At 42.0% G+C, this 71674-nt stretch overlaps 4 protein-coding genes and 1 long non-coding RNA gene across 7 annotated transcripts; all 5 read left to right on the forward strand.

Moving 5' to 3' along the window:
- The first annotated feature begins 13515 nt into the window (after window positions 1–13515).
- On the forward strand, window positions 13516–23395 carry LOC134620434 (uncharacterized). Its single transcript, XR_010092117.1, has 3 exons — window positions 13516–13606; window positions 15961–16022; window positions 22954–23395. It is a non-coding gene; the product is annotated as an uncharacterized LOC134620434 (long non-coding RNA).
- A 172-nt stretch (window positions 23396–23567) lies between these two features.
- Window positions 23568–28164, forward strand: LOC134620396 (E3 ubiquitin/ISG15 ligase TRIM25-like). Its single transcript, XM_063466559.1, has 2 exons — window positions 23568–24130; window positions 24805–28164. Exons 1-2 carry the CDS (start codon window positions 24125–24127, stop codon window positions 25738–25740), a joined length of 942 nt encoding a protein of 313 aa, XP_063322629.1. The 5' UTR covers window positions 23568–24124; the 3' UTR covers window positions 25741–28164.
- Window positions 28165–37486: 9322 nt separating this feature from the next.
- Window positions 37487–43561, forward strand: LOC134620363 (E3 ubiquitin-protein ligase TRIM39-like). 3 transcript variants are annotated; one of them, XM_063466523.1, is made up of 4 exons: window positions 37487–37553; window positions 37649–37809; window positions 37882–38279; window positions 41389–43561. In XM_063466523.1, exon 4 carries the CDS (start codon window positions 41398–41400, stop codon window positions 43060–43062), a length of 1665 nt encoding a protein of 554 aa, XP_063322593.1. In that variant the 5' UTR covers window positions 37487–37553; window positions 37649–37809; window positions 37882–38279; window positions 41389–41397; the 3' UTR covers window positions 43063–43561. The 3 variants fall into 3 exon arrangements, with proteins under 3 accessions (XP_063322593.1, XP_063322591.1, XP_063322592.1); XM_063466521.1 differs by having other exon boundaries at window positions 37649–38279; XM_063466522.1 differs by lacking the exon at window positions 37487–37553 and having other exon boundaries at window positions 37641–38279.
- Window positions 43562–47556: 3995 nt separating this feature from the next.
- LOC134620370 (E3 ubiquitin-protein ligase TRIM21-like) lies at window positions 47557–54111 on the forward strand. Its single transcript, XM_063466528.1, has 2 exons — window positions 47557–47649; window positions 52465–54111. The coding sequence occupies exon 2, from the start codon at window positions 52474–52476 to the stop codon at window positions 54109–54111; it is 1638 nt and encodes a 545-aa protein (XP_063322598.1). The 5' UTR covers window positions 47557–47649; window positions 52465–52473.
- Window positions 54112–59702: 5591 nt separating this feature from the next.
- On the forward strand, window positions 59703–61506 carry LOC134620395 (uncharacterized). The gene is made up of 3 exons (XM_063466557.1): window positions 59703–59936; window positions 60081–60363; window positions 60491–61506. The coding sequence occupies exons 1-3, from the start codon at window positions 59845–59847 to the stop codon at window positions 61160–61162; spliced, it is 1047 nt and encodes a 348-aa protein (XP_063322627.1). The 5' UTR covers window positions 59703–59844; the 3' UTR covers window positions 61163–61506.
- The last annotated feature ends 10168 nt before the right edge of the window (window positions 61507–71674 follow it).

A 71674-nucleotide genomic window follows, 5' to 3' on the forward strand; every position in this document is an offset into this window, starting at 1 on the left:
GAGACATTAGTCATTATAAAAATTTATTTGAAATAATATTAAAATTCTCAAACAGAAAAACATTAAACATAAATATATAAAATATAAGTATTTACAGAGAGACAGGAATAAAAAGGACCCAGCTGCTCTCCAGAGCAGGAACAAGGCTGAGGAGGAAATGCTCCATTGGAGACTGGTGTGGCCTCTTCAGGGACACCAGGATGGCCAGCTCCACCACCGATGGACCATCCTGGTACCCGTCCCTCATCTGCCTCGGAGCTGTCCTCCTCTGTGGGCCTGTAAAACAGCACAAAACACAAAGAAATGAGAAGGCTGCTACTAGATTTTCATTTCAACATTGAAAAAAACAAACAAAAAAACAACAGAATATAATCAGACACATCTGATGCTACAATTGCATACCTGTGGGTGCAGCAGCAGGAGCTCAGGGACTGGGGAGCCAGGAGAAGCAACAGGGGATGCTCTGCCGCAGAATCAGTTGGTTCTATCAAGACAATATTAAATGTTAACAGGTTGAATACAATAATCATAGAGAAAGTATATCCAGTGGTCCCTCATTTATTGCAGCAGGGGTTGTCAGAATAACTAGCCCCTCGCCATGCACTTTATACACTTTTTTCCCCACACACATGAACATTAGTCACAGTTCTCACAAGTTGATTCTCAAAGTGCAAACCTTTGTAGATTGCAAAACGTAAAAGTATTATTATGCCGTGTTTTGTCTTCGTCTGCCTGCCACTTTCGTGCGCCTTTTTCCCTCGCGGTGCAGGTGTCTATTTCCGAATGAGGGTCATAGTTATGGGTGTTTTTGTGCTGTTTTTTCTATTGGACGTGATGGTTATCAAAACAAAACATGATAAATTTGACAAGCGCAGGAGACACGACATGGAGGAGATTTGTCAATCAGGCTGCAGAATGCAATGCTGTACTGTGCAAAAACAAATAAATAAATAAATAAATAAATCAGCGAAAAAGCGAGGCAGCGACGGATGAGCGGGACCACTGTGTGCTGTTTATTAATAAACAAAATATATTCCTATATGACAACATGCATAAAAGCAGAACGGTATTTGTACATCAGTGGGAAAATAGCGGTGGCTTGCTAGCTTTTGTGCGGCTTCCCCGGGTCAGTGAAAAATGTAAAAAGAGAAATGAATGAACTTACCAGGTTGCCCGATCTCTTCACATATCTTCCTCCAAGCTCGGTCCTTTATATTCCTGTCTCGGTACACAAAGCAGCTGGTGTCGTACAGCTCCGGGTTGTTTGCTACGGCGTTGATTAGCCTTCCCTCCATTGAAGAATGAAGGGCTTTGGCTGGATCTGCCCCTTTGACCTAGGTTACAGCCACGTCACCAGGCGCCTGATTGGTTGTCGCGGCGCGATTTGACGCTGGAGTTCAGATTTTTCCAACTCGAGCGGTAGAGGCGAAACACGCGCACGCACAAAATGCAACACAAAAACTCACGCGCGTGGTTTTTTTCTCGAGTCAAACGCGCCAGACGTGGTACACTGACGCGCGTTTCACGGGTTTTGGCATTTTCGCGACGCAAATATGCTTCCGAATTTTCGCCGGACGCGCAATCGCGTGTCATCTCGCTCTTTCCATTGACTTTACATGTAAACCTGACGCTCTGGCCGCCTCTATCGCGTCCGGTGTGAACACACCGTAACTCGGTTAAATGTCATAAATTCCGTTTGCATGGGTGCCTGTATGTTAAATTTAATTGTTACACCTGGTAGAGCAGCCACAGTGATCATTTTATTACAGATGAAAGAATTTAGACGGTTTTTCAACTCTCAGTAATGCTGAAGTGATCATTTGACAGGGACCTGCAGCGGAGTTTGGGCCCAGACATGGCTAATAACGTCAGAATTAAAGACTGGATAGGGAAGGAAATGCACACTGTGTGGGTCTTGTGTGGGACTTTCCACAGCAGATGCATTCAATCTGAAGAGAGAAACATTTAATGTTGTCAGTCATTCATTTAAAGTCAGTTTGTTGAATGAAGCAACTAAAGATGTGTAAATGTGCAGTTACTTCAGAATTCTGTGCTTCAGTCTTAGGTCTGGATTTTGTTATCTTACCCACTCATCAGTTTCTGCACCAGAGCTTCTCTCAACAGAGCAGAGCTGGTAAAGATGATCTGAAAATATATGCAACAGTGAGGACCACAAGACTCATGAGGTTGTTCCTCTGAGAGAAGAATATGAAGGACCGAAGTCAGAAATGGTCAAGACTGAGGCTGAAATTCAACAGATGATCCAGAAGACACGGCTGAAGATTCAGGAGACTAAGGGACTAAGTAAAGCGCTATACAAATACAGGCCATTTACCCTCCTTATCTCATCCTGTCCTATGATGGAAAACAAGTACACTGTGGTCACAGAAGGAAGAATCTTCTGGCAACATAGAGAAGAAGTCCTAAAAACAAAACTAAGCAAACCTGAGCTGCTGATGAAGATCATGAGATTCTGTCAGAAACTGCAGAAACAATGGGTATCCGACCTTCACTTTATTGTTTTGTTAAACTGTTTTCAAGTTGAAGAAAGTAATCCATTTAATCAAACTTCAGACTGAGAAAGTAGAAACTCTCCTTTTATCTTCTTTCAGTCTTTAAAGGCACAGGCATTAAAACATATACTGTTCACAAATATGAGTGAAAATGTTAGAATTTAATTATTTTTGGGCCTGCAGCCAAACAGGTTCATATCATTGTTCTCCTCATCAAACTCCACATCATCAGAAACAAAGCTGCTCACTTTGACTAACAGATTGAAATGTTATATTTACATTTAAAAAAAGCTAAACAGTGAGTTCAGGTTTTATCAGGTGACACCAGCACGTTAGTCTGAAACATAGCGTTTAAAGTTGGAGTGGAATATCGAAATCTCTCCTGTCGTCCTTACATACCTCCACACTGGTGACCCCGAAGGTGAACGCGCAAAGGTTCGCAGACGCCAGCTCAAGCCTGGAAGCATCCGCGGCTGCAAGACTTCCACCTCTGCCTATAGCTTCGTTTGTTGTGGCGGTTAAGCTGCCGGATTTTCGGCTTCATGACCCTCCTTCATGGTTCGTGCACGTCGAAACTAAGTTTGCTCTTCATGCCGTTTCTGTCATGGTCCCTGTGTCTTCCCAGCCAGCCCTGCAAGGCTACATGTGTTTTTTTTTTTGTTTTGATCTCTTTTCCCCTCCCTCCTGCTCCTGCATCACGCGGCCAGGGCGGAGCTCACCTTGGGCTCCCGCCTTTGGCATACACACTTGCCTGGACCCTTCCTGTTCCCCGATGTTTGGAATAGTGATGGGATTTCCGGCTCTTTCGGCTCGAATCACTAAAAAGAGTCGGCTCGGGTCACTAAAAAGTGCCGACTCTTTCGCTCCGAACCGACTCTTCAGGTTGTTTTGTTGCTTTAATTAATTTATTATTAACAATAATATGAAATTATGCACAAAAGGAATTACTAATGTAAAAAAAGTGGTTTTATTTATATATGTTTATATATAAATATGTACAGTGGCCCCTAGAGACAAAGCACGTACGAACTCCAAAAAGCACGTACAAACTCCAAAACACATTTCTAGCGTTAACTGAACTTCAAAACAGAGCTACCTAGATCACTTAAATTACACAATTGAAAGCATATGTGTATTGTTTGTGTATTTATACACAAGCACTCATATATATTCAAATAATTAAAAAAAAAATGTTCATTTACCTGTTACTACCACACACCAAATCCAGTCGTTGGTACTTGCTGGCTTGTGTAGCCTCTAGGTAACAGAAGCTCAAACCTGGGCCTAGCGTTCTGGAGCACTTCTGTTGTGTTTTGTACGTGTTTTGGAGTTTTTACGTGCTTCTGAGTTTTTACGTGCTTCTTAGTTTTTACGTGTTTTGGAGTTTTTACATGTTTTGGAGTTTGTACGTGCTTTGTCTCTAGGGGCCACCATAAATATACTTTTATTTATTCACTCCACATAAAATGTAATAAATAAATCATATAATACAAAAACCAACTAGTCACAGTTCAACTTTTAACTATTTAAATTTTCAGCTTTTTTTTTAAATGAAACAACACAAAACACTGCAAACCACAACACAATTAAATATAAATTAAAATATGAAAACAAAAAGAAGATGCAAATTCTCTGTCATATAGGCCTGCATGAATAAACTTTCTGAATCCTTTATCATCCGCAACTGAAAATAGTTGTGGATGATTACTATACCTTTCTAATGTGACGTTGTTGTCCCTGGCTCTCTTTCTTTCTCTCTCTCTCTCTCCCCCTCTGTTCCTGTGCTACTGAGTGTAACTACCGCCCCTCCCCCCTCTGCCCAGCGCAAAGCACAAGGCTCGCATGCGGAGTGAAGCGGAAAAAAAGTGCGAGAGAGGGTGAGAGAAGGAGAAAAAAAAAACACGATAAGGAGCCGGCTCGCGTCGTTCACGTCAAAGACCTGGCTCTAAGAGCCATTTCGTTCGCGACCGACACATCACTAGAAGATTGAGCACGAGCGTCTGATCAAGTGGAGGAGCGTGAGTATGAGCTGAGTGTGTCGAGCGGCTGAGACTCGGCGAGTGTGGAGCACCTGTCCCTTTCCCCACCACCCCGTGGATCCGTGGAACCCTTCCCAAAATCCCTCACTTTGTAAATAGCATTTGGTGTTTAATAAAGTTAAGAACTGTGAATATGACCCGCTGCTGCGCCTGAGTCCGACCAGCAGAGACATTTGATAAGCACTGTCCATTAGCCAAAACTAACAAAAGCAAAGAAGAAGTTAGATAGCCCTGAAGGCAAACTGAACTGTGTAGAACTTGAAGCCCCAAATAACGTTTCTGATCTGAGGTGGATCTTGGAATGATCCACTACGTTATGCTGCTCTGTTGTTTGTTAATTGCCCCTTGGGGATAAATAAAGTCTTCTGATTCTACTATGGGCTCATAGCTGGACTGGGCAAATGCCCGGTGGGCCGTTGGTGATTTTTCGTTTTTATGGGCCGATGGGTTTTTTTTTTTCCTTTTTTCGTCTGTAACGGTATAAACATTGAAAGGTGGTGGATTGGCCAGATACTGGAAGATGTGTAAAAATAACTCAGTTGTTTGGTGGTGGCTATTGCGGAGCTTCCACAGATTCAGTAACATTAGCAAGTGGTGGAGGCCAGCAGATACAACACGCTGGCAGGTGGATGACGGAAAGGCAGGAGGAGCAGAGACCCGAGGCGGTGAACTGAACTTCAGGTAAGAAGTTATGACCTGCAGTCTATCTGGGTCAGATATAAACCAAGTTTAGGTGTAGTTTATTTTCGTTATGCTGACTTTTTACAGTCAGTTACAATAACTCGTACTGCGTGCTAGCTAGCATGACGGAGTTTATATACTGCTGGGCGGGTGCTGTGATGTTATTGATGTTGAACTTGTTTTATCTTATTTTATTTATAAGGTTAGTTATTAGAGTTTCCAACCGTCCCGTAAAAAACTGAATCGTCTCGTATTCAGAGAAAATATTGCGCGTTTCGTATTGTGGTGAAAAGAAACACAGTTTGTCCCGGACTTCAGCTACAATGAAAAAGACACAAAGCTGGAGTTATTCTGTGTCTTTGCTGCACAGCTGCCTCTTCTCTCATTCTCTCTCTCTCCTGTTTCTACTTCAATCATGAAACTGATCAATGATCAGCTGATCGGCTTTTCTCTCTTGTTTGTTTATCGCTCACTTTGCGCCAGAAAGAAGAAACCAGCGGATGTCGCGCTAAACAACAGCAGCACGCTTAAGCTTGATCAGCTGTTAGAATGTATTTAATGTTAATTTCTAGTATCAGCTGACGTTTGCTGGAGCCACAGCTGTAAAAGCTGCTGGTCATGATATCGGTTTGGTTATCTGGTGAGAGGGAAACATGAAGATGAAACCAGGAGATGTCCTTACTGAATCATCAGAGCTGAACAGGTGATGGAGAAACAGGTTTACCTTTTAGGTGACATGAATGGGTTGAAGGGAAGTTATGAACTGTTTCTGAGAGACAAATAACACCAGGATCCTTTTCTACGTAAGCTGACAGCTGGTAACTGTGCAGGGGTGAGTCTAGTAAAGTTTTGCCAGGGGGGCAGGTAGGGCATTAACAGGGAAAGGGGGGCACAAAGAAATACTTTTCTTTCTTATTCTCATTTAAAATGTCTCGCTTTTAACAAATAATTATCTGAATCTTACAACAAACGTTTTCATCTGATGTAAAATGTATAGAAATCCATTATTGTACATAGTAATTTTTTTCAGGGTCCCATCATAATTTCTTCAGAAGTAGCTAAGTACTGTATATGATGCCAGTATTTTCCCACATTTTCTAGATACTGTACCAGTACTGTGTGTAAAATGCCATAAAAAGTCAATTAAGTTTTATTCTTTCTCACCTGTCTCTCTGTCTCCTTTCACTTTTTAAAGGTTGCCATGTTAGAAAAAATATTTTGTCCTGCCATGCTGTTTATTGATGTGGCAAATGAATGGTTTATGAAAATATATCTAAATCTGTCATCAGTAATCAGTAATGGTCATGTCTCACCTCTAGTCTTCTCTGTCTTAATTTCAGGTTTTCACCATGTGTTGTAGATAGTTCAGGAGGTTAAGTCGACCAAGCAGTCTACTTTCGGGTACTGTTTAGAATACCAGAATAGGGAGGATGGTGTAGGTTTAAGTTATTAGACTGATACATATATACCAACAAGACAGTGTACATCACTGTGACAACAGCGTTTGTTTTCATTCAAAGGCGTTATGGTCAGTGGCGGAGCGGGGGGGTGGCTTACTGGGCTTAAGCTGGGTTGTTTTTTCAGAAGCCCGGGGTCTTTTGGAGTGTAATTTTTTCATAGTTAGATGCCTGACTGACAACTGTATAAAACAAAAACTACACACAATATTCGAAGCACATAGTGCACACTGTGGATCCCCCCTAATATTGGTATGATCCGAGCTCAGACACTAAGCGACTGAGCGAGGGGGCGGGGGAGCTGCTGCCTGCAAGTGCGCTGTTGGAGAAACGCAGCCAGGCAGACAGAGGAGAACTGAAGTTTGACCAGGTACCAAAGCAAATCATTCGTACTGTACAAATAGTGTAAATATGACGGTGTATCACGAAAGATTGATGTCAAACTGATCACTTGACCCATATTACGTTACTTGCTCTTCGAGTGAATCAACAAATGGTGAAATGAAAAGCGGAACAACAACAATGCTGTTTCTTTAGAGAGTCTTAGCTTACATGTGTGTTTATTTCATATTTTCAGTTGTTACCCTCCACGGCTAAATAAATCGGTTTCAGTAATGTACTGATATACAAGAATGGACATAAGGAGCTTCTTTCAAAGAAAACACTCTGGCAGATGTTATTTTATATATTATGCTTTGTATGTTGTTCAGTATATTTCTATGCAAAACAAGAGGAATTTCAATACACAGCAGTATATTCACAGGTGAAACCAGATATTTACATACACTTTATGGAAAACACAAGAACATTTTTTACTGTACAACATCAATTTAGAGTAAACTTGTTTTGTTTTGGATAAATAAATATTGAAATATCTTTTGAATTAGTTAAATATCAGAATAAAGAGAGACAGAGCTGTCTATTATTTTTTTTATCACTTTCATCAAATTTAGGAGTACATATACACTAAGTTTAGTGTTAATTAATAAGAAAACTCCAGACGATTCCATTCTGAGCTGAAGAAGCTTCTGATAGGTTAGTAGAGTCCATGTGAGTAAATTGGTGGCACACCTGTGGATGCATATAAGGCAAAACACAGAGCCTGTTTCTGTGACATGGGAAAATCAAGAGATATCAACCAAAACACCAGGAAAAGAATTGTGGAACTCCATAAGTGTGGCTCAATTTTGAATACAATTTGGTGCCATTTACAATTAAGAAATACAGAGAATTTCTCTCTTTACTCTTAAAGTTAACAAATATGTTTTTTATATTTATCAATCTAAAAAAAATAAACATTTAGTCTGATTTGATGTTACAATTAAAAAAGTGTTTGTGTTTTTATCTGAAGAGTATGTAAATATCTGGTTTCAACTGTATATTTGATGATGTTGGTGTTTGGCTTGATTGTCAGCACAAAGAGGAAGAGAGAGGAACAGAGAGGGAGAGAGAGGAAGAGAGAGAGAGAGAGGAACAGAGAGGGAGAGAAAGGAAGAGAGAGAGAGAGAGAGGAACAGAGAGGGAGAGAGAGAAACAGAGAGAGAGAGAGAGGAACAGAGAGGGAGAGAGAGGAAGAGAGAGAGAGAGAGGAACAGAGAGGGAGAGAAAGGAAGAGAGAGAGAGAGAGAGAGGAACAGAGAGGGAGAGAGAGGAAGAGAGAGAGAGAGAGGAACAGAGAGGGAGAGAAAGGAAGAGAGAGAGAGAGAGAGGAACAGAGAGGGAGAGAGAGAAACAGAGAGAGAGAGAGAGGAACAGAGAGGGAGAGAGAGAGGAGAACGAGGACAGAACAGAGATGGAACAAGAGCAGGTGAGACACACATGTTAGTCAAATGGTTGTTTACCAAAAGTATCACGGTATCATAGGTACTCATGTATCTCGTACCTAGTGTTTCTTTTTAGGTTTGTTATTTTTCAAATTCTATATTTATTAAGTTATGCAGACTTGTTTGCACAACAAGGCTAAATAGTTATATAAACTTTTCTGAATCTAAATAGTGGACTTTGGTAGAATTAAAAAATAAGTGTAGTGCAGGTCTATGATGATTTTCAGTGCTACTATCATCTAGTTCTGATTCTGCTTTATGTCTTGGTTAAGTCCTAAGTAGTCCTGATTTTGAACTGTTGTAGTCCTGTTTTAATTCCAGATCAGTTCTGGGTCTGGTTGAATTGAGGTTTAGTCCTCGTGTCTTGATACAGCCCTGATTTTGTTCTGCCTTGCTGCTAGTTTAAGGTGTCCTGCAGATGTGATATATATTTTTCCCTATATGAAGTCATTCTTTTTTGAACAAAACTCAAAACAGAGCCAATTAATCTTTCAGTCATTTCTACCCACATGCATACTACCCTTTAGGGCTAAGCCCCAGGTGTATCAAATGTCTGCCTCCGCCTCTGGTTATGGTTTTTCCTATAATACCTGGTGGGCCGGTCTCTAGTCAAAATGCCTGGGCCGATTTTTTGTCCCAGTCCAGCCCTGTATGGGCTCAAATTGTGGTCATAAATATTTTGTACTTGTAAATCAGAATGAGTAGTTGTGAACTGAGTTTTGCAAGCTTGTAAAACAAAATATCTGAAAATATTCATGTTTGTGCATCTATAGATGAGAATTTGTGTGTGTGTTAAAAAGATTTACACAAGTTACATTTTTTTTGTTGAGATCTGGTGACAGATACAAAGGAAAAAACTATGTGTAAAACTCTGGGCTCAAGTTCCCTGACTGTGTGTAAGTTTCATCTTGCAAGTAGGAATTTTGATCCAATTAAGTTTCATCTTGCAAGTAGGAATTTTGATCCAATTTTTCTTCCTTTCAGCTGATTAGTCAATGTCATGTCAATCACAAATTTAGCTATCCAGTCAGAGAACATATGGATTTGCCTGTCCCCCTCCGACAGCCACACCCATCTCTTCTCATCAGTATTTTTCACACACACACACACACACACACACACACACACACACACACACGCACACACGCACACACACACACACACAAACAAATTCTTATCTATAGATGCACAAACATAAAATTTTCAGATACTTTGGTTCACAAGGTTACAAAACTGAGTTCACAGCTATGTAGTCTGATTCACAAGTACAAAATATTTATGACCACAGTTTGAGCCGTATACTACTTTGCCATATATTTACCAAACCTTTCTGAGGTCACTAAACCCCCCAAAGATCTACTCAAAAGTGATGTGACTTGGATTTGGTACACTACTCAGGAAGAAGCATTTAGTAAATTGAAAGAACCTGTGACTAACTAACCCATACTCGCATTTTATGATGTAACCAAACTGACTATTGCCAGCGCAGACACTTGTAGTTATGGTTTAGGGGGAGTATTGGACCAAGACCATAATGGACAGTTAAAACCAGTGAGCTTCTGTTCCAGAACACTCACAGAAGCTGAACAATGATAGGCTTAGATAGAAGTGTCTTGCAGCAGAGAAATTCAGCAGATACCTTTATTTTACCCTTTTCTGATTTTTAGCGCAGTGCAAACAATAAATTGATAAACTTTCACTTTCAGCAGTCCTGATCTGCAACAGGAGATGGCGCTGCTTGTCGGAAACATATTTATGTCAAAGGTCACGCGAGAAAAACATAATCACAAGCAAATATTTTCATGTTCTTGCCCAAGGACTCAAGGACCGAGACTGTCTGAGACAGAGCTCGAACCGGTAACCTTACGATTTTCAACATTTTCATTGTTGCTCATGTAAAAAAATTCTTTGTGCGTAATGGCACTTTTATGCTCACTGTTCAGCCCTCCTGTTCTGCAGCCTCATGTGATGAAATCAATGTCCCGTTGTCTGGTGCGAGCCACGAATGTGATGTCTATGGCTGTATCCCAATTCAGGGTCTGCAGCCTTAAAGGCCGCATTTTAAGGCCGATTACGTCACAGTGACGCGACGAAGGCTGTCCCAATTCAAAGGCTGCTCGAAATGCGGCCCTCAAATGCGTCCTTCATTTCTCTGAATTTCAAGGATGTGGCAGTGTAGACTTCATGGCCCAACATATCCCAGACTTCATAGCGCGTCAGTAATATATCCACAAACATAACAAGCTGAAAGTCAGTGATGCTGCTCGGTTTGCAGTCCTGAATATGACGGCACAAGCAGGATTCACTGCACTGTTAATGTTAGCTATGTTATATTGCTGCCTCTGTTCGGTGGTGTCGAGCCAAACGGACTTTAAGGTGTGTTTGAACGAGCTGACGGTTCACTCGTTAAGCTGAAAGAAAGATGCTTTAATCACAGCAGTCACACATGTGTCCACTGTACCATCTGGGAACTCTTCTTGTTTAGCACTCGTAATAACACAAACACTAAATCCTCCTTCTCTTGTGCTGTTTTGTAGCAGTGTATACACCTGAGACTGTCACCTGTCTGTCTGTCCTGCACTCTTTTTCTTTCTCTCTGATTGTGGAATAAAAGTATGAACATGTATTTATAAGTTACACTTGTGTTTGAATCCTGCAGCTTATCACACATTTGATTTCCATGTGTGACGACTGCAAGTGTCCAGAGTGAGGACAGACTGAGGGACCCACTGCTGCACATCATCTGTGAGGCTTTGCACCCCTGATGATCCACCAGGACAAACTCAGCAGTGTGTGAGGAAGAGGAGGAGGAAGAGCCAGCAGCAGCTGACAGATGGAGGGAATAGACAGACTGTTCCCTGTTTGTGAAGGACTGCTAGGAAAGTTTAAAATAACTAATTATCTGTCCTGAATCAGTCTTATTAGGTAATGTTCAAATAATTTTATCATTCCAGTGTTTTCAGTGTGGGAGAAAGTACTCAGGGCCTTCAGGTTACACACTATGAAAGGCAGCAACAAGTTTAATATTCAGAAACCTAAAGTATGTATCAGCAGCAGAATGGACCTAAAAATAAATGTTTGTTTCAGTTCTATGAAGCTTTGAGTATTTTGGATTAGTAGCACTGCTGTGTTTGTTGCATCATATTGCTGTAATTGTTTATATGCTTTATATATTCTGAGGTAAGTTGATCTATAGTGTTACATCATATTCTATAAGGATGTTATGTGTTTGTTTACTTTCTGCCCAGTTTGACCCATTTAGCAGAAGTCAGCCTGTTTAAGGCTCTGATATCTATTCTGTATGACTTAAAGCAGTTATGACATGGTCTGATTTTCTCACCCAATAAAGGAATATTTAATATATCAGTCTACTCTTCATTCTGTCAGAAACAATTATCACAGCTCGTACATTTTCTTTTTACACATATATGTAAACATTGAGCCAAATTTAGTAATGCCAACAAATTAAATGAACAATATTTCTCTCTTATATATAATACATCTATATATACACTGTCAAAGATACTTGTCTTCGAGTGAAGATTTAAGGTGATAGGAAATATCAATAAATGCAACTTGAATCTTTACTGAATCCCAGTATTTGACCCAGAGTTCAAACTCACTGCTGTAATAACTAATAATGATTAATATGATAATTATAATATTGGCCACATTATATTTACATTTCCAAAGTGAGATGACTTTAGTCTCATGAACAACATTAACTAATTGTTATTTACTAGCTAATCTTAAATGAATGAATGACTGTTCAGTACAGAAATGAAGCCCAAGTATCATGTTTTACAGTCCTGTGGTTTCAGCCTCAGATACTTATTAAATCACACAGAGCTCATGTAACAAATGAACAAAATATGTTCTCCTTCATTTCTGTCAAACAAAGCTCTATGAAACGTTTCCAGCTGTTAGTATCATGGTTGCTAGGCAACCTGGGCAGCGCAACGAAGGCTAGACCATCCCATTCAGCGACTGTAGATGGTCCCATTTCACAAGCCTCGCAATTCCGGCCTTAGGGGTCTTTGAGTACGCGGCCCTTGAGGACCGTTGAGGCTGCGTACTTTAAGGCTGCAGACCCTGAATTGGGATACAGCCTATTTTTTCCCTAGTCCTAGTGTCAAGCCCACGTGTCTTAGTCATGGTCTCAGTGTTTGTACTTCCTGCTTTATTTTGTTAATCTTCCTTCTCATGTGTATTCTGTTCAGTTTTGCGTCCCCTGTGTCTTCAGTCAGATTAGTGTCAGCTGTGTTCCCACTTATGGCCTGTTCCCTTGTTGTCTTGTTTTTGTGTATATTGTCTGCATTTCTCTCTGTTGTGTTCTCACTCATTGTTGTGTCCTCTCTTGAAGTATGTGTTCCATGATGTCACAAAAACGTGATCGGTCAACTTACAAGTCGATGTAAGAAAACAACCACAAGTGAGACTGACAGCTGCAATCAGCTGAGCCACCTTTATATTTTGCTGGACCAACTGGATCTGAGAAAAGTAAATAAATTAAACAAACTTAAATATTTGAGTTATCAAAATTTCTGTCAGCTAAACATTTTGAATTGTGTGCATAGTGTAAAAACTAAAGTTCCATAAAAAAGCAATTAAAAAAAAAGTTTTAATGTTGAGTAAACTTTTTTTTTAAATTTCACCAGTCCTGATCTGTGACAGCAGAGAAAAGGCTGGTTGGAGGGATGGTCTGAATCCTTTCTATTTCAGCTGTTTCAGAGTAAAGAGTGTTGTTAAGTAAATAAATGAGAAATGGACTGGATTTAGAGAATCAAGAGACTCAGAAAAAACACCCAACAACATAGAAACATTCCTTCTCTGTGTCAAACACTTCCTTAGCTTCTTCTTTCAACTTGTTGATTTTCAGCTCTACACCTAGGCTGCCACAATCTGTAGTATGAAGAAAGTGCATGCATAGTATGTCTGGCTTTGCAGCTGCTGTGACGGGCTGATACAGAGCAGCCAGACGTCTGTGTGAAAAGATTAATCATTAACCGTGTCGTCCATTGGCTGTAAAACACGGTCCTGAGCCGAGTCATTGTCATATATTTATTCGCTCTTAAAGTTGAAACTAAGTAAAGGTAAGTTTCCTTCTTTGCTGTACAGGTACAAGAAAAAACAGAGGGCAACACAGGGGACTTTCAGTCTGGCACAAAAGCTGTGAAACCTCCAGCTGACCCTGTGGACAGGCTTTTATTATTGCTCTACTGCCTGTTTTTGTCCTACCTTCAACACATTTGTATTGCTATTAACTGTATTCTAATTTTCAACTTTATTTTATTGTGATTATTTCTAGTTTTTACTTACATTGACAGCAATACATTAAGAAATACTTTAAACGGCTGCAGAGGTTATAGATGTTTTGATCCTGGGTCTCTTAACCAGCATTCTGTGTTTTTTGACGTTTTATGTTTTATTTAGATATATTTAGATTGTTTCTTAAGTTTACATTTCATGGCATATTCCTAATGTTTATCTGCCATCCCTGTGTTCCCTGTGTTGTGTTTCTGATTTATCACTTTCTATATTTTACACTAAAATACTGGCACCAGGCTGACTATTGTGTTCAGCCATAAAAATATTAGAATTATGGTATCTAACCACATACTTAGTTTGCATGGGATTACCTCGGCCTTCAGTAACATTGTGAGGAATCCTAGAGTCCTTTTGACCAGAATGTGTCCTCCAGTGTGCATATTAAACATATATGTAGGACTGCTTTCTTGCATTTGCATAATATCTCTAAAATGACAAACCCAATTTCCAAACATCTTTCTAAAACTGGAATAAAAACAAAAAGCTATAATTTGCATTTCTTGATATAGCGGCAGGTTGTATTAAGTAACAATCACTTCCGAATTACATCTAAGGCCATGAGGCTCTGTCAGTCACACTAGCATGATGGTTTTGAATGCAGTACCTTGTAAGAGCTTCAAGGTCACGCACATTCACTCGTGGTTTCCTTGCTTGGCCTTTACGCAGAGTGATTTAAATTTAATGTCATACAAAGGACAAATATGTGCACTTAGAGTCAATACATTTTATTGGATAATATACCAGAATCTGCTAACAAGGTCATACTCAGCAGCTATATTCGTTGATCCTGACATAAAATTCATGCAAAAAGCAACAGAGACAACATTTCATAGAGAAACCAAAATGGTGAATGTAAACACCACAGTACGAAGTTCTTTGTTACACTGCTTGATAGGACAAGCACACACGGTCCAGGACATTGGACCAAGGAGTAGAGTAGATGCCAATATTTAAAAGAATTAAGATAAATATCCTCATATCCATATCTCAACACAAAAAAAATGTAAAGAAAGGATCGAAAAAGAAATGACAGAGAGAGTTAAGCTGGACAAAATTAAGTCCTGCATAAAACTGTTCAAGATGGAACACAACAGACAGCAGCAGATATTGTTCTGGCAGTGAGGGAGGGCTTTTAATTCGAAATGAACAATGCAGCAAATAGAACAGTAATGGTATAAGAGACAAAATAAATCCATGAATTTAATTATACCTCAGTTTGAAATAAATAATTCATTTTCTTTACCATGAAGGAAAATGTGACTGCAGTGAAAATAATGACCATAGAACATGTTTTATTGCAGAAATATGAGGATGAGAGAAGACAATTGATCCAAAGCCATAGTAACATGAAAATGAACATGAAACTTATTGATTTCTAAAAACCCCCACCATTTTTCTGTTTGCCAGCCACCAAAAGAAATTATTATTAATAATAAAAAAGAACTCAGCAGCTTCACAAACAAAGAAACTGTCATGCATGTTAGTCTTCTTTGCGAGCACTGCAGTAGATTGGCTTTGGCTTTGCTCTGTGGAGGCAAAGTTATGGAGTAACAAAAACAGGATTGTATAATAATACAATACAAGCAGATTAAATATTGTCTGATAACTTATGACGAAAGGGTGGGATTAAATAAGTGTACATTTCTTTTCACTCCTTTTCGATATGTATCTAAATCAGAACAGGTAAAGCAGTATTGAAATGTATTTTGTTTTACTTTGTGTAGCATTTTTATTTATTTTCTTTGCTAAATGAACTTCTGTATATTGTTTAGATGATCAGTCTGATGGACTCAGGTCCATCTGCTTCTTTGATGTTTCAGCGTCTGAGACAATTTCTTGTCTCGTCACTGCTTCTTCCTGTTAGCTCCACCTGTGTGGGCGTGGTCTTCAGAGCGTCCTCTCGTCTGTAATGAAAATGTTGCTTCTTTTATTTTTTCTCAAAAGAAAAAATAAGCCCTGACTGAACACGAGCAATGATCAGGTCCACTAAGACACATCCACGCACTGCTGAGCCACTGCCTCTCAGAGGCGGAGCAATATGTGAAAGACGAGCGCTTCAGAGTCAGAGACCGGAAGTGAAACTTACAGTGAGAACAGCAAAGTTTGTTTGTCTTCACAGGAGCGTCAAACTGAGCTCATCCAGCCTTTCTGAGCAGCACAGCACAGGCTCTTCCAACACTGGTGAGTACAGATGATCACGATCACACTGTTTTAAAATCCACATGTTGATCCTCCTCTTTGTAACCTGGAAACACGGTGCAGTTCACCTGTGGGTGGGGTAGGGAGTATTTCCACACACATGTCTCCCACTTTGTTAAATTATTTTTATAAAAATATGAACATTCATCCTCATCTTATTTTTAGCACAGTGCAAAGAATAAAATCATAAACTTTCACTTTCAGCAGTCCTGATCTGCGACAGCAGAAATGACGCTGTTTGTGGGGACGATCCGGAGCTGTGGAATAATTTTTATGTCAAAACTCATGCAAAAAACGTAATCACGAGCAAATAATTTCATGTCACATGTGCAGGTATTCATTGTCACACATGTCAATAAATTCTTTGTGCGTAATGACGCTTTTATGCTCACTGTTCACCGCCTGTCCTACAGCCTCATGTGATGAAATCAATGTCATATGGTAAATGGCCTGCATTTGTATAGCGCTTTACTCAGTCCCTAAGGACCCCAAAGCGCTTTACACTACATTCAGTCATTCACCCATTCACACACACATTCACACACTGGCAATGGCAAGCCACATTGTAGCCACAGCTGCACTGACAGAGGCGAGGCTGCCGGACACTGGCGCCACTGGGCCCTCTGACCACCACCAGTAGGCAAACATGGGGTTAGTATCTTGCCCAAGGATATTTGGCACATAGTCAGACTCAGCGAGCATCTCACCACACATTTTTTCTCTCTCCCCCTCTTTTTATTTACGAACAAGTGATGTACTCTCTCCACCTGTCTAAGCGACACACACAGCGCACACCCCTAGTTATACACAGACATCTATGGGTGCACTAAGATTCGTTACATGGAATGTAAATGGAGCTGGCTCCAGAGAAAAGAGGTTAAAAATATTTAACCAACTCAAAAAACTACAGGCAGATGTTGTCCTTTTACAAGAGACCCACAGACCTCTTAGAGGTTCGAATGAACTTAAAACACCTGAGTTTCCTAATGTGTTCTCAGCTTGTTATAATTCTAGACAAAGGGGAGTAGCAATTTTAATCCATAAAAAAATTAATTTCACAGTACTCGATACAGTTATAGATCCAGAGGGCAGATTCTTAATCATTAAACTATCTATACTTGATAAAAAGCTATGTATTGTAAGTGTATATGGTCCAAATGTTGATGATCCCTCATTCTTTCACGGTTTTTTCAGTGCACTCTCTGAACACTTAGATGGCACACTTGTTCTTGGAGGCGACCTCAACCTTGGACTAAATGAAGAAATGGATAGGCTCAATACAGCAGGAACTCAGCGTAATTGGCAGTCCATAAATATAATCAAACAGTATATGAGCGACTTTGGTCTTTGCGATGCATGGCGCTCCCTTCACCCCACCAGTAAGGAATATACTTTTTTCTCACATGTCCATCACTCCTACTCTCGTCTGGATTATTTTTTGGTCAGCAGCTCACTGCTGAGGGACATTTCAGACACTGAGATTCACCCTATAGCTGTCAGCGATCATGCTCCTGTATCTTTAACACTAATGCACAAGAATAATACTACGCCTAGTAAAAACTGGAGATTTAATACATCACTGCTTAAAGATGAAGACTTTATTAAATATTTTAAAAAAGAGTGGACTTCATATTTAGACTTTAATGACACTCCCGGAACATCAGCTTCTGTTCTATGGGAAGCAGGGAAAGCTGTGATGAGAGGTAAAATAATTTCTTTCTCATCACATAAAAAGAAAAAAGAAAACAAAAATATTCAGGAATTAGAAAAAACCATCAAATCACTAGAAGAAGCCTATGCGTCCGACCAAGATCAGGAAACATTGAACAAAATACGCAAAACAAAACTAGAATTAAATGAGATAATTGATAAAAAAACAAAATTCTTAGTACAAAGACTACGCTTACAAAATTATGAACATGGTAATAAATCCGGTCAATTTCTAGCAAACCAGCTAAAAATAAATAAAGAAAAAACAACTCTATGTGCTGTTCAAGACTCATCTGGGAACACAATATATGACCCGAAACAAATAAACAACATCTTCAGGGATTTCTATAAAACGTTGTATTCACCACAAATAAACCCATCTAAAAAGGAAATTGATCAGTTTTTAGACAACATAACTCTCCCAAAATTATTAGACTCTCAAGCAATGGCATTGGATTCGCCACTGACACCAGGTGAACTCCAGGAAGCCCTGATAAGTATGCCCAATAATAAAGCTCCAGGTCCAGACGGCTTTCCTGCAGAATTCTACAAAGAATTCTGGACGATTTTAGCCCCAATTTTTTACAGAACGCTGTTGGAGATCAAAGAAAATGGCAGACTCCCATCAAATATGAATTCTGCAAACATTAATCTCCTGCTAAAACCAGGCAAAGACCCTGTATATCCCTCAAGCTATCGTCCAATATCCCTTATAAATGTAGACCTTAAAATAATCTGCAAAGCTCTCTCGAAGAGACTAGAGAAAATAACCCCCCTCTTAATTCATCCTGACCAAACTGGTTTCATAAAAGGTAGGCACTCATCAACGAATACACGTAGATTACTTAATTTGATAGACTACTCATACAGTAAAAACCTTGAAACTACAATATTTTCTTTAGATGCAGAAAAAGCGTTTGACAGAGTTAACTGGAAATTTCTATTTGCAACTTTACACAAATTTGGTTTTGGATCTTCTTTCATCAACTGGTTAAAAATATTATATAATTCCCCAACAGCTTGTGTCAGAACAAATGACCAGACATCCTCCAGCTTCTGTCTCCTGAGGGGCACCAGGCAGGGATGCCCACTCTCCCCTTCACTGTTTGCAATTTTTATTGAACCACTAGCAGCAGCAATTAGACAGAATTCAGTAATTAAGGGCATAAAATGCAAGAACGTGGAACATAAAATCAGCCTTTATGCGGATGATGTGCTACTCTTTCTCCAAAATTCACAAACCAATATCTCTGGGGTGATTGAATTGATAAACTCTTTTGCAAGAATATCAGATTACTCAATTAACTGGTCAAAATCTACAGTCCTTCCGATTAATTGCTCCTTCCATAATTCCTCTTCTACTCTACTGCAATCGGGAAATATAAAATATTTAGGTATTAATGTTTCTCCCAAGCTTGCAGATCTAACTAAATTAAACTATATCCCACTTTTAAAGAAAGTAGAAGGCGATCTGGCTAGGTGGAAATGTCTACCCATATCACTCATTGGAAGGGTTGCCGCTATAAAAATGATGGTCTTACCAAAAATAAATTATTTATTCTCAATGATCCCAACTAAACCGCCACAAGATTGGTTCAGATCTCTAGATTCATATATGTCCAAATTCCTTTGGAAAAATAAGCCCCCACGTATAAGCTTAAAAACACTACAAAAGACCAAGGATAAAGGAGGATTAGAACTACCTAACTTTCAGCACTACTTCTTAGCCAACAGGCTCCAATTTATCTCAGGATGGCTAAAACATACCCTCTTAGATGAACCTTGGCTAGATGTAGAAGAGGCACTTTGCAATAATCTAGAGATTTCAGATCTACCATTTATCAGCTCAAACATTCAACGACATGAATGCTTCAAAAGCGTCAACATTAGCTCCTCTCTGACAGCATGGTGGGAGTTTCTGAAGTTGACAGAGTCTTCATTAATCCCATGCAAACGTACACCTATCTGGAACAACCCTGACATATTACAAAACAATAATATGATAAACTTTTCAGATTGGAGTGGTAAAGGAATCAAATATTTAGAACATATACTAGAAGGAACAGAATTTATTTCATTTGACAGACTAGTTACACAATATGGGATCAACAAGAAAAGATTTTTAGAATATCAACAAATTAAATCCATAGTAAAAAAGAAATTTAAACCGGGTCAAGTTGAACTACAAACACCACCAAGTGTGGTTCAATTTCTTACTCTTAAAACCCCCAAATTACTATCCAAAATATACAGAATGCTTTATAAAATAGATGAATCAATATCACTTCCTATTGCAAAATGGGAAGCGGATTTATCAGTTAACTTAGACCAAAACTTCTGGTCTCAGATTTGCTTAAAAACCTTTCATCTAATTAGAAATCCCAGTCTTCAATTAATTCAATACAAAATACTACATAGAGTGCACTATACAGGTCATCGGATGTTCAAGATGGGCTTTACGTCTACCAACAACTGCTCACACTGCCAAACCAATTCACCGGACAATTATATCCACGCTCTTTGGTTCTGTCCACCAGTTCAGAAGTTTTGGCATGAGATATGTGAAGACTTATCAAAGTGTCTGAAATGTAACATTCCAACTTCCCCTTTAGTGTGTTTGTTGGGCAGCTTAGATAATGTCACTTCAGAAAAGAATATAGCCCACATGGTTTTCACTGCCCTATGCATAGCCAAGAAAACAGTCCTCATGAACTGGAAAAATAAAAATAATCTTAATTCTAACCAGTATAGAAATTATCTATTAGATTACATTAGTCTTGATACAGCCTCTGCCACCACATCAGATCAATTGCTCTGGGCTCCTTTGATCAGCTCCATCACCTAGTGGGGGTGGGGGGTCATAGTTTGGTCCCACCTTCACTGTTGTGATTGGTGTGGGGGTAGGGACAGGCTTAGGGCGTCGGGGGGTTCCCCAGGAGCATCTTCCTTGGGGGACTCAACCCGGGGTAGCGGTCATGGCCAATTAAGGGCTCTGTTGGCTCTTAGGTGACGGTTTCCTCGTGGCTGCGTGCAGCGGGGCTAGGGGAGGGTCTGTGCTGACGGACGTGGGTTACTGACCTGGTAGCCTGGCTGCCCCTGGGTGGGTCCGGGACGGGCGTGAGGTTCTGGGGGCGCTCCGTCTCTGGGCTGGGGCCCTGGCCGGGCCTCGGGGGCTCGGGTCCTGGTTGGTGTGTTGCTGGGGTTGTGGGCGGGTGGGTATATGGGGGCCCAGCCCTGGCGCAGGGCGCCGCCAGTGCATCGAGCCACCTGGGGGACTCTTCAACTGGTGGGGGAGGTTGTCACATCTTGCTGGAGCTTTCCTCTCCTCAGGAACTCTCTCTGCAGGAGGGGGAGATATAGGAGAGGTGGAGGAAGATCTCAGCCTGGGCGTCTATTGTCTTGTGTAGTCTGGAAGATGAGTGGATGATGGGGTGGGTGCAGTTTTCTCTGTAGTGGGGTCGGGTGGGCTGTCCCGGGCTCTGTGGGGCCGGGCGGCGCTGCTGCACTGGGCCCTGGTCCGGATGGGCCTGGGCCCCCTTTCCCTGGCGGGTTGCAGAGTATGGGGGTGCCTACTGGGGTCAGCGGGGGAGCTGGCCCCAGGGAGGGGTCACTTGCCCCTCCCTTTCTTCCCTCCCCATCTCCAGCTGCCTCCCTCTTCCCGCTCCACCACAATCACCCACACATGCAGGGCCTTGGGGTAGGGGTGTGTCACCAGGGTGCAGAGGAGGCATCCCCCCCCTCTGTCCCCTTCTGGCTGCCTCTGCCTCAATTTTATCTCACAACTTAGACATTCACATTACTCACACTGTCATAACACATACATATAGGATCTTGGGGGTGGGCTCACAACACGGACTCCAAATTACCATCAGGGTGTACACCTCACCCCTGGCGTCGTTGCCCACCTCTCAATTTTAAATACACGTAGACATTGAGGGCTATCAGGAGGGGCTATGCGCTTACCTGCTCCTCTCTGGCAGGTAGCTCCATGCCCCCCTGGGTTTTAATTGCACCTTAGAACACATATACATCAACACTACATATGAGCGGGTAGAGGGAGGTTTGGAGTCTTCTCACACCCCCGGTCTCTGCGGCCTGCTGGAGCGGGGGGGCTAGGAGGAGGAGTTGGCCGTCCGACTGGGGTCTGGTGTGTGGGGCCTCTCTGCTGCTGCGGAGTCGGGGCAGTCTGCTTCTCCCCACTGCAGGGAAAAGGGTAACACCACCTGGGTCTGGGTGCAGTTTCCCCCTCCAGGGGCAAGGGTACCTAGACCCGGTTCTTAGAGTACGCTTGGGGAGTGTGATTGTGTGTACAGCGTCTCTTTATGTCTGTCTCCACGTTGGTTGAGTGTGGAGTAATTGCCTATGAGAGCATGAGGGTGGGAATGGATGTTTGTATTTGAGTGTGCCTGTATGTCTGTGTCTATATGTCAGGTTGGGTATCAGACGCCACCTCTCTGGGGACATCTCAGTCCCTCCAAGGTTTGGAGGCCTATCTCCCCCCACCACTTCCCCTGCCGGTGGCAGACGCCCTCAGACATCGGTGCGTTGGTGGTTCTTTGTGTCCGGGGGTGGGCGTCCGGGTACACACCGGCTCACTCCTTGGTGGCTGCTTATCGGGGCCTGGAACCTGGGGCTCGCTCGGGCCACTTCGGGGGTGGGGTGCCCTCGGCCTCTCGGCCTGGGGCTCGGTCACTCAGGCACAGCTGGCTGCCGGCGGAGCTCACGGGCACGTCACTGCAACCCCCCCTGGCTTCTGCTCCGCGGCTGCTGAGTGATCCCTCATCTGGGACTCTCCTCAGCTCTTTCTGGGACAGTGGCGCGGCTGCCCCTCTGTTGGTCTTCCTTGGTCTCTTGTGTTCTGGGGGCCTCTGGATGTCTGGAGTTTTGATCTCCTCCATACCTGCTTCATGCCCTGGAGGATGGGACTGTGGCCCCCCACACCCTCTAGCAGATCATTACATTAAGGAACCTTTTAAATACAAGTGCGCTCATGCTCACAGGTGTACACACAGGTGATCACACACACAAACTACACCCTTTTTGGCTCCTACCTCAAAGCACACTGTGCGCTGTCGATCTTACGTGCTGCACAATAATGTTTAATATTAAGTATTTAGTGTTATATTCCCATATATCATTGTGATGTTGTTTATTCTATTACTCTCGTTTTCTTCTGCTTGTTTTCTTTTTTCTTTCTCAACAGGTGATCCAGGTGATCGATATTTGTATTTTTTGTCTGCTTATTTTGTTGGTTTTTGTTTTTTGCCCTTTTTCCCTGTCCCTCTTCTCCGCAGTTTTTTTTTTTCCCCCCCTCTTTCTTTCTCCCTTTTCTTTTCCCCTGTCCCGTATCTAGCAAGTAAAAAAAAATAAAATAAAATAAAATAAACAATAAAAGGTAAATCAAATGGACCATTACGGCAAGGCTGGGATGGTCCATTTGGTAAAGTAAATCCGTTGGGCATCTTTCTTCGCCTTTAGACAATAATTCTGATGGCAAAAGAACCAAAAGGGACAGGTTTAAAAAAAAAAAAAAAAAAAGGACATTTGGCACACAGCCGGGAGGCAGCCTGGGATTGAACCACTGACCTTCTGATTAGTGGCTGACCTGCTCTGCCACCTGAGCTACAGGTGGCAGATATATAACTATATCTATATCTATATATATATATATCTATATCTATATATATATATATATATATGTATATGTATATATATGTATATATATATATGTATGTATATATATATATATATATATATATATATATATATATATATATGTGTGTGTGTGTGTGTCTACACACTTGTATAAATAGAGAAATTTTAAATAGAAATGTGACCGTTCATGTGTGTGTGTAGTTTGTACAGTATTGCACGGAGTAAGGGTTTTTATTTTTATTTAAATACTAGTAAAAATGAAGTAACAAGTGCAGAGTGTAATATGTCCCTGTGAAACTGTAGGACAGCTTCTGTGTGCATCCTGTGTAGTGGAGTGTGTGTGTTTAAGTGTTGTGGTTGAGGTGTCATATGGCTTGGTGGTTAAAACTTGCGCAGGCAGAGTCCTGTAACGTCTGCCAGATGGTAACAAGGAGAACAGCTGATGAAGCTGTGTGCTGTGAGCTGTAGTCAATGAAGAGCATTCTTGCGTATGTATTCCCTTTTTCCAGGTAAGTGAGCCAGTGTGCATTGTCAGGGCGATGGCATCCTCTGTGGCTCTGTATGTTTGATTGGCGAACTGAAGAGGTTCCAGCATGTCAGGGAGGGAGGAGCAGATGTGACCTTTAGCCAGCCGCTCGAGGCACTTCATGATGACAGATGTCAGTGCAACAGGACGGTAGTCATTCAGACAGGAGACCACTGATTTCTTAGGAACAGGAATGATGGTGGGTGTTTTGAGGGATGTGGGGGCCACTGACTGGCTCAGGGAGAGGTTGAAGATATTGGTGAACACCCCTGTGTTCCCGCTATTTTACAAAGTAACATGAAAGTAATGTAACGAGTAGTATAACAAATTACTTTTTGAACAAGTAACATTCTGCATTACTCGAAAGAAGAAAAGTGTTCTGTGTAATATTTGTAATAGTGACTTTTAAACTAGAGTCCAACAGTGATCACAGCAAAGAGGGGAGAAAACCTCAACAAACACGCACAACCATTTGACCCACAGCATGCAATTTGCATGAAAGTAATTTTTTTATTGTCGCTTAGCAACGGTCATGACTCTGAAAATGGAGCAAATGAGAATCGATAATGGAATCGGAATTGCTAAATTCTTATCAGTTGTCATCCCTAGAAATATCGTTATCTCTGGTTTTTACTTTTTCTCCTTCAGTATCAGTGCAGATGTGTTGGTATTGTCTGAGTGGTGACACCTTTCATTCTGAACTGTTTAGAGCAGTTCAGTCTGAAATCTGAACTTTTGGGCTCAAAGGGATTACTTTCACATACACTGACCCTAGATCTATGACAGGAAAGAAGGAACAGTCAAATAGAGCCACTTTTATTAGAATTAAAACTGAATTTAAAATAAAATCATTTTCTTTTCTTTCTCACTCAGAGTGCAGACATGTCTGCTGCCAGCTGTCTTCTATCTGAAGATCAGTTTCTGTGCTCCATCTGTCTGGATGACTTCACTGATCCAGTCTCCACACCATGTGGACACAACTTCTGCAAAAACTGCATCAGTAAACACTGGGATATCAGTGACAGGTGTCAGTGCCCTGTGTGTAAAAAGGTGTTTGAGACCAGACCTGAGCTGCACATCAACACTTTCATCTCTGATGTGGTTTCTCAGTTCAGACATGAAACTCAGCAGAAATCCACCAGCAGCAGCAGCTCAGAGCAACAAGCTGCCAAACCAGGAGAAGTTCCCTGTGACATCTGCACTGGAACCAAACTGAAGGCCCTGAAGTCCTGCCTGGTGTGTCTGGCCTCCTACTGTCAGACTCACCTGGAGCCTCACCTGACAGCTTCATGTCTGAAAAGACATCAGCTGATTGATCCTGAGGAGAACCTGGAAAGCAGGATGTGTATGAAGCACGATAAACCTCTGGAGCTGTTCTGTAAGACCGATCAGACATGTGTCTGCATGCTCTGCTCTGTTATTGACTACAAGACTCATGAGTTTGCTCCTCTGAGAGAAGAATGTGAAGGAAAGAAGGCAGAACTGGGGAAGACTGAAGCTAAAATTCAACAGATGATCCAGAAGAGACGACTGAAGATTCAGGAGATCAAAGAGTCAGTGAAGATGAGTAAAGATGCTGCAGACAGAGAGAAAGCAGAAGGTGTTCAGGTCTTCACTACTCTGAAGAAGACTCTCAGGAGACGTCAGAACGAGCTCATAAAGGAGATTGAAGAGAAACAGGAAACAACAGAGAAACAGGCTGAAGGTTTCATCAAAGATCTGGAACAGGAATTCTCTGAGCTGATGAGGTGGAGCAGCTCTCACGCTCTAAAGATCACCTCCACCTCCTCCAAAGCTTCTCATCCCTGAAAGCTGCTCCAATCACCAAAGACTGGACAGAGGTCAGTATCCATCCACCATCATATGAGGGGACTGTGGTGAGAGCTGTGGATCAGCTGAAGGAGACACTCAGTAAAGACATGAAGAAGCTGTTTGAGGCTAAGTTGAAGAGGCTCCAGCAGTATGCAGTGGATGTGACTCTTGATCCTGATACAGCACATCCTTATCTCATCCTGTCTGATGATGGAAAACAAGTACACTGTGGTGAAGAGGAGAATGATCTTCCAGACAACTCAGAGAGATTTTCTGAAATTCCCATTGTTTTAGGAAAGCAGAGTTTCTCTTCAGGCAGATTTTACTTTGAGGTTCAGGTTAACGACAAGACCAACTGTTCCTTAGGAGTGGCCAGAGAGTCAGTCAACAGGAAGGAAGAAATCGCACCAAGTCCTGAGAAAGGTTACTGGAGTGTAGGAGTATATGAAAACATTTGTGTAGCTCTCGAGGGTCTTCCAGTCTGTCTTCCTCTTCAGTCTTATCCTGACAAGGTGGGGGTGTTTGTGGATTATGAGGAGGGTCTGGTCTCCTTTTATGATGTAGATGATGCAGCTCTCATCTACTCCTTTACTGGCTGCTCCTTCACTGAGAAACTTTATCCATTCTTCAGTCCCGAAGTTAATGATCATCTGATCATCTGTCCTGTCACTCTGTCAGTTTGATCTTTTTCTATATGGACATTTCATAAATTACAGGTTAATCTCAACATTTCTCTTCCAGGTTGCTCTGAAAAGGTTTTTGGGCCATGAAAATGCACTAGTTTTTCCTATTTTTCAATAAAATAAAAGAGATATTGTTAGAACACCAGCAGTGATCAGCTTTGCTCAGACACATTCATGGTAAAAATGCACTACTTATCCATGGTAACACTTTATAATATGGCCAGTGAGTAAGGGTTTAATTCCTCTACAGGTTTTTTTTTCTTTTTTAGCTGAAATTATAATCTGATTATATTGACCTCAAAATAGTTAGTGTTAGAAACACTGCTTATGAAGTGCATTTATTTAAAACACTACATTTGATGATTCATGATTAATATCAATAATTATATTTAAAATATAATCTTAAATAAAAGTTTGCACATACTGGTGGATTATCCATTGCAGAAAAATAAAATGTTGTTGCTAATCCATTAATTCAGTGCAGTTGCGTCAGAAACCTTACACTGCATCGTGGTCTGATGAATTTAGTAGGTACTGTACACTAGAAAGTAGGTTTAATAACAAACATCATACATTTTACAGGAAAGGAAACACAAGTTAGACTGTCAGTCAAGGATAAGTAGAGCATAGTTTTCAGGTGTTTTAGTGGGGAAAAAAAACTAAAAGAAGACATTCATGGTCTTTCTTCTGTTATAATTTTGACTCTCAAAATTCTGAGAGTCAAATTTTGTAACATAAGAGGAGAGTTGAGCACTGTACCATTCATGATGGACACCAACAGAGCATAACAAAAATATAACAACACAAAAAACAATCCAGCCTGTTAGCCTTACCCACCGCCTTTCAGAGGTGGAGCAACACCTGCAAGAGGAGGGCTTCAGTGTCAGAGGCGAGACCTGAAACTTAAAATGAGAGCTGCAGCTCAGCAAATCTGTTTCTCTACAAAGGAATCTTAAACTGAGCTCATCGAGCCTTCTCAACAGGGGTTATCACCACGACAGGCACCAACCACCTTGCGGCCACAGCTCAGTACACAAGCCTCAGCAGTGGAGGTGCTGAACATGGTCCATTTGGACACTATGTTCCCATTTTCCCTTAGAATGCTATAAAACGGCGGTCCCCAACCCCTGGGCCATGGACCGGTACTGGGCCGCGAGAGTTGAAGTTCTGGTGTGAAATTTATGGTTTTCAGGGTTTTTATCGTTAACTTGGTTTCTCTGAGTCTTTTCCCGTGTTGTAGTTGTGTGTCTTATTTTGAAAGAAATATTTACGCCTTACCATAGCGACCAGAGAGCATTAAGGAGCAGAGACTCAGATGAGAGACAAGGGAAGACTGAGACAATATATACACAGAGGTGTGATAAAGAAAGCAGAAACACAAGGTAATTTTACACTGTTGCGTTTTATATTTTAAATGGAGCAATGGAACCACTGTTGGGGGATGCTAAGAGGAAGAAGAGAGCTGCTGGCGCAAAGAAATGTCATGGTCCCAACTCTTCAACATTACAGTTCTGTTTGTTATTAAGATTTCTTTCGTTTATTTTAATGTATTTTTTCTTGTAATTTTGAGTTTGTATTCTAGTTTATGTTAATTTTGTTTTCCATGATCTAATTCCCAGCTTTGGTTGTCTTCTTTTGTTATTTGTAATTAGAGTTATTGTTTATACTTGATCCCCTGGATTTCAGTTTTCCTGCCATCCTGTTTTCCCCTGTCTTTAATTAATTATCTTTCATTTCAGCTGTGTGCTTTGATGATTCTCAATTCAATTCAATTCAGTTTTATTTATATAGCGCTAAATCACAACCACACAAACTAAACATATGATGTAAGTGATGTTCTTGTAAGTGACAGATATACCAAGGAGGTTGAAGTGAGACAACACACACAGTTCAGTTATATTCAATTCAGTTCAGCTTTATTTGTACAGGCTTCAAATCACAACAACAGTTGCCTCAAGGTGCTTTATATTGTAAGGTAGACCCTACAATAATACATACTCAGAAAAAACCAACAAGCATATGACCCCCTATGAGCAAGCACTTTGGTGACAGTGGGAAGGAAAAACTCCCTTTTAACAGGAAGACACCTCCGGTAGAACCAGGTCAGGGAGGGGCGGCCATCTGCTGCGACCGGCTGGGGTGAGAGAAGGAAAACAGGATAAAGACGCTGTGGAAGAGAGCCAGAGATTATTAACAATTGTGATTCAGCAGAGAGGTCTATTAACACATAGTGAGTGTTAAAGGTGACTGAAAAGGAAATAATGGATCATCGAAATCCGCCAGCAGTCTACACCTGTTGCAGCGTTACTAAGGGAGGATTCAGGGTCACCTGATCCAGACCTAACTATACGCTTTAGCAAAGATGAAAGTTTCAATTCTAATCTTAAAAGTAGAGATAGTAGCTGTGTCCCAAAACGTTGGCTGCATCCTTCGGAGGACCCTTCACGGTCTACGTGGGCCAGGTCCTTGGAAGACCGAGAAGGCCGGAGGTGCGAGGCTGTGAAATAGGACGGTCTACCCTTCAGATTTGTGTCACCGCTGTGTCGGTGGAGTTTAATCAACTCGGCCGTCTGCTCCTTGCTATCTAAAATATAACAGGACACTAGCGTAAATTCTCGACCGTCTCACACTTCTGTTTAATCAGTTTTCTGTTTGACGTTTATTCAGCTGTGTGAAAATCCCGGAGGAACTCACCCGATGGATTAATAAAGTTTTATTTAATCTAATAACTTTAATCTCAGCCAAACCAATTTGCTCCGGAACAAATAAAACACGAAAAAAGCCAAACATTGTTATCCGAGTGACTTATATAACATGTTTAACCTGAGTAGAAAAGACAGCGGGGGTCTGAAAACGCTGAAGCCGGGAGTCCGCTGCTCTCGCTGGCTTGAGTGACCATTGAATCCCCCAGTTAGCTATCGAGCGGGTGGGTAACAGACATCTCCGAAAACGTCGGAGCACTTTTGCAAATATGCGCTGTCTTAAAAAACCAAGCTGATATTTGAAGTTTACACAGCTACTAAATATGTTAAAAGTTTATTTTGTGACCCAGAAAGATTAATAAGAGTCATTTTAAAACTTAGTAGTGGCCGCCATTGTTGGAAAATGAAATTGGCTGGGCTGCGCTATGAATTCTGGGATATGGTGGACCACGAAGGACACACCCGACCCATCCTTCAAATTCAGGGAAATGAAGGACGCATTTGTCGGCCGCATTTGAAGTAGTCGACGAATTGGGACAGCCTTCGTTGCATCGCTGTGACGCAATCGGCCTTCAAATGCTGCCTCCGAAAGATGCAGCCTACGTTTTGGGACACAGCTAGTGTCTGTCTCCTGAATCCAAACTGGAAGCTGCTTCCACAGAAGAGGGCCCTGAAAAGTGAAGGCTCTCCCTCCCATTCTACTTTTAAATACTCTAGGTACAACAAGTAAGCCTGCAGTGCGAGAGCGAAGTGCTCTAATGTGGTGATATGGTACTACAAGATCATTCAGATAAGATGGGGCCTGATTATTTAAGACGTTGTATGTGAGGAGCAGGATTTTCAAATCAATTCTGGATTTAACAGGAAGCCAATGAAGGGAAGCCAATACAGGAGAAATATGCTCTCTCTTTCTAGTCCCTGTCAGTACTCTTGCTGCAGCATTTTGGATCAAGTGAAGGCCTGTCAGGGAGTCTCCAAAAGTTGAATCTGTTCATCTGGACGTAGCGTTTTGTGGGAGAAACGTTTCGTCACTCATCCAAGTGTCTTCTTCAGTCTCAGCTGACTGCAGGTTATAAACAGTACATTGCATAATGACTGAAACCAGCCCAGTGAAGGAACAATGGGCGGGGAGGTCAGTTCCTTAATCTTAATTATGCAAATTGTCATGACCATTGATCAACAACCACTGATCAAAGCCCACTGATCAATGGCCATGAGTACCATTCACAGAGAGTTGGGGAATGGCTGCAATCACAGCATTGTAAGATGGCAAAAGAGGAGGGGACATAAGGGTACATCTTTCGCCATCTTACAATGCTGTGATTTACTTACCTGGATGATTGAGCATGCATCAAGACGCTTTTCAGGGAGTTTTTAGGATATCCTGATAATAATGAATTACAGCAGTCCAGGCTAGAAGTAATAAATGCATGAACTAGTTTTTAGTGTCACTCTGAGACAGGATATTTCTAATTTTAGAGATGTTGCGCAAATGGAAGAAAGCAGTCTTACATATTTGTTTAATATGTGCGTTGAAGGACATGTCCTGGTCAAAAATGACTCCAAGGTTCCTCACAGTGTTACTGGAGGCCAAGGTAATGCCATCCAGAGTAAGAATCTGGTTAGATACCACATTTCTAAGATTTTCAGGGCCGAGTAAAATAACCTCAGTTTTATCTGAATTAAGAAGCAGAAAGTTAGTGGCCATCCAGATCTTTATGATCTTTATCTCAGTTTAACTAATTGTTGAGTGTTATCTGGCTTCATGGATAGATAGAGCTGGGTGTCATCTGCATAGCAGTGAAAATGTATACTATGTCTTTTAATGATACTGCCTAGGGGAAGCATGTATAATGTAAACAGAATTGGTCCTAGCACTGAACCCTGTGGAACACCATAATTGACCTTAGTGGGTGAAGAGGACTCTCCATTTACATGTACAAATTGGAGTCTATTAGATAGATATGATACAAACCACTGCAGTGCAGTACCTGTAATACCTACAGCATGTTCTAATCGCTCTAATAGGATATTATGGTCAACAGTATCGAACGCAGCACTAAGGTCTAGCAGGACAAGCACAGAGATGAGTCCACTGTCAGAGGCAATAAGAAGATCATTTGTAACCTTCACTAAAGCTGTTTCTGTGCTGTGATGAGCTCTGAAACCTGACTGAAACTCTTCAAATAAGCCATTCCTCTGCAGATGATCTGTTAGCTGTTTAACAACTACTCTTTCAAGGATTTTTGATATGAAAGGAAGGTTGGAGGTTGGCCTATAATTAGCTAAGACAGCTGGGTCTAGGGATGGCTTTTTAAGTAAAAGTTTAACTACTGCTAGCTTGAAGTCCTGTGGTACATAGCCGATTATTAGAGATAGGTTGATCATATTTAAGATTGAAGCATTAATTAATGACAGGACTTCTTTGAGCAGTTTTGTAGGAATGGTGTCTAAAAGACATGTTGATGGTTTGGAGGAAGAAATTACTGAAGTTAACTCAGAAAGATCAATTGGAGAAAAAGAGTCTAAATGAATAAAAATGGTACTAAAAGTAGCTGTAGATAATATTACATCTGTGAGATGATTTTGAGTAATTTTTTCTCTAATGGTTAAAATTTTAATTCATGAAGTCATTACCAGTGTTGGGTAAGTTACTTTAAATTAGTAACTTAGTTACATTATTAGTTACTTCTCTAAAAAAGTAACTCAGTTACCTCAAGTAACTAGTTACTAGGGAAAGTAACTTTGGTTTTACTCAGAATTCTCTTGTTAATGTGTTGCTTCCGTAACTGGATACCCAGCAAGATTGCCAGTCTTCTAGCTTGCTTACTTGCCACAAGTGCACTGTGCCACCTACCAATAGAAAGGAAAAAATAATGTGCACATTTCCACGAGAGAAATCCCACGCCTGGACCATCGTTGACCGCCGCCATGATTCTAGCCTGCTTTTTACATCCAACACAAAAACTGCAGTCGTGGTGCTTTTGATTGTACTCAGAACTTGGAAATTCTGCCTTCTGAATAGGAAGATGTAGGTAACACCAGACTGCAGATGAGCTGCATACAGGGCTGGACTGGGACAAAAAAATCGCCCCGGGCATTTTGACTAGAGACCGGCCCGCCATTATAGGAAAAATCATAAAGCCTTTGAATGAAAACAAACACTGTTGTGACAGTGATGTACACTGTTCTGATGGTATATATCATCAATCTATCAATTGTTTGTTGTAAGACTCAGATAATTATTTTTTTAAAAGCGAGACATTTTAAATGAGAATAATAAAGAAAAGTATTTCCTTGTCCCCCCCTTTCCCTGTTAATGCCCTACCTGGCCCCCTGGCAAAACTTTGCTAGACCCGCCCCTGCACAGTTACCAGCTGTCAGCTACGTAGAAAAGGATGCTGGTGTTATTTGTCTCTCAGAAACAGTTCATAACTTCCCTTCAACTCATTCATGTCACCTAAAAGGTAAACCAGTTTCTCCATCACCTGTTCAGCTCTGATGATTCAGTAAGGACATCTCCTGGTTTCATCTGCATGTTTCCCTCTCACCAGATAACCAAACTGATATCATGACCAGCAGCTTTACAGCTGTGGCTCCAGCAAACATCAGCTGATACTAGAAATTAATATTAAATAAATTCTAACAACAGCTGATCAAGCTTAAACGTGCTGCTGTTGTTTAGCACAACATCCGCTGGTTTCCTCTTTCTGGCTCAAAGTGGGCGATAAATAAACAACAGAGAAAAGCCGATCAGCTGATCATTGATCAGTTTCGTGATTGAAGTAGAAACAGGAGAGAATGAGAGAAGAAGAGGCAGCTGTGCAGCTCCAGCTTTGTGTCTTTTTCATTGTAGCTGAAGTCCGGGACAAACTGTGTTCCTTTTCACCTCAGTACGAAACGCGTAATATTTTCTCTGAATACCAGACGATTCTGTTTTTTAGGGGACGGTTGGCAACTCTAATAATTAACCGTATGAACAAAATAAAGTTCAACATCAGTAACATAGCACCCACCCAGCTGTATAGAAACTCCGTCATGCTAGCTAGCACGCAGTACGAAAATGTCAGCATACCGAAAATAAACTTCACATAAACTTGGTTAATATCTGACTCCGATAGACTGCAGGTCATAACTTCTTACCTGAAGTTCAGTTCACCTGACACGCGGACCGGCGGCCGCTTCGGGTCTCTCCTCTTGCCTCCCTTTTCCTTCATCCACCTGCTGGCTTCCACCACTTGCTAATGTTACTGAATCTGTGGAAGCTCCGCGATATCCACCACACGAAGTAACGAATAACGAGCCTATCTAAATCCCAGTAATGAGTAACGCGTTCCTGGTTTTGGCATAATAACTAGTTACCGTGCTCGTTACCACAATAATAATGTAGTTACTGTAACGCGTTACTTAATAACGCGTTCGTCCCAACACTGGTCATTACTAGTTAGCGTTAAAGGGATGGCTGGCTCAACAGTACTCTGACTTTTTGTCAGCCTGGCTACAGTGCTGAAGAGAAACCTGGGGTTGTTCTTATTTTCTTCAATCAGTGATGAATAGTAAGATGTTCTGGCTTTGCGGAGGGCTTTCTTATAAAGCAACAAACTATTTCTCCAGGCTAAATGATGATCCTCTAAATTTGTGACACGCCATTTCCTCTTCAGCTTACGAGTCATCTGCTTTAGGCTACGTGTTTGAGAATTATACCACGGAGTCGGGTACGTGTGATTTGAGGCCTTAATTTTCACAGGAGCTACAGTATCCAGAGTCGTACGTAGTGAGGAGGTAAAATTATTAACAAGATGATCGACCTCTGTTGGGGTAGCGTTCAGGTAGCTGCTCTGCTCTATGTTGGTACAGGCCATTGAAGATGACAACAGTCGTTGGATTATATTCTTAAACTTAGTAACAGCACTTTCAGAAAGACATCTACTGTGATGAAGTCTACTCTCCACTGATGTGTAAGCAATTAAATGGTAAATGGCCTGTATTTGTATAGTGCTTTTACTAGTCCCTAAGGACCCCAAAGCGCTTTACACATCCAGTCATCCACCCATTCAGGCACACAGGTGATGGCAAGCTACATTGTAGCCACAGCCACCCTGGGGCGCACTGACAGAGGCAAGGCTGCCGGACACTGGCGCCACCGGGCCCTCTGACCACCACCAGTAGGCAATGGGTGAAGTGTCTTGCCCAAGGACACAACGACCGAGACTGTCCAAGCCGGGGCTCGAACCGGCAACCTTCCGATTACAAGACGAACTCCCAACTCTCCACGATCAATGTAATGTAAATGTAAATGTTATCAGGAAATGATCAGACAGGAGAGGGTTTTCAGGAAACACTGTTAAATGTTCAGTTTCTATGCCATATGTTAAAACAAGATCTAGAGTGTGATTAAAGTGGTGGGTGGGTTCTTTTACATTTTGAGAGAAGCCAATTGAGTCTAATAACAGATTAAATGTTGTGTTGAAGCTGTCATTTTTAGCATCTACATGGATGTTAAAAACACCTAAGCTGAGCACTCATTCAGATAAAAAGTCTGAGAAATTAGACAGAAACTCTGTGTAAGGCCCAGGTGGACAATAGATGATAACGAATAAGATCGGTTTTAAAATTTTTACAGTTTGGGTGGACAAGGCTAAGGCTAATTTCTCGACTCAATTTGTGTCTATGTGACAGCAGTGGAAATAATGACCATAGAACATGTTTTATTGCAGAAAAATGAGAGAGAGAAGAGACAAACTGATCCAAAATTTTAGTAACATGAAGGCATGGAGCATTTTCCCTAATCATCAAATAGGGAAAATGCTGGCACCTCGTTTAGAGCTTATCATAAAGATGAGCTCTAAATGAGGTGTATTCATGTAGAGATACAGACTCCACTCAGATTAATTTCTCAGTTCACTGTGTGGTAGAAATCTCTGAATGAGTTTATTTCTCCTGTTCCTGTCAGATATTCAGCAGACAGCTGAGGGTCTATACATCAGTGTGTAGTGTTTAATGTTTTAGATTTGACTGTGAATTTAAATCTTTGATTCACAGAAACCTTCCTGTTTATGGGTGTCATTAAATCACAAGTAGATGTTTCTGCTGTTGTTGTAATAATAAAGTCTGATTTCTCTTGTTAAGGTCTTTATAAAAACACATCTCTTTTGAGCATTAAAACATGAAGTGATCAGGGTAATATGCTATAATAAAGAGTTTAAAGACTTCATTTCCAGCTGTCTGCAGATGTTCTAGTTCACATCGAGAGGTGAACAGCCGTACTGTAAACCCTGAGCTCGTCCTAAGTGGGAAAACGAGTCTGAGCTTCACAGCGGCCTCACAGATACATTGTGATTTTTTATACACACAGGTTTAATTGGTTTAAATTAAGCATAAAGCTCAGAGCGCCCTCTGCTGGATTTTCACTCAAAGTGATATATTTACATTTAGAGCTGTCATGTTAATGCAGGCTAATCATCAAATTGGGAAAATGGTGAATCAGTACAGCCTAAATGACCCTCAGGATGATGAAGCTGAGGGTTTGCTGGATTGAAGAAAACTGCAGAGCTCCTAATGGCTCCTAAAAACACAAATACACATAAAACAGGAAGTTTATCACCTGGTTTCCTGCAAGTGTGAGAAAAAAAATAACTCACAGAGTCACAGAGTTTTACCTCTGAGGGGTTAAAAGATACGTCAGAATAGTGACGTCAAGCAGATTTGTTTTACTGTATTGACTGAGATCAGCTGATCTGTGCTGCTGTTCTGGTATTCATTGTTTTGCTCTTTTCATGTCTTGAATTTAGTTACTGAGGTCCATTTTAACTTTTATGTTTGAGGGGAGTAGTAAAGTGTGACCTGTACAAGGACCATTACTGCCACTGAATAATTGGTAGCTGCTGACTGTGTGCCAAACATTTACTCAAGTTGAAGTCGAGCCACTACTCACCTACACTTACACCAGAGACACACTGTTATACCTCTGTTATGCTGGATGAATCCGTCAAGGCTATTAAAATACAGTTGTCTCATAGAAAACTATTAAAAAAAAAGAGGGAAAAGAGGGAGTGATACGACAGCATTCCCCGGGCAAGGCAGTGGATCTCCACTGGTAAGCATGATACTGTGTAACATACTGTCACTCAGAAGAAAATTGGAGGAGTTTGCACCTCCTTGAAAATATGTTTTGAACGCTGGATCTCTGTGATCAAATCGCAGGGTCTTTCTCTTGTGTATGTAAAGAAATAACAAAACTTGGGGGAAGAACCGAGAGCGGTGGCAGCTGCATGTTTGTGGGGGACAGTTGGCACAGAAATGTCACGATCAGAGAAACTGAATTGTGAAGCACTGGGGAAATCCCAAAGACTCCACCTGTGTTTTGTTTTTTGAAACCATCTCTGCTTTTAATGTGTTAAAGCATCATCTCCTTTTACAGAACCCAAGTCAGATGTCTGGTGCAGTTTGCCATGAAGGTGATGGAGGACTGAAGACCTCTCCATACAATCCATTCATGAGTGACCTGTATTCATTGAGTCACAGAGCTTTATTAGACCCTCATCTATCCTCCATCCTGATTAGTAGCTCTTGCCTTCTGGCAGAAGAGACAGAGTCTCAAAATGCTGAAAACCATTAAAAATAAATTTGCCTGCATGTCAATCAGAGTTTTTAATGATCATTTTTAAAGTTATCTGTGCATTATGAGAATTGTGGAGTGTTTGTTTTCACTAAGTTGACTGGTTATTAACAGATAGACTTCTGTTCTTTATCAATTTATTTATTTCTCTTTTATTCAAATGTTTAGATAAGCTAAGATAACTCTTTATTGTCATTGCACAGTCATACATAGTAAAACAGTGCAATTCAATTGGTAAACAGTCCCACGCCGCATTACGTACAACATGACACGACACATCACAACACAACACAGTAACTTAAGTAATAAAATGAAGAATAAGTGTTTGTGTATTGCACATTGTTATTATTGCACATTGATTATTATTCCACCTTGTTATAAATATAAATATTATTTTTGTTATTGGTGTTACCCCTCAAAAAAGTTCAGGGAGGTAGCCAATAAGGTCAGCTGTTTGCACTGATTAGGGCTGTAGCTCCGTTGTAAAATCTGCCCTTTAGTTTGTTTGTCCAAAACCTCAGCAGCCTGAATCTCCTGCCAGATGGCAGCAGCTTAAACACCCGGTGTCCTGGGTGTGTACAGTCTTGTAAGAAGTTGCGTGCCCTCTTGAGACAGTGAGTTCTGTAAAGGTCCGTCAGGGAGGGAAGGCTTATTAACTCTTTATGAAGGAAGCTTCAGTGACAGCAACTGAGCCCACAGCAAATATTCCTAAAGGACAATAAAGTATCACTCAGTGTAAATGATGTTTTTTTTTTCCAGATTCAATGTTTGAATATACTTGAGTTGAGGCTTCATATCAAACAGCAGGTGATTCACTTTCTTTGATTCCATCATAAAAAATAGTTTTGCTGTTTTTCCACACGTGAGCAACATAGTCTGTGTTTTTCTCTTTACTGTTTCAGCTGAAGGACCAAAACAAAGGTCTGAGTCCTGCTACTTCCTTTTTCCTGGTGCTCACCACGTGTGTGGGTGTCTTGAGCGTTCTCCACATGGTGCTGCTTATCTGCCAGGCTGCTCTGTGTGGCTTTGGTCTTCTCATATCTGGAGCATCAGTTACACAAAGGTGGACATTTAAAAATACAATTTCAGGTGTAATGTGTCACAATGGTCTGACTAACTTTGTGCTCTTCAACAGATGTTGTACAGATTTGGGGAAATAAAAAATGCAGCTTTAGACAGAACAGCATTTCAGAAGTCAAACCAAACAGAAAATATCAGCACAAAGATTTCCCTTTAACTTTTCCAAAAAGCCTGCTCCATGTCACTGAAATGTAACACACATGCACGCAGGTCCATAAGTACCTGCAGGAAGTGCAGGAAGAGGCGGAGACTCAACTTAGTCAGACTGCATTTGAATGTATCCTGATAAATATTCATAGCAAAAGTTGCCGCCGAGCCGGCAGAAGGAAGAGGTGGAGCAGCATCTGAAAGAATCTAAAAGTGAAACTTAAAGCGAGTTTCTCTTCAAAAGTGCATCAAACTGTGCTCATCCAGCCTTTCTCAGCAGCACAGCAGAGCTTCTGTCCAACACTGGTAAGTACAGATGTCCATGATCACACTGTTTTAAAGGGCAACTGTTGATCCTCCTCATTTTATAAACCTGTAAATGGGATGAGGGGAGACTCTGGTGTGACAAGACACTTCTCATTCATTAAGTTCCTCAGCACCGCCGATTCAAAGTAAAAACTGTCATTAACCACTTAAAGGGGAATGATCTAGATTCAGAGCATGAGGAGACTCATAAAAAGACCCTAGAAATATTCTTAATGAGTTCAAGACATCAGGATTACCTACAAAGGTCAGCGGTGCAACTTCTTCTTTCCAGATGTTGAATTTCAGCTCTGCACAGAAGCTGAAATGTAACAAACTTGTTTTGTTCTTCGGTTGTTGTTTCAAAAGGTTGAAATGAGAGTTGACTTAATAGCTGCACTGTGTTGGATTGAGACAAAGAAGGCAGATGGCTTGAGCATGTATTGAGGCTGTAGTTTGGGGAGGGCCTCAGAGGGGAGTGGTGGTGACTCCCCTGGCCTGGCAGATCTTCGTGTACTAATGAGAGATAAATGAACTGAAAAAGATTGGGAGGGGCATGGAAATAAGAACAAACATTTTTAGTGCAGGGTGATCATATACAGACAGAGAGCAGGAAAGAGCAGGTATGGAGGTGTGGTCCTGCGTCTGAAAATCAGATAAATGCTAAAAATGCTATCATTCAGCCTCAAATCCACTGTGGAAGCATTTAGCTGTCACTTGTCTGGTTTTGGAAGTGAATTACATGGTTTGGATTTCAGTCTGCTCCCTTTTATTACTGTTTATTCAAGATTCAAGATTTTTATTTGCCATTTGTGCACAGGACCAGCAGTCCATGCACATTGGAATTCTTGTGCAGAGCTCTCCAGGTCAAATCACACTTTTTACAAGATAAAGACAAATCTACTAAAAAAGGAAAATAGAAATAAAGTAAGGAATAGAGCAATCATAGTATTTACTATATACAAAAACACTGTAGAGAGAGGGTTGTAATACTGTTGTGAATATATTGCTCATTAGTCAGTGATTTTAACCAATCATACATTCAAAATGAGGTAAAGTAGTGCTGTGTTATTTTAAGTGTTCAGTGTTTTTTTGTTTGCCATCAGTACTGTGGCGTGTTTAGTGTTGTGTGAGTATTTCAGTGTTTGTGTTTTGCCATAAGTCTGACAGTTGCGGGGAAGAAGCTGTTGAAAAATCTTGTTCTCTGCGTGATGATGATGTCCGTAATGTTGTGTCTCAGTTTGTATGTGCAGTTTTTGTGTCTGAGCAGATAGTGAGCTGGATGGTGTTAGTCCCTGATAATTCTCTCTGCTTTTTTTCGGCAGTGTTGTGTGTACAGAAAGTCCATGGAAGGAAGTTTTGTCCCTATGGTCCTCTCCGCAGATTTTATGACTCTTTGCAGAGCTTTCCTCTCTGTCTGTGTGGTGTTCCCATGCCAGACAGTGATGCCTGCATTGAGGATGCTCTCAATCAGTCCACTTTAGGCCTGGTTGAGAGGGTAGTGGTTCATGCTGGCTTTCCTGAGCAGCCTAATGAAATAAAGCCTTTGCTGGGCTTTTTTCACTGTTGCTGTGGTGTTGAGAGTCCAGCTCAGGTCTGAGGTAACCTGCAGTCCCAGGAATCTGTGGCCCTTGGCCCTCTCCACCTCCGTCCCTTTGACAATAAGAGGCTGCAGGGGAGGGGGCTTCTTCCTGATGTCCAGTATTAATTCCTCGGTCTTGTCTGTGTTGATGATGGGGTCGTATTCCTCACCATAGACAAGAACGTTGTCTACTAGAGTCCTCCTATTCTCACTACCTGTGGTCTGTCTGTAGAAAAGTCCAGAATCCAGTTGCAGGTGGGAGTCGGGATGTTGAGGTCCGTCAGCTTCTTGATTATCTTGCCCGGGCAGATGGTGTTGAAAGCAGAGCTGTAGTCCAGGAAGAGCATCCTGACATATGTTCTGGTGTTGCAGAGTATGGTGCTGAGCAATTGTTGTTGCATCATCCACTGATTGATTGGGCTGGTATGCAAACTGGAGGGGGTCTATGGTGTCAGGCACCATGTGATTAATGTGTGTGAGTGCCACTGGCCTGAAGTCGTTCAGGGCGGATGTGTCCGGTCTTTTGGGAACTGGTATAATGATGGAGGATTTAAAAATATGTGGGACTACTGCCTGGGATGGTGAGAGGTTGAAGATGACAGTGTACACACAAGCTAGTTGTTCCCCGCAGGCCTTCAGTACTCTGGGAGGAACTCCATCGGGTCCCACAGCCTTGTAGGGGTTCACCATTTTCAGAGCTTTCAGGACCTGTGTGTGTGACACTCACAATGATGCACTGCAGTTCTCTGGGCAAATAAAAAGGCCTTAACTTTAGAGTCAGAAATCCCACATTTTCATAGCAAGGTTTTGAAATGATCATACAGTCAATACACCATGATTGCTTGATGAGGGCGGCCATTCTTCCACCGCGGATCTTGCTGTTGTCCGTAGTGCTTCATCCGCCCTGAAGACCGTGTAGCCCTCTGGTGTTATTGGCATATCAGGTGTCCTCTCCCCCAGCCAGGTTTCACAGAAACACAATATGGAGCACTCCTCAATGTCTTTTTGTGTGGAAATCCAAGCCTGGAGTTTGTTCGTTTTATTTTCCAAAGACTGCAAGCGCTGGAGACTTCGGTCAGCTCCTCCCTGTCTCCCGCGCCTCCACTTCGGTTTGTTGTCACGAGGATAGTCCCCGGCTGTGTGTTTTGTTTTTTGGTTTCTAGTTCAGTCCAGTTCAGTTTATGTACATCCAGCACTAAAGGTGAGTTGAAGTTCAGTCCTGGCTGCAAGTCTGCATTTTGGGTCCAATCCTGCCTGCCACACACAGCTATTCATGATATAACCTTCTTTACCTGATACTGGGTGTCAAGTCAAGCCAAGTTTAGGGGGTGTTGAGCGTGGAGTGAAAAGTTTGAAGAGCAGTTTGTAGTCTGAACTTCCGGCTCACAGGGATTACATACACTAACCTTATTATTTAAAAATGAACATTCGCAAGGTGACCAATAGGAGATATGTGACAGAAAAAGTCCACTTTAAACATAATTAAAACTGAATTTGAAATAAAATCTTTTTCTTTTCTTTCTCACTCAGAGTGCAGACATGTCTGCTGCCAGCTGTCATCTATCGAAAGATCAGTTTCTGTGCTCCATCTGTCTGGATGTCTTCACTGATCCAGTCTCCACACCATGTGGACACAACTTCTGCAAAAACTGCATCAGTCAACACTGGGATATCAGTGAGAGGTTTGAGTGCCCCATGTGTAAAAAGATGTTCTACACAAAAACTGAACTGCAAATCAACAGTTTCATCTCTGACATGGTTTCTCAGTTCAGACATGAAACTCAGCAGAAATCCACCAGCAGCAGCAGCTCAGAGCAACAAGCTGCCAAACCAGGAGAAGTTCCCTGTGACATCTGCACTGGAACCAAACTGAAGGCCCTGAAGTCCTGCCTGGTGTGTCTGGCCTCCTACTGCCAGACTCACCTGGAGCTTCATCTGACAATGAAAGGTCTGAAAAGACATCAGCTGATTGATCCTGAGGAGAACCTGGAAGGCAGGATGTGTATGAAGCACGATAAACCTCTGGAGCTGTTCTGTAAGACCGATCAGACATGTGTCTGCATGCTGTGCTCTGTTATAGACCACAAGACTCATGAGTTTGCTCCTCTGAGAGAAGAATATGAAGAAAAGAAAGCAGAGCTGGGGAAGACTGAGGCTGAAATTGAACAGATGATCCAGAAGAGACGACTGAAGATTCGAAAGATCAAAAAGTCAGTGAAGATGAGTAAAGATGCTGCAGACAGAGAGAAAGCAAAAGGTGTTCGGGTCTTCAGTGCTCTGAGGAAGACTCTCAGGAGACGCATGAACGAGCTCATAAAGGAGATGGAAGACAAACAGGAAACAACAGAGAAACAGGATGAAGGTTTCATCAAAGATCTGGAACAGGAAATCTCTGAGCTGATGAAGAGAAGCTCTGAGGTGGAGCAGCTCTCACACTCTAAAGACCACCTCTACCTCCTCCAAAGCTTCTCATCCCTGAAAGCTGCTCCAACCACCAAGGACTGGACAAAGGTCAGTATCCATCCACCATCATATGAGGGGACTGTGGTGAGAGTTGTGGATCACGTGAAGGAGACACTCAGTAAAGACATGAAGAAGCTGTTTGATGCTGAGCTGAAGAGGGTCCAGCAGTATGCAGTGGATGTGACTCTTGATCCTCATACAGCACATCCTTATCTCATCCTGTCTCGTAATGGAAAACAAGTACACTGTGGTGATAGAAGGAAGAAACGTCCAGACAACCCAGAGAGATTTCTTGTGTTTCTTTGTGTTTTAGGAAAGCAGAGTTTCTCTTCAGGCAGATTTTTCTTTGAGGTTCAGGTTAAAGAAAAGACCAGATGGATATTAGGAGTCTTCAGAGAGTCAGTCAACAGGAAGAAAAAAATCACACCGAGTCCTGAGAAAGGTTACTGGACTGTAGGAGTATATGAAAACATTTGTGTAGCCCTTGAGGATCCTGAAGTCCGTCTCCCGCTTCAGTCTGGTTTTGAGAAGGTGGGGGTGTTTGTGGATTATGAGGAGGGTCTGGTCTCCTTTTATGATGCAGATCATGCAGCTCTTATCTACTCCTTTACTGGCTGCTCCTTCACTGGGAAACTCTACCCATTATTCTGTCCTGGTGTTAATGATGATGATAACTCTGCACCTCTGATCATCTGTCCTGTCAATCAGTCAGTCCGATCTTTTTCCATGAGGAAATTTTAATAATTACAGATTCATCTCAACATTTAAGCCGACACAAAGAAGAATGGTTGCCTTAAATGGTTAGATTTTGCAGAACAAGCTAATAAGCTGACCTTTATTTTATTATTTTGTTAAACTGCTTACACTGTTTACCCAAGAAGTCCAATCTGACTAAGAACAAACTCTCCTTTTCTCTTCTTTCAGTGTTTAAAGACAAATATACTGATTGGTCATTTTTGCTTAAATCACTTGCACTACTTAGAAACGTGCAGACAGAAGATTAAAGGAATGTATGGGGCCAGCTGTAGTTAACTGGCACCTGATATCAGTCATGACCACTCCTTAGCTCAGTTCCTGCAATACAAGCAGTTTTTCCCCAGCAGTTTTAACCAGTCAAATAGATGCTCATGCTCAAATAAAAATTTGTGAAGTGCTAAGAGACGTTACTCTTTTTTCGGTAGTTGGCCGCAGCTGATTGCTCACAGACTGTGGCTTCCATGTACATGTTCATATCTGATCACCCAATGCTTTAATAAATAATAATTATAAACAAAGTGTTTTGGCTGGTGATTCCTCAAGGTGGAGAAACGAACACAAAAACAAAACATACTGTCGTTTTATTAACATGTACTGTCACGTCTGATGATACTTTCTTATTTCTGCTATTTAAATAGTTAAAAATGAACACGGACCTGATCCAAAATAACCAGTAAGTCTTTTCCTTCTCTGGCATCTCTTACTCTAACATAACATGAAGATGGTTATCATCAGAATAAATCAACCCATAATTTATCAAACTGACTTTGAGTGTGTTCACATGAACAAAGTTTTTATTGAGTTAAATTCAGGTGCTACTGAAATGTGAATTCAAGGAGGTGTAGATGCAGGTTTAATATCAGGTCACAAAGTTGGCGACACAGAACAACGGTTAAAAGCTTGCTGTTGCCAGCCTGTTAAGCAGGAGTGCATGTTTGTGGGGGACCGTTGGTACAGAAATGACACCATCAGAGAAACTGACTTCTGAAACACTGGGGAAATCCCAAAGACTCCACCCATATTTTGTATGTTGAATTTAGCTCAGCTTTTAATGTGTTAAAGCATCATCTCCTTTTACAGAACCCAAGTCAGATGCCTGTCTCTCCACTTATTATTAAATGCTTTTAATTCTCTTAACTGACAGAACTCAAAATTTTAGGGTGAATAACGTGATCCATCAGCACTGGTGTACCTTATGGCTGTGTTAGCTCACTAGTCCTGTTTACTCTTTATAATCTTTATATTTAAGTGTACACTTCTTCCCACTCCTTATAAATAAGTAACTGAATCAGAAAAGGTGAAGCAATATTGAAATGCATTTTTCTTTATTTTGTATAACATTTTTCTTTTCTTTTCTTTGCTCAATTAACTTCTGTAGATTGTTTACATGATTGAAATAAAAATTAACAAACAAATGATTGTAACCCAAATAACTTTATTTTCAGATGTTCTGATGACAAACTTAGCCTGCTATACGAGAACACAGATCCCTCAGTGCACTTCACTGAGGTAAACATGAGAATTTTGGAGTGTTTGTGGTTACTACTGTCACAGCGCCGTGCACCGGTGTGTTTGAAGAGTGGATCCAAGTGCAGACACAGGCGAGGAGACAGAATCAAACTTGAACCAAAGGCGAGCCTTCATTTTGGGGGCAGATACTCAAAACATGAAAGAAGGCAGAATAAAGGAAAACCAAAACATATACTGGGAAAACTAGCAATGTTCCCTCTAAGCTGCGCACGTGCGCAATTGCGCACTGCTGGCACGGTGTCTGCGCAAAGAAAATCTGCGTTGCGCACAAAAAAAAAAATCTAACCTGAATTGAAATTAAAATTAATACTTTAACAATTCTGTTTTGCAGTGTTAGTCAGTAAGTGACTGGCTGCTCCCGTATGGGATTAGAACGATGCCACCTTATCCCATAGTCCAGCCAATAATGCGATTCACATTCATAATCAAGCTAATCAACGTCGTTGACAGGCTATGACAGCGTCCTTATGTGCCGACACCGGTGTTTTAGCTGGCAAAGCGGCGTGGCTGATGTGGAGTGAAGCCACGTTAATGACAACGTGTACAACCATTGGAGATGTGAGCAGGACAGACGGAACAATTGACAGAAAAAGTGTGGACTTTATACCAGTTTTTAAATTGTGTTGATAGGCCACGTAAAACCAGAGTTGTGATTTTAAAAAAAATATGCAATGTTTGGTTTTCTTCCTGAATACTGTCGTTATACTGTGGGAATAAGGCTCGAAAGCCTGTGAGCAAAAACAAACTCCACCCCCTCTCCCTTTCCTATTCGTCCAAAAAAGTCGACCAATCAAAAAATGATATGGCAACGTGGCATCTAGTTGTTCAGGAACGGGGGGAAGTTTTAGGAGTGACGGCGGTGTTTTGAGATGTGAGAGATTTGAGACGTTTAGCGCAAATCTTGTGTAGTTAGTGTGTAGTGTAGTTTTGTTGTGTGTCAGAACAATGAGGCGACTGCTGAATGTTACAGGAGTGATACATCTCCTGTTGTCAGGCCTGCAGGTATCAGGCTGTTGTTCTCCTTTATCTCATAGTGCACAGAAATTATTTTTTTTGGAGTGGCACAAATAATTTGTGTGGCATCAAATTTGATGCAGAACAGCTGATTGTTCTGTAAACATTTTGAAATGTTTATTTTAAAAAAACGCCTTGGCTGCATTTAAAAAAAAAAATAGCTGCAAAAATGTTGTTTGCAAAACTCAGTTACTTTTTTGAAGAAGTAACTATATGATTAATTGCCCAGCATTGGTCATTATATACTATATTTTGCAGACAGAGAGTTACAGGACTCTCTCCCAGACCACAGACTCATAATACAAGTCAGAGCTTTATAAAGAAAAAAAAACAAGAAAAAAAAGAAAGTTGTGTTTTCGAAATTGGAGTTCAAGTTATTTTTACTTCCAATAGCGTTAACATACTACACAGGTCATGAACAAGATTTGTTTTTTAAATTTTCATTGTAAGTGGGCTAAAGCAGTTAATTAAAAGTAGTCTAACATAAATGTAAATGCTGTAATTTGATTATTTTAATAAACCATGTAACTTGGATGGATTCGATGCCGGCGTCTGATGTCGCTCACGGTGGTCCAAGGGATCGCTCAGGGAGTTTGTGTGTTCGCTCAGACACGTGAAAAATTAGAGGGAACATTGGTGGTAACTATGAGTAAACTGAGAAAACTATGACTTCAACTAAGATAACTACTATGATACCTGTGACGAGACGTGGAGAGAGGTAACACAGATGACAAAGACTGAATGAAAACACACAAACTAAATACACAAAGGACGTGATCAGGGGAAGTGGAAACACATGGGCAAACAGCTGGCAAAAATGAACATCATGATGCCAGCACACTAAGCACGATGAACATAGAATCAAGACTTTCAAAATAACACAGGAAACATGACGAGACGCAGAAATGACACGAACTTGATAACATGAACCACGCAGTAAAGAAACACATGAGGGGCGAGGGGAACTTAAACACAGGGAAGGAAGACACAAGGGGAATCTGTTAATAAACTATAACAAGACAACCTAGGCAAAATAGAAATGAGCTTGCAATACTGATTGAGACTGAATGAATATCAAAACATAAGAAAACTTAAAAACACTGGGTCGCATGACCCAGGACCGTGACAACTAAATTGACTGTTTTGTGACTGTTGTTTATAAAATGATTTATTTTGCTTTTCTTTTAATGTTTATTAACTCTTTGTGGTGGGATTTTTTTTTCCAGATTCAATGTTTAAATATACTTGAGTCGAGGCTTCATATCAAACAGCAGGCGATTCACTTTCTTTGATTCCATCATAAAAAATTGTTTTGCTGTTTTTCCATAAGTGTGCAAGATAGTCTTTGTTTGTCTCATCACTGTTTCAGGTGCTTTTAAACACCTTTAGTGATGTTCTGACACTCTTAAGGACCAAAACAAAGGTCTGAGTCCTGCTACTTCCTCTTTCCTGGTGCTCGCCACGTGTGTGGGTGTCTTGAGCGTTCTCCACATGGTGCTGCTTATCTGCCAGGCTGCTCTGTGTGGCTTTGGTCTTCTCATATCTGGAGCATCAGTTACACAAAGGTGGACATTTAAAAATACAATTTCAGGTGTAATGTGTCACAATGGTCTGACTAACTTTGTGCTCTTCAACAGATGTTGTACAGATTTGGGGAAATAAAAAATGCAGCTTTAGACAGAACAGCATTTCAGAAGTCAAACCAAACAGAAAATATCAGCACAAAGATTTCCCTTTAACTTTTCCAAAAAGCCTGCTCCATGTGACTGAAAAATAACACACATGCACGCAGGTCCATAAGTACCTGCAGGAAGTGCAGAGAGAGACTCAACTTAGTCAGACTGCATTTGAATGTATCCTGATGAATATTCATAGTAAAGTTGCCACTGAGCCGGCAGAAGGAAGAGGTGGAGCAGCATCTGAAAGAATCTAAAAGTGAAACTTAAAGCGAGTTTCTCTTCAAAAGTGCATCAAACTGTGCTCATCCAGCCTTTCTCAGCAGCACAGCAGAGCTTCTGTCCAACACTGGTAAGTACAGATGTCCATGATCACACTGTTTTAAAGGGCAACTGTTGATCCTCCTCATTTTATAACCTGTAAACAGGATGAGGGGAGACTCTGGTGTGACGTTCATTAAGTCCCTTAGCAGCGCCGATTCAGAGTACAAACTGTCATTAGACACTTAGAGAGGAATGACTGGATTCAGAGCATGAGGAGACTCATAGAAAGATACTAAAAATATTCTTAATGAGTTAGAGACATCAAAATTACCTACAAAGGTCAGCTGTGCAGCTTTTTTCTTTCCAGATGTTGAACTTCAGCTCTGCACAGAGGCTGAAATGTAAAAAATGTGTTTCGTTCTTCGTTTGTTGTTTCAAAGGGATAAAATGAGAGTTGACTTAATAGCGCCACTCATCAGACTACATGTTTGGACTAAGACAAAGAAGTTTACAGTTAAAATTTTGATCTCATCACAGTCACATTGGTTGCAATTCACTAACGTGGACCACATCCTCATTAGGTTTGACAGCATTTCTAACAGATACTGGCAGATAACTTGAGCATCAATTGAGGCTGCGGTTTGCGGAGAGTGGTGGCTTCCCTGGCCTGGCAGATCTTTGTGTAATAATGAGAAGTAAATTAACTGAAAAAGCAAGGGAGGGGCATGGAAATAAGACCAAAAAGTTTTTAGTGCAGGGGGATCATGTATAGACAGAGGAGTGGAGATCACTTATCTGATTTTCAGACGCAGGAAAGAGCACGTATGGAAAAATCAGATAAGTGATCTCCACTAAAAATGCTATGCTTCAGCCACTGTTGAAACATTTAGCTGTCACGTCTCTGGACTGTGGAAGTGAATTACATGATTTGGATTTCAGTCTGCTCGTTTGTATTACTGTGTATTCACTACTTCTTGTACTTGCTGATTCTATTACTTTTTTCTCTTTCACTGTAAAAACATAGCAGAGGATTTATTTTATTTATTTATTTATTTTATTGCGGCGGACAATGGCTGGAGAGTGTCAGCTGAGCCTCTAGGGAGGTCAGGTTGGATCCTGGCTGCCCTCACCCTGGGTGCTGGGACAGGTATGGGAGCTAACTGGACGCCAGTCACCCCCACCTGAGGAGCAGAAATGGGTGGACTGGGTAACAGCTGCCCTCGCCCTGGGAGCTGGCACAGGAATGGGTGATGGCTGGGCGTAAACAGCCCCGTCCGGAGGAACTGGTACTGGTGCGGGGACGTGTTGAGCCCTAGCTGCTCGAGGAGCTGGAACAGGGACAGGCTGAGCCTTAGCTGCCTTCACCTGAGAAGGTGAAACAGGTGAAGGGGAAGGCAGAATCTGAGCCGCCCTGCTAGCAAGAAAAGGCTGAACAAAAGGTGTGGAAATGGTGATGGAGTGGGAGAAATGATCAGATTTAGTGGTGTGAATGTTTGTAATGATGGCCTGGGTTTGTGGCACAGTCTCTTCGGAAGCCAGATGGTAAGTATTAATTGGAAAGTCCAGAATGTAATCACAGTACACAGTCTTTTGTTTAGGTGGGCGGTAAACAGTCTCTGAGTTGTGGTGAGGGGAAAGAAAAAAGTTCATCTTACTCGCCACCAGTATTGGGCAAGTTACTTGAAAAAAGTAATCAGTAACTAATTACTGATTACTTACCCCCAAAAGTAATCCCATTACTTTACTGATTACTTATTTTCAAAAGTAATTAATTACTTAGTTACTTAGTTACTTTTTAAAAACACAATTTACAACCTGAAACCTCCGAAATCCGCCCAGAGCCAGACGAGTCCCTTCGAAAATGTGCTTCCTCTCTGAGAAGAGCTGTTGTTTCCACCTGAGCTTCTCCGTCCAAATGGAGAGCACTGCCTCCTGCCGGCAGCGAGGAAGACGGCGGTGGCAAAACAGCTCAGGAGGCCACCCATGATGGCGAAGACGTCCAGCAAATGGCCTGGAAAGTCGCTGGCGAAGGTGCAGTTGTGGTTGTGGCTCGGTAGACACTGGGCATGCAGGACGTAGTCTAGGCTTGGCAGGCACTGGGCGTGCTGGATGTGGCTTGACTAGACCAGGAGGGGTGTTGACCTCTGGCTGGGTCATGGTAGGACCAGACAAGGGCATGGCAGCCGCAGGTGATGGAACAGACTGTGGCACTGCAAGCGACGAAGTAGAAGCCTCCGATGGTGGCACTGCAGGCGACGGCATGGAAGCCGCAGGTGGCGGCCGACCGGACTCTCCAGAGCCGTTAGTGGACACAAGGTGCTGGAGCAACTCTTCGGAACCTCCAGCCAAGGAAGCATGATGCTGGAGGGGTTCTCCTGGACTCCAGCTAGTGAGACGAGAAGCTCGCTAGCTGGAGTCGGCAGCATGGTGGCCACTGGGTGCTGGGCTGGCTCACCTAAGCCTCCAGCAGACATTGATGCAGGACCAGCAGGTACAGAGACCCCTAGCAAAACAGAAGGCTGAGCAGCAGGCTGTGTTAATAGCTGAGCTGCTGACTGAACAGGAGGCTGCTCTAATGGCTGAGTCAGAGTCTGTACGGGTGGCTGAGCTGAAGCCCGAGGAGAAACAGTCTGTTGGAACATAACTCCACACTCTGAGAGGGCAGGTGAAAAACAATCCTCGGTGCCCTCAGCTTTTAAACAAGTGTCCATAAAGTGAACAGTCTTAATGATCACAGATCCTGAGCCAGCAGTCTTTGAGCTCCCAGACTCAGAGTTAACAGTCTTAAAGTCTTCAACTCCAGAATTCATTGTCCCAGACTTAATGTGTGTTAACCTGGTCACATGAACAACATTAAAACTGCTGCTAGTAGAAAAATTATTTAGGGGTACATTATCAGTTTCTAGATCTGTTCAACACACAGTGTTATCCCTTATGTCTCAAACACCCGAAGTACACTGAACACGAGTTTCTCGTCTCAGAAACATTGGTTTCTTTAGGTGCGGCTAAGTAAGCAACACTTGAAACAGTCTTTGATTTCACTAAATCATTAACATGGTTCCCAATTTCCTTATATGCTCCCTCTGAACAGTAAGACACTGCCCTTTCATCATTACTACATGACACTGACTGGGTTTCAGTTTAACATGGCATTTGTACGGCCACATGACAAGCTTTCACACCATAATTCCTGGAAACCTCACTTAGCTGTTCATGCTCTTTGTTGATCACATTTCTTGCAGAATGAATGCCCACAGAATCATCGTCAGTGATGGAGTGGTCTCTAGCAGAGGTAACACTTGGGAAAGCAAAACAGTCATGTTGAGACAAACTCCAACCCATGTAGGGCATCCTGTGCTGCTTAATTACAGCATCTCTGCTCGTAGCATTACTATCAGCCGTCCCATTTACAGTCTCTTCACTTTTGACTAGAAAAACAGATATTCCCTCAGTCTCTGATTCTTTGCACAAACATTTTTTTCATGGCCAAGCCCGCAAGGCAGCAGCTCAGTAATAGTCATAATCTCCTCCTCAGAAAAGTCACGAGGAGCAAAAACACAATCACTCACCTCCATTTTGGAAGGGGCTTGAGATGAAACTAAATTTTCACCAGCCTCCAGCTGCTGCATGGTGCCACAGCGACGTGGACGCCGCCTCTTCCTTGAAGGCGACACAGAGACTGAAGTGTTGGTTGCAGGGGAATTGAGAGGCGGCAGGCCCTGGCAGCTCCGTGGCTCCATGTTCCCCGAAAAACCTGCTCATAGCTGAGGGTCAGCCAGGGCTTCCATCAGAGCTTCTCCTCCAGCTCCACGAGGACGACCTGCTCCCGTTGAGCAAAGTCCAGAACAGTGACAGGACACTTCCTCAGAACCACAAAGCACCACAGACACAGACTCGGAGACAGCTTCGGCCAGCAGTTCAGACCCTGGCAACTGCTTCGATGATGTCCCGGCCTGTGTTGATATGCATCGGCAACGAGGGCGCTGCTTCTTCCTAGAAAAGGCCGTGAATGAAGCATGGCTAGCTGTGGTGTCCGGCTCCTCATCCTGTGACCACATCCTTGGCAGAAATGAGGCTGGAGATGAGAAGTCCGAATCATACGGTGAGGGTGAACGGCTAATCCATAACGGCGAAGTGGAAACTGGTGAGCTAAGGGGCGGTGACGGTGCTGGGCTCACGAGGCAGCGGCAGTGAAGCCACTTTGCAGGGTTGCGGCTGCTGTTGTGGACAAATTTCTTTAAATCCTCCGGCAATTCCTCCCAGTAAGCCAGGTAGGCAGACACAATCTGGTTCAGCTTAACTCGAACTGACTCCTTCTCCTTCTCTTGTCTGCATGCAGACAAGATAATCCACTGCCCGTGGAGTATGGTCAAATGAGCGGTGAACTCCCAGGAGTCCTCGCAGATGTCCGCTGGGTCCGACGTGGTCAGGTCGTACTGTAACGGCGGTGTACTCCGGTGTGTTTGTTGAATGGACCCAGAAGCAGACACTGAAGAGAGGAGTTGCGGGTGAACAAAAGGCGAGCCTTTATTTGGCCGGTGACAGGAGTTAAACATGAAAAATTAAATAAACTAAGAAACACTGTGAAACACTATGGCTAAGACATGCCTTCCCCCTCCCTTCTTCCTTTAACCAGGCTTGAGGTCGGCACTAGAAGGGGACTGGCTTGTGACCCTCTTGTGGCTGCATTTGTCCCAAGTAGAGAAAAATATGTGAAACTCAGTGTGTAGACCAGTCTGTAGTTTGAACTTTTTGCTCACAGGGATTACATACACCAACCTTATGCAACCGAACATTCACAAGGTGAACAAGAGATATGTGACAGGAAAGAAGAAAAAACACAATTTAAACATAATTAAAAGTGAATTTGAAATAAAATCTTTTTCTTTTCTTTCTCACTCAGAGTGCAGACATGTCTGCTGCCAGCTGTCTTCTATCTGAAGATCAGTTTCTGTGCTCCATATGTTGGGATGTCTTCACTGATCCAGTCTCCACACCATGTGGACACAACTTCTGCAAAAACTGCATCAGTCAACACTGGGATATCAGTGAGAAGTGTCAGTGTCCTGTGTGTAAAAATGTGTTCTACACAAAAACTGAACTGCACACCAACACTTTCATCTCTGACATGGTTTCTCAGTTCAGACGTGAAGCTCAGCAGAAAGTCAGTAGCAGCAGCTCAGAGCAACAAGCTGCAAAACCAGGAGAAGTTCCCTGTGACATCTGCACTGGAACCAAACTGAAGGCCCTGAAGTCCTGCCTGGTGTGTCTGGCCTCCTACTGTCAGACTCACCTGGAGTCTCATCTGACAATGAAAGGTCTGAAAAGACATCAGCTGATCGATCCTGAGGAGAACCTGGAAGGCAGGATGTGTATGAAGCACGATAAACCTCTGGAGCTGTTCTGTAAGACTGATCAGACGTGTGTCTGCATGCTCTGCTCTGTCATAGACCACAGGACTCATGAGTCTGTTCCTCTGGGAGAAGAATATGAAGTAAAGAAGGCAGAACTGGGGAAGACTGAAGCTGAAATTCAACAGATGATCACAAACAGACTACTGAAGATTCGAAAGATCAAAAAGTCAGTGAAGATGAGCAAAGATGCTGTTGACAGAGAGAAAGCAAAAGGTGTTCGCGTCTTTACTGCTCTGAGCAAGAGTCTCAGGAGGCGTTTGAGCAAGCTCATAAAGGAGATTGAAGACAAACAGGAAACAACAGAGAAACAGGCTGAAGGTTTCATCAAAGATCTGGAACAGGAAATCTCTGAGCTGATGAAGAGAAGCTCAGAGGTGGAGCAGCTCTCACGCTCTAAAGATCACCTCCACCTCCTCCAAAGCTTCTCCTCTCTGAAAGCTGCTCCAACCACCAAACACTGGACAGAGGTCAGTATCCATCCACCATCATATGAGGGGACTGTGGTGAGAGTTGTGGATCAGCTGAAGGAGACACTCAGTAAAGACATGAAGAAGCTGTTTGAGGCTGAGCTAAAGAGGGTCCAGCAGTATGCAGTGGATGTGACTCTTGATCCTCATACAGCACATCCTAAACTCATCCTATCTGATGATGGAAAACAAGTACACTGTGGTGATAAGAAGAAGAAATGTCCAGACAACCCAGAGAGATTTTCTGAAGAGATTGTTGTTTCCGGAAAGCAGAGTTTCTCTTCAGGCAGATTTTACTTTGAGGTTCTGGTTAAAGAAAAGACCGAATGGGCTTTAGGAGTGGTCAGAGAGTCAGTCAACAGGAAGAAAAAAATCACACCGAGTCCTGAGAAAGGTTACTGGACTGTAGGAGTATATGAAAACATTTGTGTAGCTTTTGAGGATCCTGAAGTCCGTCTCCCGCTTCAGTCTTATCCTGACAAGGTGGGGGTGTTTGTGGATTATGAGGAGGGTCTGGTCTCCTTTTATGATGCAGATCATGCAGCTCTTATCTACTCCTTCACTGGCTGCTGCTTCACTGGGAAACTCTACCCATTCTTCTGTCCTGGTGTTAATGATGATGATAACTCTGCACCTCTGATCATCTGTCCTGTCAATCAGTCAGTCTGATCTTTCTCCATGAGGAAATCGGATCAAAATCAGGTGAATCTCATCATTTAAGCCAACATAGAGAAGAAGTCCTAAAAACAGAACTGAGCAAACTGCACCTGCTGATGGAGACCAGGTTATATGGTTAGACTTTGCAGAACAAGCTAATAAGCTGACCTGTATTTTATTTTTCTGTTAAACTGCTTATACTATTTACCCAAAAAGTCCAATCTGTCTTTCTCTCAAACTCTCCTTTTCTCTTCTTTCAGTGTTTAAAGACAAATATCCTTATTGTTAATTTTTGCTTCAATCACCTGCACTACTTAGAAACGTGCAGACATAAATTTAAAAGAATGTTAGATGGCCAGCTGCAGACATGATAACTGGCACCTGATATCAGTCATGACCACTTCTTAGCAGTTCCTGCAATACAAGCTGCTTCTCTCCAGCAGTTTTAACCAGTCAAATAGATGCACGCTCTCATATAAAACTCTGTGAAGTGCTAAGAAACGTTACTCTCTTTTGGGAAGTTGGCTGCAGCTGATTGCCCACAGAGTGTAGCTTCCTGAACACAGGGGGGTCCATGTACATGTTCATATCTGATCACCCAACTTTTTATGTGACATTTATATGAACAAGATTGCTTTTTATGCAGCACTGTTTAGGCTCAAATCAAGGTTGATGTTTGAATTCTTGTAGTGACATGAAATAATTTCCCTTGAAGTCAAAGTAACCAAAAGGGGGCTGTTGACACAGGACACCTGTTCAAGGCTTGCTGTTGCCAGCCTGTGGAGCAGAAGCCACCTCCTCAAGGCCAGAAGCAGCTGACTCTCTGCCCTCTCCAAGGCTGTGGAACAGTCTACCTCAACTACTACGTTTGGTTGACTCTGTGGAATCCTTTGGAAAGCAGTTAGAAACTTTACTGTTTAAACAAGCTTTCTGTTGACCAATGCTTTTTACATTTTTTACATTTCTAATTTACATTTAAACTCTATATTGTGTATATTGTGCATTTTGCTATTTATCGTACTGTTTATTTTAATCTTTGTGTACAGCGCTTTGTGACTACCTGTCTATGAAAAGCGCTTAATAAATAAACTTTACTTACTTACTTACTTACTTTACTTACTTCTGTGGATGCTCCACCGGATTGGTCGGCCAAGCTGGGTGTTTCTCAGCCTGTGGCACAGCAACATCAAGGCTCACTGGCTGGTGGCAGTGGACCCACTGTTGCGTTCCTGCTGGGAGCTCCCCACGAACCACTTAAAGACAATCAGATTCAGAAGCCCTTCCACTTTGTGTGACTGTAGCCATCTGGCCACTGCATCACTCAACCACCTGGCGTATGTAATGTGGTTATCCTCCAACCCCATTCAGCCCTCCTGGAAGCATCAGCATTAGTCCTTGGGCACAAAGTCCGGGTGGTCCATTATCACCCGGTTGACGTCCTCAAGATGGGCCATCACCACTTTGGGCAGGTTGAGGTCGGTTGCCTGGGCTAGCCCCAACAGCAGAAGCATCCATCCGGTGAAGCATCATCACCACTGTAGCTGCACCCAGCTCCCGGAGCATGGCGGCTAGCTCCACCAGCATCGTAGCCAGTAGTTCTACTGGCTGCACTGGTCATGGATCTGTCATCCTACAACTAAGTTTTAGGCACCATTGTGACACAAAGTCCCCGACACATACACATTGTTACAGGGCTCATGACATTTATTTACAGCATTCTCTTGTTCAGGTTGCTTTGTGCAGCTTTCTAGCTGACTTATTTCTGGCACAGCCCTCCCTTCGGTCCCAGCTGGCTACTGAACTAGCAAGTGCAAGACGAACCAAACAGCTCTGGTTGCTCTGCCAGCCTCCTGGCACTGCGCTGAGTCCACTGCACCATCCGTCTGTCCACACTCCCACCACAAAGCTGATAGAACTATGAAAATGCTTGAAAATTGTCTCACTGATGCTCAGCAGAGAAAGCTGCACGGCGTGGCATTCTGTAATTCATCCAATTTTCAATAAAATTGATCGCTTTTCCTTTTAGAGTGAAAATGTTTGGAAAGATTTTGATATATCTAGATCTCAGTGAGCAGCCTGAATCACGATGACATAAAAATACTGTAGTTATAAACTGTAATGAACATGTAATGACAGCACACTAAGATGTGTAAAAACTAAGATATACTGTTCATCTGATGATATCTCAGGTTGTCCTTCATCTGTTTTGTGACATGACTGATCTTTAAATGAGACTTTCTACTATTTCAAGGAAGATAAATAAAGGCGTGTCTTTCATTTTGGGCTCCTGGTTTCAGCTTTTTAAAAATCTTGGTTGTGGCTCAGGTGAACATTTCCAGATTGAACTTGTTGACTGGCTGTTTGTAGCCTGTGAGCTAAAAAAGATTTGACACTTCGACTTAAAACTGTTTCCTGTCATCTGCAGACTGAGGGATCTTCCAGGGATGGTGATGCTGTTTTCAAGAGATATGATTTTTCAATAGGCACTGGCTTCTGGCCCGGAGCAGTTCAATGTTCTGACACATTGAAGGACCTGTCGGGTCACAAATTTTGAAGCCAATACGATAACCTTATCCCACCAACGCTGTGGAGGTCAAGCTTTTCAGATCCAATCCCCCCCCCCCCCATCGTTGGGTACCCTTTCATACTTTGTTTTTCTTTTCATCTTCCACTTATGATATACACAACCCTACACCATAACTTCTTGCAAACCAGCATTTCATCCATCATTGCATTGGGTTCTTTTGTCAGTTTTATGGCCAAAGTGAGTCTAAAAGTCTGCAGAAAGGCAGTTAATCAGTTAATCCATTCAACAATTTTGTTGGGTGTGCATGCCAGACATAAAGTGCTATCCATGCTGAGTAAGGGTTTACTTCTTCGCCTTCTGCTGTTTGAGGCAAGAACCAGAGTCCCAGGTGCATGCCCTGCAAAGGCCAGGTTTATTTACTTATATAGATATTGAAAGGGCTGTACTTCTGCTTTACAGTCATCTAAAGAGTTGCCTGCTTTGGGTTTACAGTCATTCACAGAGCTGTATGCTTTTGTCTTGCAGCCGTTTAAGGGGCCATACACTTTTATCTTACAGCCCCAGAAAGGGCCACAGGCCTTTGCTTTACAGCCTTTACAGGGTCCTATGTGCATACTTTAGCAGTGTCAAGCTGAATTAACCTTTTGTTGGACCAGTAACAGTTGGCCATAACACTATCAAAGGTTTCTTACTGATCCTCATTGTTACAATTTTAAACAGTATTAATGTGTTCAGAGAACAAATAGCAAAATAGCAAAAATTTTCTTAATATAGTGGTAGATATATTTAACCTAAATAAATGGGCCATGTGATTTGAGCATGCAAGTTAAATGCTTAACACAGTGACTCCACTATAAACACTTTATTGTGAGTATGCACAGTATATATGAGTATATATGATTACACACATTTTATGAGAGTAACTATGACTGCATGTCTAGTGTATAGAGATATATATGTCATAATAGAATCCACAACAGACCAGAGCTAAATAATAAGCCTGTTCATCTGTTATTCTGAAACGATGGGACGAGGCGTGAGTTTCTCGAAATGGGCTTATTGAGTGCAGCACGGATAAGATCTTGGAGAACCGCACGGCTGCCGTGAATACTCAGAACAAGACCTCTGAGTGCAAACTGATTACATCTGGAGGGGCTCGCTCGGAATAACACCTCTGAGCGCAAATTGGATCACATCTTGGGAAGCGCACTGCGGTCGTGAGTTCTCAGAATCGGCTCTTTGAGCACAAGAATGACAACATCACGGAGCGTAAGGTTGATAACATCATGGAGAAGCTCACGGCTCTCCAATGGGAGATTGAGAGGCCAGTGTTGGACTGTTAGAACTGCTTTGAAATTCATATGAGTTGTTCGCACTAAAGTAAAAACCACCATCACTTCATGCGGAGACCCCTTCGGCGCCAGCTGCGGTCTCAAGGCTGGAGCTGAACAACAACACCCAGATAACGACTGTGTTGAGACTGTTCTTCCCATTCTATGCAAGGCCACCTGGGTTGGCTGGAAGACTGTTTACTTAGCCTGGCAGGGCGAAGGACACTGTCTCAGCTGAACTCTGGACACACACACGCACACAGACATATATACACATGCAGATATACACTCATCTCCCCTGGGGGGAGTTATTTTTTTCTCCTTATCTTTCCTCATGTGGTGCATTTTCCATGTTATACCTCTCTGACCTGTCTTCCCCATGTGATGTTTTTGTGTAATGTATGTATGGTCGGAGGGTACGATGGTGCCGCCATTGCGTGCAATAGGTCGGCAGTCTTAACATGAAATTTCCCCTTGTGGGACTAATAAAGGTATATCAAATCAAATCAAATTATTTAAGACCTTGTATGTGAGGAGCAGGCTTTTGAATTAATTTTTGGATTTAGGGAGCCAATGAAGGGAAGCCAATACAGGAGAGATATGCTCTTTCTAGTCCCTGTCAGCACTCTTGCTGCAGCATTTTGGATAACTTATTAGAGATAGGTTGATCATATGCATATGTAATGTAAGGTGTTATGATGACATCAAAAGAAGCTTCAACTAAATCAGATTTATGGTGCTGTGCAAAAGTTTTAGCCAAGTGTCGAAAAAATGCTGTAAACAAAGAATGCTTTCAAAAATTGAAGTGTTAATCATTTATTTTTTATCAATCAACAAAATGCATTGCATGAACACAAGAGAAATCTAAATCAAATCAATATTTGGTGTGACCACGCTTTGCCTTCAGCACAGCATCAGCTCTTCTTGGTACACTTGCACACATATTTTGAAGGAACCCGGCTGGTAGGTTGTTCCAAACATCATGGAGAACTAATCCTTCTGTCTCTTCATGTAATCCCAAACACTAGATGATGTTGAGATCAGGGCTCTGTGGGGGCCATACCATCACTTCCACTTCTACTTGTTCTTCTTTAAGCTGAAGATAGTTCTTAATGATTTTGGCTGTATGTTTGGGGCCGTTGTCCTGCTGCAGAACACATTTGGGGCCAATACAGTTTTTCTCGATTGCTTAAACACTATAACCAGGCCTCTAAACTAAAATTTCAAAACCATAAACGCTATTGGTCAAAAAGCTCACCCATTTCCCTGAACTATAAACACTATTCCCTGCTTTGACACATGACTCAAATTTGGTGAACTGGTACTGCAAAACTCTACACACAAATCCCTACATTTTACAGTGCTTACACCATGTAGTCATGTAGAAAGCACTAGCATGCAATAATGTTAACGTAAGTCAGCATAGCTTGAGCCCAATTAGCACACAATTAACCAGGTGGAAACACTAGGAGTCAAAATTTAGCACACACCAATCAGAACCTGCGATGGATAGATAAAAGGGCCAAAGTCAGCTCATTCAGGTTTGAAACAATGGATCCAAAGAGATGCAAAGGAAGAGGACGTGGTGGAGAAAGAGGACGTGGTGGAGAAAGAGGACGTGGTGAAGGAGGAGGACGTGGTGAAGAAAGAGGACGTGGTGAAGGAGGAGGACGTGGTGGAGAAAGAGGACGTGGTGAAAGAGGAGGACGTGGTGGAGAAAGAGGACGTGGTGAAGGAGGAGGACGTGGTGGAAGAGGAGGAGGAGGTGGTGAAGGAGGTGGAGGTGGAGAACGACGGCGACAAGGAAGGGGAAGAGCAAGGGCACGAAGACAGTCAGTCTCGGATGAAATTCGAGCCACTTTAGTTGACCATGTCCTTGTCCATGGGATGACTATGAGGGAGGCTGGGCAACGAGTACAACCAAATTTGAGTCGCTTCACTGTTGCCTCCATCATCAGAACCTTCAGGGAGGAAAACAGGTAGGTGTACTTGCAGTAAGACTGCTTTGTACAGTAACGTTTAAGTTACTGAATTTATGTGTCTTGAGTTTCAGTATGTTTCCATTATTTTCCTGTAAAATGAATGTGTGACAGTTACAGTAATGAGTGCTTCTATTTTTGTAGGACACAGAGACGACCACCTGGTGGAGGCAGGTTAAGGCTTTTGTCGGAGGAGCAAGAGAGGGAACTTGTAAACATGGTAATTGCAAATAATGTAATCCGCCTGCAAGAGATTCAAAGGAGAGTGATTGAGGATGATCATCTTTTTCGAGGCATAAATGCCATCAGCCTCTCCACAATTGACCGCATCCTCCGAAAGAATCAATTCCGGATGAAACAGGCATACCGAGTCCCTTTCGAACGAAACTCTGACAGAGTGAAAAACCAACGTGTGGAATATGTTCAGGTATGAGTTTTGATACTGTATAAGGTATTGTGTACCATCACAGCATGGCAGTTTATGCTGCCATTTCAGCACTCTTGAACTTTGGTTCAGGGTACCGATTGACGCTACTGTGTTATGTGTTTTGCAGAGAATCTTTGAGATTGAAGGACGGCCTGTTCCCCATGAAATGATCTTTGTGGATGAGGCAGGTTTTAACCTGACCAAAAGAAGGAAAAGGGGGAGGAACATAATTGGCCATCGGGCTATTGTAAATGTCCCTGGTCAGCGTGGGGGGAATGTCACTATGTGCGCAGCCATCAGCCAACGAGGGGTACTCCACCGCCATGCCGTACTAGGACCCTATAACACTATGCTTCTCCTTGCTTTTCTTGATGGTTTAAGACAACATATGTTCCAGCTGGACTACAGGGAACCAGCACAGCCAGAGCAGCCTCACTACGTTGTTGTGTGGGATAACGTCAGCTTCCATCGCGCTGCTCTGGTTCGTGACTGGTTTACCAATAACCCAAGGTTTTCTAATATCTTTCTGCCTGCATACTCCCCCTTTCTAAACCCGATAGAGGAGTTATTTTCGGCATGGCGGTGGAAAGTGTATGACCGAGAACCTTATGTCCGTGTTCACCTCCTTCAGGCCATGGAAGAGGCCTGCCTAGACATATCAGTAGATGCATGCCAGGGGTGGATCAGGCATGCAAGAGGATTTTACCCCCGCTGCCTGGCTGGGGCCAATATAGCCTGTGATGTGGATGAGATTCTCTGGCCTGACCCAGACCAAAGACAAGATGCTGTGGTGGGATAATGTTTCTGGTGTGTGTTGTACTGTATAGTACATGAATGACAATGTGCCACTGTACATACATTGGTTGCGTCTTTTGTGTTTATCATGTGACAAGGGTTTTGAAGGGGAGAACCATAAGCAACCTAATTGTTTTGGAACTATTGTTTTGAATTAATTGTACCAGTGTGCAAAACTCTGTTGTAGTGTGTGTGTTTTTGAGGGCTTGTGTTTGATGTCTGAGGGCAAAGTTCGGTTTTTCAGCAGGAGTGAATAGTTTTGGGTGTAGAGCTTCATTTTGACCTGGAAATAGGATGTTTGGGGAATTGAGTGAGATGTTATGGATTTGTGTTTACTGTTGTGCGGATATGAGGCATAGTTTCAAGAAATGTGTTTTAGCAATCGAGAAAAACTGTAAACAATGATTTATATTTCTGAAAGTATTCTTTGTTTACAGCCTTTTTTCCACACCTGCCTAAAACCTTTGCACAGTACTGTATATCATATATTTGACTCAGCATAACACTACATGATGTCAGAGGACATCTGAAGATGGTGAAATTCCCATCTGCAGCCTTTGATTTCTCAAGGCTGAAGCAGTGGCCTGTGTTGCTGCGAAGCTCAGCCTAGTGGACTGCGATGTCCGGGTCTCTACACTGCTATATTCACTCGGGAAAGAAGCAGAACAAGTGTTAAAGACCCTCACATTTGAAGAAGGGGAAGATGAAGGTGAGCATGAGACAACTATTTCATCCCCAAAGTGAACACAATGCATGAAAGAGCTTGTTTTCATCAGCACAGTCAAAGGTCGGGGGAAACCACAGAGAAATACATAAGAACACCCCACGAGTTAGCAGAAGAAAATACCCTTGAATGATTGGTCATAGGAATACTCAATAAAAAGATGTCAGACAAGCTGAAAAAGATGCCTGATTTAACCCTCAATAAAGCAGTGGAGCTTGTGAGACAGCGAGGGGCTAGTGCTTGTGCAAACCTAAGTGAAGTTGCTTAAAAGAGCCAGCTACACAGGGACAAGCAGAAGCACAGTAAAAGCCATGCAAACAAAGCACAGAACACAGGAGTCAAAGTGAAACAGTACCAAAATGTGAATATATGTCACAAATGTACAAGATATGGTTGAGTACATCCAAAGAACGATAAACGTCAGGCCAGAAATGTGAAACGTAGTAGCTGTAAAAAGCTGGGCCATTTTGCGTTTGCTTGTCGCTCCCGTGTGGTCAATGAAGTTTTTGCACCACACAAGAAAGTGAAAGTAATGCGACCTACTTTCTACAAGGAATCACAGATGTGGAAGATTCTACAAAGGGATGGACTGTAAAACTACTAATACAAGTTTGTCAAATAATCTTGAAGATTGACTCAGAGGTTGATAGTGTTATACCAACAGACAGCATCTGATAAACTTGCCTGTAAGCCAAAACTAAGAAATAAAAAACCAGTGAAGCAGTTACAGCCCTGGAGGCAAACTGAACTGTGTAGGTAGTTTATTTTATAGCCACCACAATGAGGAAGGAGAAAAGAATGAGGTTTAAAGTCAACATGAATAAAGCTTCACAAGGCATTCACCTCTTAAGTCACTTTAAGGCACACACAGGTACACAGGTGCACAGGTACACAGGTACACAGGTACACGGGTACACAGGTACACAGGTGCAAACAAAGAAAGAATCCTATACCTATTATAGATATATGAAAGTCATTAGTGTGATGGCTGATGCTGTTGGATGGATGGTAACAGTAACATCATTAGGAATTTTATGTGACTGATGGTCTTAGAAACATATTTTAAGACCAGTTTCTCTCATTGAACGCTTGGTAACATCAACATTTTCTCTGATTGGATATGACCTCGTCTCATTTTGCTCCTTTTATAAACCACAGTCATTGGTAACAAACATTGTACATATTCCTATCTGTCAGCCATCGGTACTTGCAGTCTGGAAATCTATTTCAGTAGCACACATGTTGTCTCGTGTCATCTGAGTCAGCAGCCTCTCAAACACTGTCATAATGATGTAAAGCCCCAACTCTGAAAAAATATTGCAATGATTTGTAAATCACATAAACACATATTTATTTAAAATATATTACAGTTTTTTCTGATTGCTTAAGCACATTTTTTGTAACTATTGGCTATTTTTGCAAAACTCTACACACAAATAAGAAAACCTGTCACCCAATTATCAAAACATTGTAGTTCTCTTGCAAAAGCGAACACAGCTAGATTAACTCTTCACACCTTCGTAAAAATGGTGTTTTCGTATCAAACAGTACACACAAGCCATCATCTACTAAGCACACAATGCGCCACCTGCACACTGATGGTATGAATACAAAACACATCTGGCTTTTGCTTTCTCTGTGTACAGATGTCAATTTGAGGTCATACTTTTGTCATAGTGTCATGTAAACATACAAGGATCCAAACTTCAAGTATTGGTGTTTATTCACACTCATCAAAACCAAGACAAAGTCAGAACACAAAATAGGAATTTCACAAAAAAAGGAAAAAAAAAGACAATCAGCCTACATCATGTCGTCTTTCTGGGTCCGGCCACAAAATTTCGTCCACGTCGCATGCGATATCCTCCAGTCCAAGGCACCGGGGAAAATATCTCCTTGAATGCCGTATCCAGGCCTGACATGATGCCTGGTCAATATCTCCACATGCCTCCTCCATTGCCTGTAAAAGGGCTACCTGTTGATGAGGATGACGGTCGTACACTTTCCAGCGCCAGGCAGAGAAGAACTCCTCGATGGGATTTAAGAATGGAGAGTATGGAGGGAGGTTGAGTGCCATGAAGGATGGGTGGTCTGTAAACCAGTTGCGGACCACAGCAGCCCTATGGAAACTAACATTGTCCCATATGATGACATATCGGGTCTGCTCTGGTCTCTGAACAGTGAGCATGTCATGCAAGGTGTCCAGGAATGCAATAATGTGTGCAGTGTTGTATGGGCCTATGGTTGCATGATGGTGAACAACACCATTTTGGCTTATAGCTGCACACATGGTTATGTTACCACCACGTTGTCCTGGGACATTGATGATGGCATGGTGTCCAGTAATGTTCCTGCCACGTCTCCTGGTTTTACTGAGGTTAAAACCGGCCTCATCCACAAAAAGCAGCTCATGTCCCATTGCATCTGCTTCTAGTTCCATCACTCTCTGGACAAGACAAAACAAATGCAACACATCAGGCCCATGCACAGCACTACAGTATGCACTTCCAAATTCAGAACCAATGACACTAGCTTACCTGCACATAGTCATATCGCAGTTGCTTTACACGTTCTGTGTTTCTCTCGAAAGGAACTCTGTAAATTTGCTTCATTCTTATTCTGTGGCGCGCAAGTACACGACTCAGTGCAGAAATGCTTGCACTGTGTACATTTTGAAAGATGGTGTCATTATCAATTATGCGCTGCTGTATTTCGCGCAGTCTTATTGCATTATTGGCAATCACCATGTTCACTATATGGGTCTCTTGCTCTGGAGTGAACATTCTGCCTCTGCCCCCAACATCTGGACGTCTAGCAATTCTGTAAAGTAACAATTTCAGTATTTTTGCATGTATGGTACTGTTGTGTTTCTCATTAGAGTATGGCAGTGCTACAAAGTACTTACCGATTCTCATTTCGAAATGTCCTAATGATGCCTGCCACAGTGTAGCGGCTCAGTTTAGGCTGAACCTGTTGGCCAGCTTCCCTCAACTTCTTCACCTCCACGTCCTCTCCCTCGGCCTCCTCTGATTCTCACTCTTCTCACTCTTGCTGCTCCTTCCATTGTACTCCACATAGACAGCTTACCTGTGGCCTGTTTATAGTGCTTAGGCTGATTGCAAAGTGGACTAATTATCTAAGACAGTTTTCACATGTGAAAGTGTGCCAGACAGTTGGCAAAATAGTGTTAATGATAGCCATACATGTGTATAATTTTGCTAGGAGTGTGTTGGAAATTTGGTAATTGAGTGTAAGCAGTGAGTTGTGTTTAAAGTTCTGCAAAAAGAGTGTTGTGCAGTGAATTGTGCCTACAGTTTTGCAAAGTGTGTGTTACAAAATGGCAAACTGAGTGCAAAGCAGTGTTTGTGCTTTTAGTTTTGCAAACTCAGTGAGTGGTTTTGCTATAAGTATTAATAGTTTTAGAAATTGTGCTATAAGAATCACAGTTAGGGTTTAAGCATTCAGAAAAAACTGTAAACACATTGAAAATATTTCAAATGAGAAATGTATTTAATTCAATGAAAAAAATGAATCTTCCCTTGTAGCAGCAGTCGATATAAGTCTGGGGCCTCAGGAGACCCGGTGCTGAACTCTTGTTGTTCTCATATCGAGGACAGTCCTAAGGTCTTCTTTGTCATATGTTTTGTTTCAGCATTGATCAGCGTTGATTGTGGGTCTCGTCTTTGGATGACAAATTTCTTCAGATTTTCAAAATCTTTTGACGATATCCTCCTGAGACCCAGACTATTAGTTTATGTCCTCTGTAATGGACATTTGTTTTTCGGTCTTTTGATTTATTTGAGCTACCCTGCTAAAACAATGATGTTTCAGGGGTCCAAAGAGGCAGAAATCACAAAAAAGTTAAACTGAAAGAGACTTTTTCCTTTCTCAGAAGGATATTATGTAGATGATGGCAACCTGTGTTGCAGCTACTATGGGCCTGATGAAACTCATGGAAGAAATAGGAGCTTCAAAACAAATCAGTGAGTCTTTCCCTAATGATGTAGGGGAGGTTGAAATCAAACCCATCAGGATCAGGAGAGAGCGTGCACTTCCTTACAGTGTGATGACTGCAAGGATAATGTCAGTATCCATGTTACCAAAAGCGAAGAAAGAACTGGATCATATGGCAAACTGTGGTGTGATTCAACCAATTCCAGAGCCAACTGAGTGATGTGCTCCGATAAATTTCTGATGGAAACAAGGAACAGATCAGAATCCATGTTGATTTGTAAGAGCTGAATAAGGCACCATAAAGAGACAAGTATGCTTTACCAACTTTTGATGACATTTTGCCTAAACATGCAGGTGCCAAAGTATTTTTTTCTGTTAGATGCTGCTGCAGGTTCTGGCCAATACCACTTTATATGGACAGCACCAAACTGACTACTTTTATAACCCCATTTGACAGATACTACTTCAGCAGGCTACCATTTGGTATTACCAGCACCCCAGAAATCTTCCAGCGCGAGAGGACAGAACTCTTGAAAGGACGTGAAGGAGTAGCGGTCTATCCTGTCAATATACTGATATACGTGATATAAAGTGACTACAAGTGACTAATACCTCCTATAAACAGCGAGGATCTTCACTCAGTGCCACTGAAGTGCCAGAGACTTTTGTTGAGAATGATGCAGTACAACCCCACGGCTGTCTACGTACCAGGGAAGGAACTTGTTGCCGCTTCTGGGTGGTGTAAAAGGGGCTCTGCAACTACAACTCATGAGACAGCAGAATCGCTGGAGGAAACCGAAGCATATGAAGATGCAACACAACAATCTTGGCTCATTTCGATTACTATGGGATATTGTATTTGTTTTAAATGTTATATACTTATGTGGTACGTGTATTTTGACATTTGTTGCCATGATGCCAGGTCTCTCCAGTGATGGGTCATGAATTGTACTGAATCAGAAGAGCTGACTCCCATCGAGTGAGAGCCGGCGGCCCACTTTTTTTTCTTTTTTTTAAACAAGGTTTGTTGTGTTTCCACAGTATTTATCCGTCTTCCTAAATACATCGCCCACAACATAATGTCTATGCTGAATGTAAACTCAGTTATGATCTGTGAAAAAAGTCAAGATTGCGTGTTTTGTGGTCTAATGTTTTGTGCCTCGGATTTCTCATTGGCACGGGACACAGACACTCCCGCTCAGCGGTCACTCCGCTCTCCCTCCTCAACTGTCACTGAAACATAAAAAGAGTCACAATCAATCACTTGTCCCCAACACCTGTTCAGCCCCGCCTCCGCGCTGCCCCAGGAGCTCACCGTGCTACCCCTCCTCTGCAGCGGGCCAGAGACCACACCCACGCCACAAAGTTTAAACTTGATCAGTTGTTCAAATTTATTTAATATTACTTTCTAGTATCAGCTGATGTTTGCTGGAGCCACAGCTGTAAAGCTGCTGGTCATGATGTCGGTTTGGACATGTGGTGAGAGGGAAACATGCAGATGAAACCAGGAGATGTCCTTACTGAATCATCAGAGCTGAACAGGTGATGGAGAAACAGGTTTACCTTTTAGGTGACATGAATGAGTTGAAGGGAAGTTATGAACTGTTTCTGAGAGACAAATAACACCAGGATCCTTTTCTAAGTAGCTGACAGCTGGTAACTGTGCAGGGGCAGGTCTAGCAAAGTTTTGCCAGGGGGCCAGGTAGGGCATTAACAGGGAAAGGGGGGCACAAAGAAATACTTTCTTATTCTCATTTAAAATGTCTGGCTGTTATTAAATAATTATCTGAAGCTTACAACCAAAGTTTTTATCTGACGTAAAATGAATAGAAATCATACATTTACCAACAAGACAGTGTACATCACTGTCACAGCAGTGTTTGTTTTCATTCAAAGGCTTTATGGCTTTAATATCTGGGGGGCCGGTCTTTAGTCAAAATGCATCCATAGACTCGAGACACAATGCATTTTTGGGACTTTCAGGTGTATGGACCAATGTTTTATTTTCTGATCAAACCAGAAATCTTTAATGAGCAGCTAGATTTGTCTCGCATTAACTGGTTGAGTTAATGCCAGTTAATGCGACATCGAAGCAGCTGGAATCCACAGCTGTGCGTGTTCATGGAGCTTGCATTTTCACCTGCTGGACATCACTACCTGACAAGTTAAACTGTCTTCAGAACATTGCAGAGGCCTTATTGAGAGTATTTGGCTCGACATATCTGTGTGAGCAGATTTTCTCTCACATGAAGAGGGTCCTCAGGTAGCTGTCTGAATGCTGGACACTCGGAGACCTGTGTCTCTGAGTGGGAGACCAGAGATCACATTAACATGTGTGTCTCTGTATTACAGTTTTTCTCGATTGCTTAAACACTATAACCAATCTTTTGAACTAAAATTTCAAAACCATAATGCTATTTTTCAAAAACCACACCCGTTTCCCTGAACTATAAACACTATTCCCCTGCTTTAACACATGAGTCAGATGTGGTGAACTGTTACTGCAAAACTCTACACACAAATCCCTACATTTTTCAGTGCTTACACCATGTGGCCATTTAGAAAGCACTTGCATTCAATAATGTTAACTTAAGTCAGCACAGCTTGAGCTCAATTAGCACACAATTAACCAAGTGGAAACACTACGAGTCAAAATTTATCACACATCAATCAGAAACTCATTCAGGTTTGAAACAATGGATTCAAAGAGATGCAAAGGAAGAGGTTGAGGAGGAAAAGGAGGTCTAGGACACCAAGGAGGAGGTGGAGGAACATAATTGGCCATTGGGCTATTGTAAATGTCCCTGGTCAGCGTGGAGGGAATGTCACTCTGTGCGCAGCCATCAGCCAACGAGGGGTACTCCACCGCCATGCCATTCTAGGATCCTATAACACTATGCTTCTCCTTGCTTTTCTTGATGGTCTAAGACAACATATGTTCCAGCTGGACTACAGTGAACCAGCACAGCCAGAGCAGCCTCACTATGCTGTTGTTTGGTGTAATGTCAGCTTCCATCACACTGCTCTGGTTCATGACTGGTTTACCAATAACCCAAGGTTTTCTAACATCTTTCTGCCTGCATACTCTCCCTTTCTAAACCCAATAGAGGAGTTATTTTCGGCGTGGCGGTAGAAAGTGTATGACAGAGAACCTTATGTCCGTGTTCACCTCCTCCGGGTCGTGGAAGAAGCCTGCCTATACATATCAGTAGATGCATGCCAGTGGTGGATCAGGCATGCAAGAGGATTTTACCCCCGCTGCCTGGCCAGGGCCAATATAGCCTGTGATGTGGATGAGATTCCCGGGCCTGACCCAGACCACAGACAGGATGCTGAGGTGGAATAATGTTTTTGATGTGTGTTGTACTGTATGGTACATGAATAAAAATGTGCCACTGTATGTACATTGGATCTTTTGTGTTCATGATGTGAAAAGGTTTTTGAGGGGAAGAACCACAAGCAACATAACTTGCCAGTTTTTGAAATATTGTTTTAAATTTATTGCACCAATGTGTAAGACTATGTTGTAGTGTGTGTGTTTTTGAGGCCTTGTGTGTGATGTCTGTGGGCAAAGTTTGTTTTTTCAGCAAGAGTGAATGGTTTTGAGTGTAGAGCTTAATTTTGACCTGAAAATACAGTGTTTGGGAAATTGGGTGAGACGTTATGGATTTGTGTTTACTGTTTTGAGAATACGAGTCATAGTTTCAAGAAAAGTGTTTAAGCAATTGAGAAAAACTGTAACAGACATGCCATATTGGCCCAGTTTATTTTTCTTATCATTGTTGTGAGGAGACCATAAATAGCATTTGCGTTTTCTGTTGTACAGTTCATTTGCTGTTATGGAGTTCTTGTTATGGATAAAAAGTGTCTTTTTTTGTTTCAACTATTCGCTGATAGCTGCCAACATCTGCGAACAAATATAATTCTATAAAGTGGTTCTATATATTGTGTAACTGTTCATATAGAGCGTTATTAAATTTATTGCTAATGCAATCATATGGCACACTGACTTCTGAGGAAATTTTAAATGGCACTCGCCATCAGAAAGGTTGCCTACCCCTGCATTATGCTATTTCATTTACAGAACTAAAATTAGTTTGTTGTGTACAGAGAATCTTTGAGCTTGGCTCAATGGTTAGGCCTCATGAATACATTTTCCTGATAGAAGCTGTATTCAATCTCGCAAAAAGCAGAAGAACAGTTTGCAACATGTGCTTTCTATTTTGAGTGGTAGTGTGTTAATGGTGAAAACAGTGTGTTAGTTGTGTTTAACTTCTGTGGCCTGTGTGCACCATTCTGGGTACAAGTGCACCACGCTGCTAAATGTGTTTTGTGTTTGAGAAAGTGTTTAGAGTTTTGGTAAATGGGAGATTCAGATTTGCAAATGGTGTCCTAACCAGATGAATAGTGTTTAAGATTTTGGCAACTGTGGGATTGATTTGATGAAAGAGTTTTTATAGTTGACAGTTTATTTTTTACAATGGGATTTAGTGTTTTAGCAATTCAGAAAAACTATAAGATGCCAGCTGTAAATGTAAATGCAGCACTTTCAGTAAAAATCCAGAAGAGGGCGCTCTGAGCCAGGCCAGCTCTGTCTCTGCTGCTCTGCTTTATTTAAACCATTTAAACTGTTGTGTGTTTGATTAGTGATTATTCAGCTCATCAGAGATGCTTCAGTGTTTCACTCTGAGAGTTTTTCTTTATTTCAGCCTCAGTCTCCAGCATATGTTGGCCTGATTTTGTTGTTGTTTTCTCTGCTCCTCTTTTCTGGCTCTTTAAATAAAAATCATAATCGATCCATTTGTGAGGCTGCTGAAGCTCAGACTCATTTTCTCCCCACAGGACGAGTCAGTCGTGGATCCTTCAGCTCTGGTGTCAGGCTGTTCACCTTTGGGTGTGAACATCTGTACACAGCTGCACATGAAGCCTGAGCCTTGGGAGTTACATGAAGCATAACTGGTGTAAGGATGAGTGAGATCAGCTTCACAGCTGTTTGTTTCAGTGACTTTGTAGCGTGTGGTGTTTGTGAAGTGACACTGGATCCTCATCGGTCCAGCAAACACATCCTTCATGGTGTCAAAGCTTCTCTAAGCTAACATGAAGGTCAATAAAACTCCCTCAGCACTCCACGCTGAGGGATGTCTCAGTTCCTATTACATGTTTAAATTTTAACTCGATAATAGAAACTTTTAAAGTTATTTATTATATTTCATAGTAAAATTCATATATATGTCAGACTGTGCACTGCCTAAAGGTTAGAGTCAGGTGTGTTCGTCTGTCTTTCACAGAATGATGCTGAAATAAACAATCTGAATTATTTACTTTAAAAAGCAGGATTAAAACCATGATGCTGATGAAGCAGTCACATGCACGACTACATGTTGACATGTTGATGGGTTAGTTTATCAAATTTTAATCTTTTCTCATGCTGGTCTCAGAGTGCCTGCTTCTATTGTGGCACAAAAGCTCCTTTTAAACTGTGTCTGTGTTCAGCGTCAGAGTCCAGAAGTGAAACTGAAGGTGAAAGATGCAAGATGTGTTTCTCTTTTTTCAACCGAATCTGAATTAAACTGAATTTTTGTATTGATTATGTTTTCAACATCATCGTTTTATATCTCTAAGACAGAAAAAAAAACCAATCAGCTTTGCACCAAAGCTGTTCTGCACCAAAGTTTTCTCGGGATTCTACTTAAGAGGAATAGTTATAAATTTCAAGATTTAGTGCTGTTTAAATGTGAAATTATTTCACATTACAGTTTTTTCTGAATGCTTAAACCCTAACTGTGATTCTTATAGCACAATTTCTAAAACTATTAATACTTATAGCAAAACCACTCA

Source organism: Pelmatolapia mariae, linkage group LG23 (assembly GCF_036321145.2).
Source record: "Pelmatolapia mariae isolate MD_Pm_ZW linkage group LG23, Pm_UMD_F_2, whole genome shotgun sequence".
Lineage (NCBI taxonomy): Eukaryota > Metazoa > Chordata > Actinopteri > Cichliformes > Cichlidae > Pelmatolapia > Pelmatolapia mariae.

Bases quoted from the DNA above. Each gene is read 5' to 3' on its own strand.
- LOC134620363 (XM_063466521.1), top strand. From the start codon at position 41,398: ATGTCTGCTGCCAGCTGTCATCTATCGAAAGATCAGTTTCTGTGCTCC.
- LOC134620370 (XM_063466528.1), top strand. From the start codon at position 52,474: ATGTCTGCTGCCAGCTGTCTTCTATCTGAAGATCAGTTTCTGTGCTCC.
- LOC134620395 (XM_063466557.1), top strand. From the start codon at position 59,845: ATGACTATGAGGGAGGCTGGGCAACGAGTACAACCAAATTTGAGTCGC. The intron at 59,937-60,080 runs GTAGGTGTACTT...CTATTTTTGTAG, and splicing joins ACCTTCAGGGAGGAAAACAG to GACACAGAGACGACCACCTG. The intron at 60,364-60,490 runs GTATGAGTTTTG...TGTGTTTTGCAG, and splicing joins AACGTGTGGAATATGTTCAG to AGAATCTTTGAGATTGAAGG.